Source organism: Trichomycterus rosablanca, chromosome 10 (genome assembly GCF_030014385.1).
Source record: "Trichomycterus rosablanca isolate fTriRos1 chromosome 10, fTriRos1.hap1, whole genome shotgun sequence".
NCBI classification, from domain to species: domain Eukaryota; kingdom Metazoa; phylum Chordata; class Actinopteri; order Siluriformes; family Trichomycteridae; genus Trichomycterus; species Trichomycterus rosablanca.
Window position 1 is genome coordinate 40,272,271 of NC_085997.1, and position 72,089 is coordinate 40,344,359.

A 72,089-nucleotide genomic window follows, 5' to 3' on the forward strand; every position below is an offset into this window, starting at 1 on the left:
ATTAATTTTGTTTCCATGTTTTACCACTGCTTTATCCTGGTCAGGGCTGCAGTGAGTCCAGCTTGTGTGTCAACTCCTGACAGCACCGCTGTGGATTCAAACCCTGGATCCTAGCAGTAGTGGACTAGCATTATTCACCACTGTGTCAACCAAGCTCCCATTTATTAGGTGTTATGTTTGTATATTTCTGACCCAGTACATTTTCTTTATAAAATTAAATCACAAGTTTTTTGGAAACTTTTTCAGTCACAGAAAAGTTTAAATTCCTAAGATTGGCACAATGTATGTGTTTCTAACAAGTGCATGTGAATACAACATAATTATAAACAAGGTAAAAAAAAAAGGACAACCAACAATATCTGAGGTACATTAACACCTAAAACACCTCAGTGTGTACATGAGTGTTCAATATTACAAACTCGCTCATTACAAAAACAGATCCATCAGGATTCCTGCGTATATTACACATGATCATAAATATAAGGACATCACTCTACTCCACAATGATTAAACTGTAAATCCACTGTACAAATGTTTATTATATTTTTAAGAAGATTAAATGTACTGATATGAACAGGGTATTTATTATTAGCATTATAAGACAGATATGACGTCCTGATGTGGAGCGTCACTATGACGTGGATTTCTGACCCCTCTCGATGGCCATTCGCTCCAGACGTTCAGTGTAAAACCCATTAAAGTCCAACCTGCAAAACACAATAAAAACAAACAGACCCGTCACACTAGTGTTTACATTTATTTCTTTACGTAAAACACTTTTCTATGCAACGTTACGGCGGTGCTCACCTGTAGATTATGTTGATCATGCTGTGCTCACAGTCGTTGGTGCTGTAAATGCTTAGCTTGTCCAGCAGATCCAACAACAAGGTGCTGAAGTTACTATCAAACTTACTGATGGTGCCTTCAAACCCCGAGTCTGACTGCAGCAAATCAACGTGCTCAGATAAAAACTGCAAGAGAACAGACAAAAACCCTTAACTGTTCTATTGTACATACTGTAGGATGGATAAATGTTTAAATAGTTATTAACTGTCGCTTGGTGTCACAGTGGTGTAATACACCAGCCAAGTACCACAGCGTGTTTGAGATCTCAGCTTTTAATCTCAGCGGTGATACTGGCTTAACAGACACTATATGACCTCAGTTGTGTTTAGTTTAGATGTCGTTTTTATTTAATCAACAATCCATAATCATCTGCACTGGACACTGCAGTTCTTTACTCACTGTAAAATCACGTAAAATAATGAGAAACGTTTAAAAGGAAGCTAACGAGCTCGAACATAAAATTGTGTCTGAACTGTAAAAATAAAAGTAAAGTCTATTTCAGTGTAACACAGCAATAAAACATTAATCCCACTCGGGTACATTAACACGGCTCTTAAACCCTGAGCTCTGTGTTAATAATCACACGTATATTAAGTTTTATTACCTTGGAGGTTAATCTTTTCTTCTCAGCCTCTTCGGTGCGCTCACTCAGTGTAGGAGGACCCTCCATGGTGCCGTGTTCCAAACTCAAGCGCTTTATTTCACTGTCCATCCTCAAGCTCTGAGTAAATCGCTGCAGCAAAATAATCACACTCAGCCAAGAACAGACCAAACAACAAATTCAACACACTCCTACAGTAACACTTCCAATATCTAACTGTTTATCCCTGATTCTGACCAAATGACGGATGGTGGCACCATATTTTCATTTCCGGGTGCAGGTCTCACTTTCCTCAGTCTTGCTTTCTTTTAAATCTTCTATAAAGCTGAAGGGAACCAGTTTTAAGCCCCTCTGTGACCGTTTACAGTACTGGGGAAGAAATTGTTAAAGCCGAATCTCTACTGTTAGACTCATGATATATTCTGTAACTGCTGAACAATGTTTCCCAGTAAATCCCAGTAAATCCCTCTTGCTTTACTTTGCTTCTACGTACCTGCATGCAGTTGGTAAACATGACACAGACTGACATGAGCTTAGAGAAAATCTTTAGCAGCTCAGGGTTGGTTAGCATGCAGTCCTTCAGACAGTTATCCAAAAAACTGGTGTGATGGCAGAGCACATCGTCAATGTTGGAGGCCTGAAGAAAAAAAAAAAGGAAGAATATCAATAACTAATGCATCCTGATCCAGAGCAGAAATATTCAGCAATGATGCTAAAGCATGACCAATGAGGTGCGAGTGAACTAAACCAGAGATGTTCACAAGTCACAAAATACGAGTCCGAGTCGAGTCAGGAGTCAATATAATCTACACAAAACATATATTATAAATGTAGCGCAGAAATAAAGAAATAATCTGTAAGTTCAGATAAAAACAACAACAGATTAGCGAGTGTATTTAGCCGTTTTACTTCGTGTCTTTACTTTCCTCCTCATTGTGTAAATGAATGTAATTTCTGTAACAAGAAGGTTCCAGTTAAAAGCTTCAACTGATACGTTTTGTTTTCATTACAGAACAAAAGCGCTCGATAAATCACGGCACAGCGGCCAAAATCCCAAACACGGCAAAAACCATCATAACCGCTGCTTACCTTAGCTTCTGTTCTTCCAGATGCTATTACATTTATAAGCGTGCGTCCCATTAGGAACAGAATCCGTTATTTTGTAAATGTGCTTATAATTAAAAACCTCCAAACTTTTCCCGGTGGTGAAGTAAAACAGGAAGTGGTTAGAAAGCCGATCGAGCGTTTCATTACCACGTCATCTGTGTGACGCAAACCGAATAAATGCAAATAACAGCATTTCTTACTAACAATTACAATCAGAAGCTCTGATTGGTTCAGAAAGTGGCTCTTTCAACCATTACTAATGTTACTAATGTTACTAATGAGTAATTTTTTTGCGAGTCACGAGTCGAGTCAGAGTCATTTGAAATGAGTCCGAGTCGAGTTCGACATCGCTGTGTGTGCGACTTACGTGTGACTTGGACTCGAGTCCCCGTCTCTGTAATGAACACACCTAACATGCATTCCTATATTATTATAAAGGTTATAACATCACTAATTACAGAACATTTTTCTATTATATTTCTAGTTCCTCTGTGAACAACAGAATGTAAAATCATCATGTCATCACCAGTTTTAGGTTGTTCTCCATGTTGTGCCATGTGGGCTCCATGACCTCAAACATCATGTAGTACTGGATGTTCTGCACAAAGTTCAGCATGCGCTGCCTCAGAGCGAACGCTCCTGCAAACCTACAGTTAAAAAAGGAGAAAGATTTAAACAGGAGTGTAAGTGAACACAAACTGTGCTCTGTATACAAGATCATCACCAAAAACCAAAAGCAAAACCACCCTGTAACTCGGATAAGCTTCTATGTGCAAGGTTTTTCTATCTTGGTTAAATTCCCCATTTATTTTCCCCTTTTTACCAAATGTACACCAAAAGTACATTAAATAAACAAAACCATTCGATTATTCAGTCTTTATAAAGTACTTAGATCTTGTTTATTCCATGAGATTTATAAACCCATTTTGATGTTTTTTTAATGTTGATACGGCACCACCCTCACACACTATATAAGCTAATAAACCATGAGCACGAGAGGCCTGAAATTTACTGCACAATATTCAGCAGCGGCTATTCAGCAGCGGTTCATTCCCTTTAACCTGTAAACCCTAAAACATGTGTTCACATTAGCGCACACTTTTCACCTCGTCGCTAAAAGCACCGATCGTTCGTCACCCGAGGGTGTTACTGAACTCGAGCTGACCTTTGGTTGCCATGGTTTCACTGATGCCAAGCAAATGCCATGGTGGTACAGCGTAATTTACTGACTGGTCATCTCCATCTTTCTGTATGCCTCTGAGTCCTGGACCTTAACAGCAGAACTACAGCGACGGATCCAAGCAGTCGAGATGTGCTGCTACAGAACCATCCTTGGCGTCTCTTATAAAGACCACATCACAAACCAAGAGATCTGCAGCACCATCAATCAAGCAAGCCATCGGACAATACGAAGACCTCCTCACCAAAGTTAAAAAGAGGAAACTAAGATGGTATGGCCTAGGGCTGGACGATAAGGCTAAAATTTATATCACGATATAACTCCTAATTTCGGTCGATACGATATAATTCCGATATCGATATGAATAACACAAATGTCAGAAAAACTGCCAAGAACACCAAAATTGGATGGCTTTTTATTTTTTCTCATTTTCCCTGTGAAAAACTAAAATATAGCCTATAACCTTAACAGAATTTCAAAGATATTCCTTTGCAATACTTGATCATTTGATTGCAAACTTGTGTGTACTGATGAGACTCATCTGAACCCCAGAACATGCCAGTGTGAATGCATGGAAAACAAATTTTAATTTTCTTTCAAGAATACGATACATTCTGACCGACACTATTAAGCCAAATCAGCATTGAAAATAGACTTTACTTTTAACAGCCTTCTACAATGCTGGAGCTTCTTAAAACTGAATATTCTATTTTCAATAGAAGTGTTATTTAAATGCTATTAAATTGTTTTTGAAAAAAAACCACGCCCAATTAGGAGGAAAGCCGCCCAATCTGGCAACAGTGGAACGTGAATATCCTGTTGGTGCCTTTATTCGTAGCGCGCCACAACTAATAAGAGGTAATATTAATAACTGGTATTAGTACTCAGTAGTATTAGTACTCAGTACTAGTACTTCTTCTGTAATTGTGTTGGTAATTGACGTTTATGTTGAGTGTGTAACTGCACTGTTTTGATGGAGAACTACTCGCTTGAGGTGCGCTGTTGAATTGCGTCCCTGTGGGAACACCTGCGTGCAGAAATGCTTCCGCAAAAAAGTAACACGGGCAAAGCGCACTGACGTAATGCATATCGATCGAACTTGTTTAAAAATCATATCACCGTTATTGAAACATTTTCTATCGCGATATATATTGATATCGAATTATTGTCCAGCACTAGTATGGCCATGTCACAAGAAGCAACGGCCTTGCGAAGGTCATTCTGCAAGGAACCGTCCAAGCATCCAGAAGAAAATGCAGGCAGAGAAGGAAGTGGGCCAACAACATCTCAGAATGGACTCGGAGGAGCTTTGCGGAGACCCAGGAGAAAGCACATGACCGCCATAAATGGAGAGGACTGTTGAACGTGTCAGTCCAGCACCCCCACGACCACCCCCAGTCAAGGGACCAGTGACAGTGATTGAAAAGAAAAAAACAATCTGACCACAAATCAGACGCGTTCCTGCTGAAGATAAAAATCCTGAAGGGGAAAAATCGCTCGTTTAGTAACTTCATCGCTGTGTAGTTTAAAGATGGAACTAAAAAAATAGGTCTCTCTGTCTCTCCGCTCTGTTTAATGCTTCATTCCTATTGGTTAATTGCCACTTTGCTCCTAAATTGCATGAAATTAAACATAAAATATGCTCAACTTTGTTACATCATCGACTCCGCCCACTTTACATTTCAACATTCACGCTGCCTCCTGTCCCAGAATCCACCAGCTCTAACTGTACATGATCTACATCCGGCCGCTCTGTTGCATGAACGCAGGGTTCGACTGCAAATCTTAATTCACAGAAGCAGCCAGATTTACAATAAATATGCTGATCTATAATAATAAACATGTTATTACCAGTTGTTATTGCAGTACCACCGGTCTGCTCAGGCACCAACAGGCACAACTGTCCATTTATTTATGCTATTTATAGTTATAGAAGTGACACTGAAACACTTCAGAGTAAACGTAAACTTGTTTACGACTCAAATTTGACTCTCCTGCTCTCAGATTTAGAAGAAGCAGAGCGTCAGTACAGCGTGTTCTCACCACTTAGCCGAGTGCAGGGAGTACTGTTTAGCCGACTTGTTGCTGATCCAGACGTTGCAGAGCAGCCTCTCCACGTGCTTGCAGTAGAACATGTGTCTGAAGAGCATCTGATATCTGGTTAGTGCTTTTCTACAAGAAAACAGAATCAGAATGATACCAGCCACATCGTTTCAAATCATCCAAATATCATCATTCTAAATCCTAGCAGTTTCATTAGTCCGTGCTCCAACCTGGATTTGTACAAACAGATACATAAATACAAACATATTTAATAACAACTTACCGGTTGATTATAAGTGACAGCGGCCATTTGACGATGTAGTCGAAAGAAAACGCTTCCAAGCCACTAAGAGCCACTTCTGTGGGGTCAGCATTAATGATGGCCTTCTCCTGCTTGGTTTCTATGGCCAAGACTCGCAGGAGCTGAGTAATTACATCATGGGGCATTAGGTCGATCTGGAGAACAACAGGAACAACATAAACATTTTATCCTGTTATTACTTTATATAGGTTCAAAATGGACAGTTAACCTGACAGTTTGTGAATTTCACACACCGTTGCCTGGTATATGAAAACCCTGCAGACATGTTGAGGTATAAGAGTTAATGCTGTTGCACACAATATTAAATTACTGAAATTAGGTTTAGGAAGAGCTTTAGGCAGTGACATATTCTTAAAGAGAGAACCTTTAAATCATCTTTAAAGGGGTCTGTATTAGCCGTGCTGGTTCTCAGAGCCAGCTCCAGCAGAGCCTCCAGTCGGGGAGGGATAATGTCATCAACAGGTTTCTTCAGCTCTTCCTCGGTCAGATCCATGAAGTGCACAAAGAAATCTCCCTTATCCATCAAAAAGTAGTGCTTAATGGACCTAAACACACACACACACACACACACACACGCAAACACACACACAAATCATCATCATTTCTGCTTAAGCAAATTCTGAAAACATTATAACAGCATGATTCAACAGTGAGGTCCTCGGGAAAGTGTGGAAGCATGATGGTGTCTGAAATATACCAAGCTACCTTCGCGGTCTAATCAAACCCCGCTCTGTACCACGCAACCTCCGAGCCTCTAGTCTCACTCGACTTGAGCCTCCACCCAGGACTAAAGGAAGACAAGCATCAAGGCTCTTCTCTGTTCTAGCACCCAAGTGGTGGAATGAACTTCCTCTGTCTGTCCGAACATCTGAGTCTCTCGCTGTCTTTAAAAAACTATTAAAAACCTTCATCACCTTTTTACTGAGCACTTAAGCTGACTTGTACTTACTTACTAACATTTTTTTCCATTTCCAAAGAAAAAACATTCGTGTCTTCGACTGTTGTTTACTAAAACTTGAGAAATGAAATGTTTACTATGGAAGCTCTTCTGTAAGTCGCTCTGGATAAGAGCGTCTGCTAAATGCAGAAAATGTCAATGTAAATATAAAACACCTTTACCCATGCCACAGTCAGTCAATTAGACCCCCCCCCCCCCCCCCCACACACACACACACACACACACACTCTAATGATTCGTGTGACCATAAACTGGTGGTCAGTGTTTGTGGGTTTTATGTATTATTGTGCTGTTTCCATGACTGAATGATTAAATTAATGAGCAGAAGTTCAGGTGATTCTAATAAAATGGCCAGTAAGTGTATAATCACCTCAGTCTGGACACCAGCTCCTTCTCCTCCATAAGAAAGTTTAGAAGAACCTTGCTGGCATAGTTGTAAGCTTTTTCAATCTGCTCCACATACACCCTCTCCTTTAACGTGTACAAAACCTCCTTTGCATCCGGACAGGTCACATCTCGTCCACACTCCCTCACAACATTCAGGTACTTCCCTAAACGTGCCAGTTACAGACAAACAAAAGACAAAGAAATGAATTAAACACATTTGTCATGAACATATTATAATCCTACTGGGACTAACAGCTTATATGAAAGTGTTTGGTGTCCCACCTGTACTCAGTATCTTATCAGCCATCTTCTGAAGGAACGATGGGATTTTGTGCTGCACGATGGTGTACCTCTGATCCCAGTACTTGTCATTATAGTCCTCCTGGATCTTCTCCTTCTGAAGCTCATGTTCTTCAACCATGAACTCACTTTCAGAACAAGAGCACAAACATCATTCAGGATTGACTCACAACCATCTATAAAGTAAAGATTTAGTGGAACACACCAAAACAACAGCGACACATCAGTGATAAACTGAGCACAAAAGTGCACTAGGCAGTACTGAACCCTCTTTAACTGCTGTAATATTTAGTACCCATAAGGGTCTTTGATGATTCCCCGGTAGATCCACTTCTCCAGCATTTCGAAGTATGGGACGCTAGCTGCTTTGGTCAGATAGAGGCACAGCTCCTGGGCCTGACTGTCTCCAGTGTAGTTAAAGGTTCGGTCGTGAAGCAGACTTAATGTCGAGCCACCCATGCATTCTCCTTTTTCCACTGAAGTGGCTGCAGAAAAAAAAGAGGCAGGATAGTACCAGACTCTTTACTGTATATCAAACTGTAACCAATCTGACATGTATTCTGTACTCTTGGCTCTCCACCTTTTGTAAGTCATCAAAATAAGTATCTAGTTGAGGCAGGTCAGAGACAAAACATCTATACTGGCAGGAAAAATGATGCCTCACTGCACACTTCTATTTAATAGTAGACTATGTTACGTTTGTACATCTAACGTACTGATTGGTACATAGTAAGCAGATTTAGAAGTGGAATCTGATTAATCCTATACCAAGTCTATGGCGCTCGGGTGGCATACATCAAATGTTGGGCCGATGGTACTTCGTGTGGTAGTTAATGTGTTAAATGCAGCAGTAACTTGGATGACTTGGATGGTGATGCTGTGCCACATTGCTGAATTGAAAAGGCATGGCTATGATACAGACATGTAAAAGTCATGTTTGTGTGTCCAGATACTTTTGGGAATTTAACATTTAAGGATGTGCTAGGCGATGAACCTATCAGTAGGAACAGTGCAGGCAGGGTGCAGGGTGCAGGCAGTTTGTCAAAGTGCCCACACTAACTCCTGTCCACCAGCAAAAGAACCCACATTCGAGGAACACAGGCACTGGAACTGAATATCAGAACAATAGAAGGTCGACTGGTCTGTTAAATCCTGTTTACATTAGTTTATATAGATCTGTACCTATGTTGGCCAGAACCTCGATGGTGCGCATGGTGGGCTGGATGTAGAACCAGAGCTTCTGCAGGGAGAGCATGCCCTGTCTGTGCAAATGCTCCAGCTGGGTGACCAGGATCAGATACTCCTTCATCAGGGTCCTCATCGCTGCAGTGAGCGCGTGGTTCACCTGACCGTACTCAAACGAACATTTCTCCTCGGTGAAGCTGCAGGATCGTTCAAAACATCAAATACAGTTCAGTACAGAAGTTTAAAACTAACTATTATTACTCTGCATTTAACACAACCATGTATCAACTCCACTCAATTCCCTCAAAAATACAATAAAATAATAATACTAACCGTGTGACAGTGGAGTAACAGGATGCCACGGGTAATATTCGGTTCACCAGCTCCTTAATGGACATGTCGAGAGAAGGATCAACTACAAAAGATCGGCTCTGTCTGCCAAGCACAGGCTGGGCCGTGATGTCTCTCCCATCCACACCGATCAGTACATACAGCAGGTCCTCAACCAGAGCTTGTTCCTGCACGGCCAGCGGCATCGTACCTGAGGTAAGTGAACAATGAATGACCAGTTGAGCCAATTGTTTGCAGGAAATACAACCACAACTAGGGGGAATTTAGAGTAGCCAATTCACCTTCTGCATGTTTTGGGAGTACCTGGAGGAAACCCACTATTTGAAACCCACTTTAAATGCTTTATCACTCTGCTGCTCAAAGTTTTGCACGCATCGCAGTTTGTAAAACCACGACTGGGTGGCTTCATGTTTCTCAGAAGAAGCATGTACTTACCCTCTCCCTCCCAGACTCAGAGGGCAAATCAAAATGAGAGATATAAAAAGTAGGGTACAAGACAAAAAGATTGTGGGTTTGGTAGCTTGCACAGGCTTTAAACAGGTTTATGACCACCCACATACAGACCTGGGAAAATCAATTATCACTTAAAACATCTGAAATGATGAATCCAGGTTCTCTTGTGCTTTAGGTTCAGTGCCAATGATAAGAAACTTGGAAGTTCAAATCCTTGCACTGGCACAGACATGCTGCTAAACCCTTAAACACAACCACATACCTCAACTGCTCCACAATATCTTCAGACTTTTTACTTCAACACAAGACACCAGTTACAGAAAGCTGCTGTGCTTACCAATAGCCACCACTGGATCTCCCGCTGGAGCAGGGCTGGATATAAAATCCCCAATCAGTGCTGGTCTGTCATATACCCAGTTTGGGAAGACGGGAATAGGCTGTGTGGGGTTTTTCTTGTTGTGTCTGTCTCTTAATAGCTTCCGTGTCACCTCAGCAGACTAAAAAAAAAAAGAGGACAGACAGTAAAATAGTAACAGTACAGTAAAATACAGATTTTGTAGAAAGTTTAACTCGTTTATAAAAACCTGTGGTATGTTGGAGCTAGCTGTGACATTCCCAAGCTTTTTGCGCAGTTCCTCCAGCTCCTGCATCGACATCTTACTGCTGGTTGTGGGAATATTGTAGGACGTCGTGCTGCTCGATGGTGCGTTTGTTGACATCTCTGATCTCTCCTTAGAATTCTGCTGCAGGAATTTCAGAGTCTGTGGAAACAAGAGCAGATCAAATCCAGCTCAAAAACATTAACCATTCATCACATTTAAACGGTTCAGACATCAAACACACCTCTTTATCTTCAGTCAGCTTTGAAAGCAGGTAAATCAGAGGATCTAGGTTGCGTGCGTTTTTGGACTTCAGTTCTTCATATTTCTTCAGAAAGTCCTCAGGTGTTTTGGAGTGTTCTGCAATCTTCACCTGTAATAAGAGCATCATCTCAATAAATCTAAACACATTCAGTACGTCCCTGTCCTTAATAAATAACCCTCCTAGAACAGTTTTAAATGAAAGAGGTCTAAATAATGATAGAGCCGCTCACTGAGCTTAAAGGTTCACCACCCAGACAATACCAGACATCATTTTGGGTTAGGGTTTAGGGTTAGCTATTGATGTTGTATTTATGCTTTAGCTAGAATATTCTATAGACTAGAATAAAGAGGTATAATAGCTTTATTATTTGACTGTATATAATTATTATAATAAGTTATTGGTACCTTGGCACTGTGTGCAGACACTGTGGTGGTAACATAGGGGGTTCGGTTCTTCTGCAGCAGGTCGATGTAAACCTCAGCTCCATCTCCTCCTCTCACATTTAGGAGGCTGAGCAGCTCGTTCACATCGTGATGGATCCGAAATTCACTCATGATTTTAATTAAGCTCTGAAATCAGAACAAATATGTTCGAATAACGGAGGTTTGTTTATGGCCGCTTAACTACAAACATCAACTAATACATAAACGAACGAATGAATGAATAACATTACACTGTATTAAACTGTAAAACCGAACTTTAAATAGTTTAATATATACAAGTAAATAAGAACGTTTTGTGGCCAGCTAACGTCAAATTACATACAAGTAGCTTGCTAGTAACTCGGTTACTAAGGAAGGCTGTATCCGGAATACATAAGTGTTCCCTACATATGCGCACTACACCAAGTGGGAAGTAAGGGTGTCGATACTGTATCTAGTGCACTACTCATTAAAAAGAGACACATTTAGCGGTCAACATTAAACAACGTCCAGTCTCGACCAAACAGTAAACCAGCACAGGTCCAGCTGAGATGTAACAGTGTAAAAGCGATCTGTGTTTTTAACAAAAAATGTATTTAAAAAAAACCCTTCGCTACAGAAAATGCACATTACCACAGGAGTCTGTTTATAGCTAAATCTTCCTTTACAGCGCGAACATTGCTGTAGTGAAGTCAGAGACGATACAGTTTATGTTTCTGAAGGACCCGCCAAAACAACTGCGTTACAAAATAAAAGTTCTGCACTGGTGTAGGATCAAATTCAGAAATTATTTTGTTCTTCAGCTGGTTGGGTTGGTGCCATGCAGCAACACTGAGGCTAAAGACCTGCACAATTCTCCAGTTTCTTTCAACCTTCCAAAACGCTCCTCTCTGTGTTCCTCTGTTCCTCAGGCCTTCACCTCCACCTCCACCAGACAGTAAAACGTGTAAAACGTAATTACCTCATTAGTTACCAAATCAATCCAATTTAATTTCAAATGTGAGAGTACAAGTACAATGTGCAATGACAATAAAGGATTCATGTAAATAACTGCTGGGTTTAGATATCCTGGACATACACAGTCATAATGGCTGCCAGTCCTGTTGAATATAAACAGATACTTTTCACAGCACAGTAGATGTTTAGAGATTTACAGTAAACTAAAATGAATCAGTGCTGATTATCCTGAATGATTTATGTAGGAATGTAAATAGAGAAATGATAAAGCAAGCAGGGCAAAGAAGATAGATCTCATTCACTCAGCTGTTTAACTACAAACCCACAAGCAACTCCTCTACAAAAAGAACCATTTTATAATATGTAACTTTGCTTTGATATAAAATGTATATTTTGACTCTATTACCCATCCCTGCCACGACCCTCAGGCTGAAGCAGCTACTGAAAATAAATGAATAAATGAATGAATTAATTTTCTTTACTTCAGCCAGGAAATTAAAGTGGGAGGAAGAAAAAGGAAAGACGGAGATGAGACTATCACTGACTGAATAATTACATTTACATAGTTTGCAGTGCATCAGGATTAATGATCCAGTGCCTTATCAGATGTAAGCCTTTTTATCAATGCCTACAAATAAAAAATGATATCTTTTAGTCAGTGATTAATCAGTATCATATTAGTTGACAACGCTGAACAGTAGCCAACCTAAGTACAGTGAATCCAGAAAGCATTTAAACTAAATCACTCTAACCCTAAAGCTATATACAACTAAATCCCCCTATAATGGTGAAAACATGTTAAAAAATCAAAAACTAAAATCTTTTGTTTACAAAAGCATTCAGACTTTTATCCAAACATTAACTTTGTGGACACCCTCTTTTACAGCAATTAATAATAATATCTAGGGCACATAGATCTGCCCAAAGAATCTTTCCTGTACATGGGGACAGTAGTTTGAGCTTTAGGCTATCAACTGAAAGGTTAACTGAATCAGTGCTTGTAACTTCCATTGTGTTCATTTGTATTCCTGGGTAAGGTAGGCTTCTGGTTGAAGTATATTCTTTGCTGTAACTTGTTTTAGACTCTATCTTTGTAACTTTGATTATTAACTTGCTTAACTGTGCTAGAATTTAACTATTTGTAAGAAACTAAGCTAGTCTGTTGCTGCATTAATCTGTGTTTTGCTGATTGGTTAAAGTGGTTCCAGGTGTCTATGGTTAGAGGCCTAGGTGTGAATTGAGGGGCAGGGCTAAGCTTAGTATAAAATTAAATCTCCGCTACAGACTAGGTTTTAATGTCTGTCTGGATTGTTTAATCTATCTAATTTCTTCTACTAATCTAAACTAAACTAACTCTGGGTAAGTACTATCAGTCTCTGACATTGTTTCATTTACCAAACTTATCTCAGCATGTGCTACTCAATCATTCCTGTGCTCATATCTCACAGACCCTGCAGACATCACAAGTCACATTACAGGAACAGCAACGCCAGCAACCTCATCTACCCCCAACTGTTGCAACAGTCTCAAACAGTGGTGGTAGGTGGGGTCTGGAATTGTCAATCAGCCGTCCAAAAAGCTGACTTCATCTCAGCTTTTGCACTTTCTCACAGCCTTGACTTCCTGGCACTAACTGAGACCTGGATCACCACCGAGAACTTAGCAACACCAGCAGCCTTATCCTCTGCCTACACCTTCTCTCATACACCGAGAGGATCTGGTAGGGGTGGTGGTACAGGTTTGCTCTTGACCAGGAAATGGCACTTTACTCCTGTGAATGTTTCTCACCTTAACATTTCATCCTTTGAATTTCATGCTATTACTGTTACTTTTCCAATTATTCTTCATATTACTCTCCAGCCATCAGTACAAACAATTCACACATCTCCTCTACACCCTTCACTTGTACTTGCACATTGGACTTAAAATCTCTTCAATCATCACCCTCCTCCACGTCTCACACAACTGAGCCTTCCAGTACACCCTCCCCCTGTCTGTTTGTTTCCAGCAGCCAGGTGAAGAGACAGCTGGAAAGACTACGTTGTAACAAAGCTCCTGGTCCAGATGGCATAAGCCCCAGCGTCCTGAGAACCTGTGCGGATCAGTTATGTGGGGTTCTGCAGCACATCTTTAATCTGAGCCTGCGTCTCATGAAGGTTCCAGTGCTGTGGAAGACATCGTGCCTTGTTCCAGTACCAAAGAAGTCTTCTCCTTCTGCCCTCAATGACTACATACCGATTGCCTTAACATCACACATTATGAAGGCAATGGAGAGACTTGTTCTGGCCCATCTCAGACCCCAGGTGACCACCTCCCTGGACCCACTGCAGTTTGCCTACCGCCATGAGGTTGGTGTTGAGGACGCCATCATCTACTTGCTACAGCGAGCACACTCGCATTTGAATCTAGCTGGCAGCTCTGTGAGGATTATATTCTTTGATTTCTCCAGTGCTTTTAACACCATCCAGCCTTTAATGCTTAAAGAGAAGCTCCAATTAATGCAAGTGGACACCTTCACAACCTCCTGGATTACTGACTACCTGACAGACAGACCACAGTTTGTGCGACTGAAAGGAGGTGTTTCTGATCAGGTGGTTAGCAGCATAGGCGCACCGCAGGGGACTGTTCTCTCACCTTTTCTCTTTACCCTGTATACCTCAGATTTCCAGTACAACTCTGAGTCCTGTCATCTACAAAAGTTCTCAGATAACTCAGCAGTGGTGGGGTGTATCAGGGGTGGAGATGAGAGTGAGTACAGGGATCTGGTTGACCGCTTTGTCTTGTGGTCAAGGAACAACCACCTTATTTTAAATGTGGCCAAGACAAAAGAGATGGTCCTAAACTTCAGGAAGACCAGGACTGCTTTGAAACTGCTCTGTATCCTGGGGGAGGATGTGGAGGTGGTGGAAAGTTACAAATACCTTGGTGTCCATCTTGATGACAGACTGGACTGGAAGTGCAACACCAAGGCTGTCTACAGAAAGGGCCAGAGCAGACTTTATTTTTTAAGGAGGCTCAGGTCCTTCAATGTATGCAGCAAGATGCTACACATTTTTTACCAGTCTGTAGTCGAAAGTGCAATTTTCTATGCAGCTATCTGCTGGGGGAGCAGCATTAGAGCCAAAGACTCCAAAAAGCTTAACAAGCTCATCAGGAAGGCTGGTTCTGTGCTGGGTTTTGCTCTGGAGCCCCTAGAGCTGGTTATTGAGCAGAGAATTTTGCACAAGCTGCTCAACGTAATGGACAATACCACACACCCGCTACACGACCTGCTGATTAAACAGCAAAGTGCCTTTAGTGGAAGGTTCCGCCAACTTCGCTGCAACAAAGAGCGCTATAGGAAGTCATTCCTGCCCACAGCGGTGGCAACCTATAATAACTCTCACTGGTGCAAGAGAAGGACGCAGAACCTATAATACCCACAAAGACAATTAAACTCACATTTTGCACAGGGTACTTTTTATTTAAAAATTTTAAATTGCACAACGTCTGTAACTGCACCTTTAGGCCCCCCCTTTTTTAATTTCTTTTGTTCTTGTCCTGTTAGATGTTTTTATATTCTTATTATTATTTTTATATTATTATATTTTATTCTCTTTATATATATATATATATATATATATACATACAGTGTATCACAAAAGTGAGTACACCCCTCACATTTCTGCAGATATTTAAGTATATCTTTTCATGGGACAACACTGACAAAATGACACTTTGACACAATGAAAAGTAGTCTGTGTGCAGCTTATATAACAGTGTATATTTATTCTTCCCTCAAAATAACTCAATATACAGCCATTAATGTCTAAACCACCGGCAACAAAAGTGAGTACACCCCTAAGAGACTACACCCCTAAATGTCCAAATTGAGCACTGCCTGTCATTTTCCCTCCAAAATGTCATGTGATTTGTTAGTGTTACTAGGTCTCAGGTGTGCATAGGGAGCAGGTGTGTTCAATTTAGTAGTACAGCTCTCACACTCTCTCATACTGGTCACTGAAAGTTCCAACATGGCACCTCATGGCAAAGAACTCTCTGAGGATCTTAAAAGACGAATTGTTGCGCTACATGAAGATGGCCAAGGCTACAAGAAGATTGGCAACACCCTGAAACTGAGCTGCAGCACAGTGGCCAAGATCATCCAGCGTTTTAAAAGAGCAGGGTCCACTCAGAACAGACCTCGCGTTGGTCGTCCAAAGAAGCTGAGTGCACGTGCTCAGCATCACATCCAACTGCTGTCTTTGAAAGATAGGCGCAGGAGTGCTGTCAGCATTGCTGCAGAGATTGAAAAGGTGGGGGGTCAGCCTGTCAGTGCTCAGACCATACGCCGCACACTACATCAAATTGGTCTGCATGGCTGTCACCCCAGAAGGAAGCCTCTCCTGAAGTCTCTACACAAGAAAGCCCGCAAACAGTTTGCTGAAGACATGTCAACAAAGGACATGGATTACTGGAACCATGTCCTATGGTCTGATGAGACCAAGATTAATTTGTTTGGTTCAGATGGTCTCAAGCATGTGTGGCGGCAATCAGGTGAGGAGTACAAAGATAAGTGTGTCATGCCTACAGTCAAGCATGGTGGTGGGAATGCCATGGTCTGGGGCTGCATGAGTGCAGCAGGTGTTGGGGAGTTACATTTCATTGAGGGACACATAAACTCCAATATGTACTGTGAAATACTGAAGCAGAGCATGATCCCCTCCCTCCGGAAACTGGGTCGCAGGGCAGTGTTCCAGCATGATAATGACCCCAAACACACCTCTAAGACGACCACTGCTTTATTGAAGAGGCTGAGGGTAAAGGTGATGGACTGGCCAAGCATGTCTCCAGACCTAAACCCAATAGAACATCTTTGGGGCATCCTCAAGCGGAAGGTGGAGGAGCGCAAAGTCTCGAATATCCGCCAGCTCCGTGATGTCGTCATGGAGGAGTGGAAAAGCATTCCAGTGGCAACCTGTGAAGCTCTGGTAAACTCCATGCCCAGGAGAGTTAAGGCAGTTCTGGGAAATAATGGTGGCCACACAAAATATTGACACTTCAGGAACTTTCACTAAGGGGTGTACTCACTTTTGTTGCCGGTGGTTTAGACATTAATGGCTGTATATTGAGTTATTTTGAGGGAAGAATAAATTTACACTGTTATATAAGCTGCACACAGACTACTTTTCATTGTGTTAAAGTGTCATTTTGTCAGTGTTGTCCCATGAAAAGATATACTTAAATATCTGCAGAAATGTGAGGGGTGTACTCACTTTTGTGATACACTGTATATATTTTTTTTATTTTTATTTTTTTTATTTATTTATTATTTTATTTTTTTTATATCTTACTTGTATTTACATTTGTCCTAATTTTTTTGATTCTTTATTTACCTCATTGTAATATCACTGTGTGATGTTCTTTGTCATAATTGTTATTGTTGCTGTGACACCACAATTTCCCTTCGGGGATTAATAAAGTACTCAATCAATCAATCAATCAATATCATTGTCATCTACAGACCACCTGGTTCATTGGGAGACTTTATAGAAGAGCTGGATGTTTTACTGAGTTTCTTCCCTTCAGATGGAACTCCTCTGACTCTTCTTGGTGACTTTAATCTCCCTACACTTCAGTCCTCCTGTCTTCTTCCTCTTCTTTCATCTTTTGACCTCCTCTTTAATCACAGCCCTCCGACACACAAAGGAGGCAATCTTCTGGACCTGGTCTTCAGCCGTCCAGCTTCTGCTCTGGACCTCACAGTCACCCCACTTCACCTCTCCGACCATCACTTTGTGTCCTTCTCTCTCTATCTCCAAACTCTTTCTACCTCCAACCACACTTACACCCTTAAAACACGCCCCAATCTTCACTCTTTATCTTCCTCCCTGCTGATCTCCAACATCTTAACTTCACTACCTAACCCTGACATGCTTGCTACCCTTCCACTCAACTCCGCAACTAATACTCTACTCTCTTCTCTTTCAACATCCCTTGATCAACTCTGTCCTCTTACCCTCAAACGAGGAAAACCTTCTCACTCTGCTCCTTGGCTTTCAGATGCACTGCGCAGCAACAGAAGAGAATTAAGGGCAGCTGAGGGAAAGTGGAGGAAATCTAAGCTCAGTGGTGATCTCCACTCCTACCACGATCTGCTGTCCAGGTTCTCATCTGATGTGACTGCTGCAAAAACATCTTTTTACAAAACCAAGCTTGAACAATCTTCTGCTGACCCACGTAAGCTTCATGCTATCTTTTCCTCTCTTCTGAACCCTCCTCCTCCTCCCCCTTCTGCCTCTCTCACTGCTACTGACTTTGCAACATTCTTTCAGGACAAGATTGACTAAATCAATCAATCCTTCTCTCCGACTGACCCACTTTCAACTGACCCTCAACCCACCAACACACTCACCAGCTTCACCCCACTCACCATGAATGAGGTTACACAGCTCCTCTCATCCAGCAATCCCACTACATGCACACTCGACCCTATAGCATCCACCATCCTTAAAGACCTCTCGCAGGACCTAATCCCCTTCATCACACCCATCATCAACAACTCCCTGACATCAGGTGTTGTCCCTACTGCTTTTAAGAAGGCTCAGGTCATTTCCCTTCTTAAGAAACCTACACTAGACACTACAGACATTAACAACTACAGACCTGTCTCACTCCTCTCTTTTCTATCAAAGATTCTTGAGTGTTCTGTCTATAACCACCTATCTGCCTTTCTTACTCAGAATGACCTCCACGATCTGTACCAGTCTGGCTTCAAGGCAGCGCATTCTACAGAAACAGCACTTGTAGCTGCTACTGAGAAGCTAAACTGCCAAAGCAGCCAAACTGTCATCGGTCCTCATTCTTCTTGACCTCTCTGCAGCCTTCGACACAGTGAATCACGGGATTCTCTTGTCCACTCTCTCCAACCTTGGAGTAACAGGTTCAGCATGGCAATGGATGGCCTCCTACCTCGAAGGGCGCTCCTACCAAGTGTCATGGAGGGGATCCATATCTCCCCCATGCACTCTCTCAACCGGTGTTCCTCAGGGCTCTGTACTTGGCCCACTTCTTTTCTCTATCTACACCCGCTCTCTGGGTAAGGTCATAGCCTCCCATGGCTTCTCCTACCACTCCTATGCAGATGACACTCAGCTAGTTCTGTAATTTCCTCCTTCAGACACGCAAGTCTCAGCTCGCATCTCAGCATGTCTGCGAGATATCTCACAATGGATGTCAGCTCATCATCTGAAACTTAATCCCAGCAAGACAGAGATGTTGCTCATTCCTGGAGATCAGTCTCCAACCCAGGACCTAGTCATTTCTCTTGATGACTCCCAGATCAGACCATCTGATAAGGTACGAAGCCTTGGTGTTGTCCTGGATAACCAGCTGACTTTCTCTCCTTATATAGCCCACATGACAAGATCGTGCTGGTTCCTCCTGTACAACATCAGGAAGATTCGGCCATTTCTCTTCAGGGAAGCTACCCAGATTCTGGTCCAATCACTCGTAATCTCACGGCTGGACGACTGCAACTCCCTTCTGGCAGGAGCTCCCATGTCCTCTATTAAACCCTTGCAGCTCATTCAAAATGCAGCTGCCCGTCTGGTTTTTAACCAGCCCAAACACTGCCACATCACCCCACTGCTGCCTTATCATCAATCCACGGCTGCCACATCATCACCCCACTGCTGCCACATCACCCCACTGCTGCCACATCATCCCACTGCTGCGTTCTCTTCACTGGCTTCCTGTAGCTGCACACATTCAGTTTAAAACACTGATGCTCGCCTACAAAGCCAAAAATGGACCAGCCCCAAGCTACCTTCGCGGTCTAATCAAACCCCGCTCTGTACCACGCAACCTCCGAGCCTCTAGTCTCGCTCGACTTGATCCTCCACCCAGGACTAGAGGAAGACAAGCATCAAGGCTCTTCTCTGTACTAGCACCCAAGTGGTGGAATGAACTTCCTCTGTCTGTCCGTCTCTTGCTGTCTTTAAAAAACGATTAAAAACCTTCATCACCTTTTTACTAAACACTTAAGCTGACTTGTACTTACTTACTAACATTTTTTTTCCATTTCCAAAAAAAAAAAACAAAGAAAAAACTTTGGTTCTAACAGGTTTCAGCAGATTCGTGTCTTCGACTGTTGTTTACTTAAACTTGAGAAATGAAATGTTTACTATGGAAGCACTTCTGTAAGTCGCTCTGGATAAGAGCGTCTGCTAAATGCAGAAAATGTAAATGTAAATGTTAAGAATTCGAATCCCAGCCCTGTCATGCCGACACTGTTGGGCCCTTGAGCAAGGCCCTTAACCCTCTCTGCTCCAGGGGCACCATACAATAGCTGACCCTGCTCTCTGACCCCAGCTTTCAAACGAGCTGAGCTATGTGAAGAAAGAATTTCGTTGTACTGAACGTCTGTATATGTATATATGACAAATAAAGGCATTCTATTCTGTTCTTCTCTATTCTATTTCACAAACTCCAAATGAACTGTTGGCATAATACGGCAAAAATGTTCATCGTTCCAACAAGTTCTCCCATCTCTGCACTGGTTTTTCAGAGCTTTTTTAGGCTGGCCATTGGGATATTTCTTACTTCCCTGACCAAGACTCTTCCTGCTGTTTGGATGCCCAATTTGTTCATCTAGGAATGTTTGAGGTTGTTCTGAGCTTCTTCTATTTTAAATTGTGTCTACTGTGGTCCTAGGAACACTCAAAGACTGAATATTGTTTTAAAAAACTTGATCTAATCTGTTCCTTCCCAGAATTTGATTATGCAGATCCACAGACAGTTTCTTGGACTCAGGGTTTAGTTTTTGTCCTAAAAACAAATGTGTCTTTTTCTAAATGACATAAAAATTTAAATTGCAACTGGTGAACTTTAACTGAGTTCTCTACATATCTGAAAGATAATTAAAGCACACAGGATGTCCTGTGATGGACTGGCGCCTTGTCTAGGGCTTTTCGCCTGGTGAATTGTACCCACAGCGACCCTGAATAGGATGAAGAGATGGTAGAATAAATAAATGAATTTGTACAGACATGAAGGGATGAATATATCACCTCTAAACAACATACTACGCACCACCGTAATTCCATTTAACTTTCAAAATGTCCATAGAAATAAATTTATCAAAAAATAGTGTATAATATATAAATTATATGGGTAACAGTAGGTACATCTTTGTGCTAAGCCTCCAGTGAGATTTTGCAATAAACAAAATGCTTATCATGTTTCGTGACTTCATTAGTCACAAGAGATTTTGAACGTGTTGTGAAATGAATGAATAAATAAAGTTAAAATCAGTGTATAAGATCAGTGTATAGGATCAGTTTTAATAGACGTTCATTAGAGAAATAACTGACCATCCTATTTTGCATCTTAAAAGTCCTTAAACAATAGGGTTAAGGTTAGGGTGAATATAGGTTACATCCTCTCTCTCTATATAATTTAAATGTTAATCATGTTGTTGGCGAGTCCTAAAGGGAATAAATTATACGATCTCTTCCTGCTGCCGCCTCTGATACTCCTCACCGAGATTAGTGACTCACAGTCAACAAGAAGAAAATGAAGTGTCATCTCACCAATTCATCCCGGGTCCCACGTGATTCACACAGATCAGCTCATCTATTCTGCATCTATCTTTGTCTAAACACTCAGACTAAAGAAGAAAACAGTCGTTGGGCATCTAACCAAATTTTATGTTTTTATATTTTAATGTTGGAGCTGAAGCTTCTGTAGGAGCAGTTACTAACTAGTGAATTAAGCTCATGAGGTACATCACAGCTTATTAAAACTGTCAGACTGTGTTTAAGGGATCCTTAATCAGCCTTTGGAATTTTACTGTATCTAATAACCCACATTCCAACTATCATGATAATACAAATCAATCTTCTGCCAGTAAGAACTCGTGTGGTTTTGCTTATTTTTGCATCAGACATTGTGTTACCTTCTTGTTGAGTGTTTTATTTATCCATAATTTGATCTATGAGGCTTTTATTTTTGTTTCAAAACAATCCTTTTCAAGTATTCAGAGGTACTTATTTGGCATCTCTGGAACTATGTTAGATGTTTTAAAATCTCACAAATTATCAGAAGAGACATGTCAGAGATCTTTTATAGCTGATATACACTCCTGTCTGACAGAACTGACCTGTGAGGCTCTGTGGGTAATTGGAAATTTTTTCACTTCAGGCTGTGATGCTGCTGATATATTTTTCATCACCTGTTCTGTACAGCACACGTACTAAAGGGTGAGAAAACAAATATTTGGTTAAATATAAAGACTGATTATATCTATGATGTTTATAGTATAACATTAATTACATGGACTTCACAGTGTAACCCTCCATTCATTGCTGCCATAGCAACAATACGCAGAGGTAACAGACATGTCATTACTGTTACGCTTATTTTTATTGCAGTTTCTCACCCCTGAATATGAGAAACTTTTAACACTAATAATAAAAGGGTGCATAAGAGTGAAATTCTCCCTCTGTTGGTTTTCCACATGCACAGCCAATTGCATCTCTTGTTGCATATAAGTAATTCCTGCAGTGGGTGGCACGGTGACTCGGTGGGTAGCACTGTCGCCTCACAGCAAGAAGGTCCTGGGTTCGATTTCCAGGTGGGGCGGTCCGGGTCCTTCCTGTGTGGAGTTTGCATGTTCTCCCCGTGTCTGTGTGGGTTTCCTCCAGGAGCTCCGGTTTCCTCCCAGTACAAAGACGTGTAAGTGAGGTGAACTGATGAATCTTGTGTAAGCAGTAACTACCGTTCCTGTCATGAAGGAACCAAAGTGTGTTAAACATCACGTTAAAGTGATGCATCAGGACTGATGGGTAACACAAAGTAATGCTTAGCCACATGAATCTAAGCATGCATCAGTACCACAGGTAGAAGAGCCAGTCATTTTAACCTTTTCTTTTTGCTTTGTATTTTTTCCCCTTTTCCTCCCACTCTAGTTGTATCCAGTTCCTCAATTTTAACTTTCTCAGCAAAAATAAAGCAGTTAGTTGAAGTGAACGACTAAATCGGTTTAGCAGTGATATAAAAAGTATTTGTGTTTAGAATGATCATACACTGGCTGCACATGAAACATCTGAGGCTAATGTTAACACAGACAACAATGTTTTGACATTAATGTTTGTAAAGAAACAGCTAAAAGACAGTTCAAATCAATTATTAAACACACCTGCTGCATGGGTTTAAAGCAGGATGGACGTACATCTATAGTGGCCAAGACAATTATTAATCTGCCAAAATCTACATGAAAGTAAAACCTGGTATATTTCTGTATCTTAACACAGAGCTGAGCAGAGAATTTTTATCCTGAAGGGTTTATCACTATCTTCTCAGCCACTCAGAGTTTGTTGACTGTTCCTAGGGCTCGTTTGAAGCTAAAAGGTGATCGTGCATTTGCAGTTTATGCTCCGAGGCTATGGAACACTCTACCTCCTAATATTCGACAAGCACCTTCGGCCGCTGTTTTTAAATCACTCCTAAAAACATACCTTTATAAGCTGGCATTTGAACAGTGAGGAGCTGTGTTAATTTTAATTGTTTAGTCTATTTGTATTTGTTTTATTTTGTCTCTTACTCTGTATTTTTATTTGGTTCTTACTTTTTTAATACAGTGTATCACAAAAGTGAGTACACCCCTCACATTTCTGCAGATATTTAAGTATATCTTTTCATGGGACAACACTGACAAAATGACACTTTGACACAATGAAAAGTAGTCTGTGTGCAGCTTATATAACAGTGTAAATTTATTCCTCCCTCAAAATAACTCAATATACAGCCATTAATGTCTAAACCACCGGCAACAAAAGTGAGTACACCCCTTAGTGAAAGTTCCTGAAGTGTCAATATTTTGTGTGGCCACCATTATTTCCCAGAACTGCCTTAACTCTCCTGGGCATGGAGTGTACCAGAGCTTCACAGGTTGCCACTGGAATGCTTTTCCACTCCTCCATGACGACATCACGGAGCTGGCGGATATTCGAGACTTTGCGCTCCTCCACCTTCCGCTTGAGGATGCCCCAAAGATGTTCTATTGGGTTTAGGTCTGGAGACATGCTTGGCCAGTCCATCACCTTTACCCTCAGCCTCTTCAATAAAGCAGTGGTCGTCTTAGAGGTGTGTTTGGGGTCATTATCATGCTGGAACACTGCCCTGCGACCCAGTTTCCGGAGGGTGGGGATCATGCTCTGCTTCAGTATTTCACAATACATATTGGAGTTCATGTGTCCCTCAATGAAATGTAACTCCCCAACACCTGCTGCACTCATGCAGCCCCAGACCATGGCATTCCCACCACCATGCTTGACTGTAGGCATGACACACTTATCTTTGTACTCCTCACCTGATTGCTGCCACACATGCTTGAGACCATCTGAACCAAACAAATTAATCTTGGTCTCATCAGACCATAGGACATGGTTCCAGTAATCCATGTCCTTTGTTGACATGTCTTCAGCAAACTGTTTGAGGGCTTTCTTGTGTAGAGACTTCAGAAGAAGCTTCCTTCTGGGGTGACAGCCATGCAGACCAATTTGATGTAGTGTGCGGCGTATGGTCTGAGCACTGACAGGCTGACCCCCCACCTTTTCAATCTCTGCAGCAATGCTGACAGCACTCCTGCGCCTATCTTTCAAAGACAGCAGTTGGATGTGACGCTGAGCACGTGCACTCAGCTTTTTTGGACGACCAACGCGAGGTCTGTTCTGAGTGGACCCTGCTCTTTTAAAACGCTGGATGATCTTGGCCACTGTGCTGCAGCTCAGTTTCAGGGTGTTGGCAATCTTCTTGTAGCCTTGGCCATCTTCATGTAGCGCAACAATTCGTCTTTTAAGATCCTCAGAGAGTTCTTTGCCATGAGGTGCCATGTTGGAACTTTCAGTGACCAGTATGAGAGAGTGTGAGAGCTGTACTACTAATTTGAACATACCTGCTCCCTATGCACACCTGAGACCTAGTAACACTAACAAATCACATGACATTTTGGAGGGAAAATGACAAGCAGTGCTCAATTTGGACATTTAGGGGTGTAGTCTCTTAGGGGTGTACTCACTTTTGTTGCCGGTGGTTTAGACATTAATGGCTGTATATTGAGTTATTTTGAGGGAAGAATAAATTTACACTGTTATATAAGCTGCACACAGACTACTTTTCATTGTGTCAAAGTGTCATTTTGTCAGTGTTGTCCCATGAAAAGATATACTTAAATATCTGCAGAAATGTGAGGGGTGTACTCACTTTTGTGATACACTGTATATTGTTGTGTTATGTATGCTTATTCGATGTACAGCACTTTGGTCAACGTAAGTTGTTTTAAGAGTGCTTTATAAATAAAATTTACTTACTTACTTACTTACTTACTGTATGAGGAACTGTTTGACTTGGTGTAATCTGCTTGCTATTGTTTTATGTGAGACTCTGCAGAACCTGGAAAGTTGGAACAAACATGAGATAATGGGCTAAAAAGGGTAAAAACATACTAATCTTGTGCTTATTCATTTGTAACCAAACACTCCAGTGTAGCTGCAGGAAGATCTGCAGTGTGAAAAATATCTAAAAATAAGTCTGGCTATCCTGCGACCAAAACAAGATTTACTGGATGATACTGGTGGTCTTTTCATCATTTTCTAAACACTAAAATCCTTATTATCATTGTGCTTAAATCAGTATTTTAAGTTGCTATGAGAAATAATTCAGTTTTTTAGTGTTTGTTCAATAACCTGATCTAATTTCTCTTAACAAAATGACCTTAAATTATGAAAATAAACTTTCTTGATGGTCACCTGATATAATAGAAGTTTATGTAAGTGGTTGTCTGTAAATGTTTATTTATTTATTTATTTATTTATTTTTACTAACTGCTTCATCCTGGTATGGGTCAAGGTGCCATCAGAAACAGCCTGGACAGGGCATAATTAATAACAAAATATTACTGCTACTACTAATAATTCTAATAATATGCTTCACCATCTTTCATATATATTAACACAAAAGAGAATCATTAGCATGGTGGCGCTTAATAAAGTGTCTGTCAGAGAATGGTGCCTTGATCTTGGTGTTTTTGTGTCTTGTGTAAAGTGTCCACCACGATCCATACCAGGATGAAGAGGGCAGCAGAAAAATCATCGCATTAAATAATGTGTGTGTGTGTAATAGTGTGTGTGTGTGTGTGTGTTATGGTGTGTGTGTAATAGTGTGTGTGTGTGTGTTATGGTGTGTGTGTAATAGTGTGTGTGTGTGTGTGTGTGTGTGATAGTGTGTGTGTGTGTGTAATAGTGTGTGTTATGGTGTGTGTGTAATAGTGTGTGTGTGTGTGTTATGGTGTGTGTGTAATAGTGTGTGTGTGTGTGTGATAGTGTGAGTGTGTGTTATGGTGTGTGTTATGGTGTGTGTGTAATAGTGTGTGTGTGATAGTGTGTGTGTGTGTTATGGTGTGTGTGTGTTATGGTGTGTGTGTAATAGTGTGTGTGTGTGTGTTATGGTGTGTGTGTAATAGTGTGTGTGTGTGATAGTGTGTGTGTGTGTTATGGTGTGTGTGTGTGATAGTGTGTGTGTGTGTGTTCGTGTATTTTGCGCGTGTCTGTCGGGAGCGCGCACTATGCGCGGGTTTGTCGGTGCGCGCACTCGCTTCCTCTCCTGTTAAGACGCGCTGAACTTTTCTCCTGTTCTTCACCATCGTGATTGATCAGGATTATTTTATCTTCAGCTCTGGGATGATTCTGTTTACACTGATGCTGTAATTTAAACACATTTTGGACTGTTATGAATAAGGATGCGCACTGAGATTTGACCATCACTCCACTGATGCGACCAGAGCTCCGAATTACTGAGGTAGACAAAATGAATTTTTCAAGCATTTATGCCAAATTTGGACACCTTTTATCCAAAAACTTTTCTTTCCTGAAGCATGACTTTAATGGGAGTTTTATCCAAGATCCAGTGCCTTTTGCTGCAGACTTTCTTTTTGCAGGACATGAACCTTGCACTATCGTCCTAATAGTCATGTACTTGGTATCCTTTGTAACAGGTTTTGTGGGCAACATCATGGCACTGTTGGTCCTCACTCGAGGAAGGAACAGACTAACTGGTGTCTCGACAACCAGAAAGCTGCTTATAAACCTGGCTGGGTGTGACATGATGGTGGTGTGTGTGTGCATGCCCGTAAACCTGGGTCACCAGGTCTACAGTGTCTGGGTGTTCGGGGACCTGTTGTGTCGTGCCGTGCCGTTTATTCAGGCCGTGTCCGTGTCCGCGAGTGTCTTGAGCCTGGCTGTTATAAGCTTGAACAGATACTACAGCGTTCACAACCCACTACGGGTTCGGTCTGTCTTTACAGGGAGGAAAATAGGAGCTATGATCGTGGCTGTGTGGATAGTTTCATCTGGTCTGTGCTTGCCATTGGTCTTCATGAATGAAACCAAGTCTATTTCACTTACACTGGATGGATCACACTCAATTACAGTTTGTGTTGAGGCCTGGTCTAAAGCACGGCTGCGGCAGGGCTATAATTTTTTACTTTTCTGTGCTTTGTATGGCTTCCCTGTCCTTTTTAATCTCATCATATGTTTTCTGACCTGCCTTAAACTTTGGAGTGCCAATGACCAGTTCACAGAAGCTGGAACATGGGCCTCAACCCGGTCAGTTACACGAATGAAGACACGTAAAAAAATTGCAAAAATGGTGCTTGTCTTAGTGGTCCTTTTTACACTCTCCTGGCTGCCACTGTATGTGGTGGATATCTGGATTGACTTCAACATGCCAGGCTCACTGGATAAAGAAGTTCTGGCTCACGTCGAGCATGGATGGGTGTTGCAGAGTCGCCCTTTTGCTCAGTGGCTTGGCCTCACCAACTCTGCTCTAAACCCACTGTGCTACTGCTTTGTTGGTGACCTGTACAGGTCAGCCAAAAGGTTTAGGCAGAGCTACCGAGAGAAGATGGCCTCTGTTTTCAACACGTCTCAAAAAGCATCTTCCTCAGACTATTCTTCTGTCAAACTTCATTCCTGCACATCATCTACAAAGTCCTGCAGAAACAATGAAAGCTGGAGGAGTTCGAATGTTTTCAGAGACAGATTAAACAAAAGCAAAAGCATGTCTGCTCTCACTGTGTGTGAGACTGTGTTTGGTTGAAGGTCCTGCTAAATCTTTACATTTACATCAGTGTTTGTGAACTCCTTGGAATGACCATGATTACTGCATTTATTCTTAATAAAACACAACTTTCTACCAGGTGATCATAATAAGACAACACATTATAAAATAAAATACTGTAAAAGAATCCTTAATAACTGGTAGGTCCTTTTGCAGAGAGAAACATTTGCTGTTGTTGCTGATCAGACTTTTACAAGGATGAGGAGAAAAGTGAGACCATTCTTAGACCTTTGCCTTTAACAGCCTGTTCAGGTCACACCACAGCATCACCCTAGCATGATAAGCTTCAGGTGAGAGACTGCTATTCTGACATTATTTTAAAGAAATTCTTAATAAATTGTTGATTAAATTGTTTCATCCTTAATTGTAAACTGTCCGGGCTCTAAGAGCAAAACAACCCCAAACCATTATGCTCATTTCACCATGCTTCACAGTTGCAGTGACATCATAACACAGAGGACCATCATGAGTGGCTTCACACATAGAAGCTTCACATGTCTAAGAAGGCATGTGCTAGTTATTGTCCCGTCAGCGAGGGTGAGGCAGGTGTCGGCAGAATGCAAAGGAAAACTGGATATATCCAATTATCCGAAGAATTAAAGAAATAAACAAATCTAAATACCTGAGTTTGGAAGTTACTAGCCTAGAAGTCCACATACTATTTCCAGCTTGGACTGTGAGACTTTTACATAATTTGAGCATCTATATACAATGAAATTATTCTGCCTCAGTTGTACAAATGACAGTACACACAAAATACATACAATATTTATCAAATAAATAAAATCTAAACAAAGTCTATAATCAACAACACAAAACTGAGAGATTATGCATGGGTTACATCGATTTGAAATCCATTTTCATAAGTGAAAAAATAAATTGTTCTGAAATATAAAGCAGTCTTTAAAAAATAAGAAAACTTTTTTTATAAGACATTACTGCAGTTTTTTCAGTGGATTCACAGATTATTTCTTGCAACAGTTAATATTTAATACTTAATGCAACTTATTTGCAGTAGGATGTTTGCTGTACTAGTTATGTTAATTTGCAAGGGATGAAGTCAATGTGCTTTAGGTATTATTGCATTGTTGTTCATGACCCTGCATCATTAAACATGTGCTTATAAAAATGTTTTTAAACGTTATTATGTGCAGTTCACTACATTGATATGGCAAGAGTATGGTATTGCTTTCACTCTTTTAGTTATTTGCAATCAGTTTATCTGTATTATGCTTAATATTTTTATTATTGCTTATACAAATAATTGCTTTAAACTCATTTTACCACCGCTTTATTCTGTTCAGGGTCACAGTGGGTCCAGTTTTCTCAAAAACACTGGGCGCAAGGCAGAAATACACCCCAAACGGGTCGCCAATTAATAACAGGGCTTTGCCATCCCTGCCCGCTGACATAGCCAATCATGTCTGTATAGTAACCCAGCCAGCTGATAGCACCTGCTGAGATTCAAACCCGGGTATCAGCAGTGGTGGGGTAGTGTTAAAGAGAGCTTTGAAACCGTAGCACCTCAAAATCAAGTTTTTGGAGTTTTAATTAAAACCTAAACAATGTGTTTATTGTACAAAAAAATATTCAGAGTGTTATAAAATAATTACTTACACAGAAGCTCATTGTTCATGAATGTTGTTTTATTTAGGTATTACATGTAAAAGTAAACATTTTAAAACTGTCTATTTCAGGCTTAAAACACAAAATGTAATGTAAGATTTCAAGACCATCTATTTACTTGTTAGTATTAGTCAAAGAAATGATATTTTATGCATGGATGCAGTTATACAGCTGGATACATAAATCATTGGGATGGTGCCTTCCTCTAAACTACATTCAGATTAAAAGCTCTTGTCCTTGTATTAATCTTCCTCATCATTTTCAGGGACTGTTTTCAGGTATACGATCATTTCTGAGTGGCTGAGACAGTTACACAAACTTATTGACACTGAGCTTAATTTAACCATGAAGGTAAAACATTCATACAAGCTGCAACTGTAATTGGCTAAAAGTCCAACATTAGCCAGTTCCAGATTAGCGCTGTCAACATGTCAACATCCATTTATAAAATTATATGTATTCTTTTATTATATTTACATCAACGGTCCTTATATTTTATCATTTTTATGCTTTATAATAAAGATACTGATTTATCACTAGGTTGCTAAATACTATGATTTAAATTTCTCTTCATCCTTCTCAGGGTCTTTGTGGTTCGTAAGTAAATTAATAGAATGTGAAAATAAATAGTGACCAGAGACGAAGACTAAACCCAGGTCCCCAGGTCCCTGTTGCTGTGCAGCACTCACATTACTAACAGATTTAGTGATTTACAGAAATTCATGGTCTTCCATACAGTCTTGTTGTTTCATAGATTTAATATTTATGAACTCATTTTACATGAAATAAATGTGGGTCGATAAAACTAATGAACAAATAATTATTTCTATGTTGATTTCTACCATTGAAATGAGAATCTGCACTCGATCAGATGATGTGAGTTTGAACTGTCAGATCCAGGGAGACCAGGGAGTTTTTTTCTGCAGTTTTAATGTAAAAAGAAATAAACATGTGAACAGCAAAGGGTTTTTGGGAGAAATGGTGCATTTTCTAAAAGAAGGTGAGGGGGTGGCAATAGTTTTGGTCGTGACTGTATAATGCAGGTATGACTTTACTTTGGCCATTAACTGCTTACACTCCTTACACGTGTATTTAAAAAACTGCTTGTGAAACAAAAAATGACAGAACAGAGCGATCTTACATCTCAGCACTTTGTTCTGACTGCAATGGAAGTTTGTGCCCCCCCCCCCCAAGTACCCAGAAACTCCCTTTAAAGAGCCGTGTCGTGAAACTGACTGCCTATAGTTGCTCATCATGTAGCCCATTACAACTGTGACTGGAGGAGGGATGGATGGGTGTGGGACTGTACTAACATAGCAAAAAAAACCTCCATTTGAAATTATATAATTCATTCATTGTTTATTTTACCAACACTTCATCATGGTCAAGGTCACAGTGGGTCAAATTGAATGGGGCGAAAGGCAGGGAACTCTCAAAACCAGGCAGGTTGCCAGTCCATCACATAGCAGACACACACACCCTGACTGCCCGGTCGAAGAATCAAACCCAGGCTCTTCTTGCTGCCCTATTTTATTACTATTATATATTATATTATGTAGTTTCTCTATTGAACTTATTTAATATCACTTTATTTAACCTCATGTATATTATGCACCAACTCACAAAGTGAAATTTCTGTATGTGTAAACGTATTTGATTATCTAAAAAAAAAAGTATTCCTAAAAATGTAAGTATAAAATGTGTCCCCATAATGCCTTGAGCTTAGTTAATAAGGAACAAATTTCATTTGCAAAAGAAAGGCTAATAACCCCCACCCACAAAAATAACCCCCAAAACACTACCAACAAAATCCTCATGAAACCCTTTATTATTGACCCTCATGAAAAAATGCCTAAAAGTAACAGTAAAATGATTTAATATATTTAAAATCTCTAAAGATTTAACTTTTGCATAAAAAAATGAAATTTCTTTTAGGAAAAAAGCTTTTTCTAGCAAATGGCTGTAATGTACCAGTCCTGATCGTGATAGTTAACACCATGCTTGATAAAACTAACGAAACTGGAACAAAATGGTCACAAAAGCTGAGAGCAGCTGGTAGAAGAGAGAGTGATGAAGACTGGGATTAATGGTGCTTATAGGACGCCTTAGTCATGACGTCTGGTTTAATGCTGCAACCCACCAATTCCTCACTGGCAGAAATGTCAGGCCAATAGAACAAATAAATAAATCCCAGACTCCATCATTATCCCATTTCTGTCCTCTCTGTTTCTGTGAAACCTGCAATTCACAGGTTTTTATCTCAGACTGCTTGCTGAGATGGTAGCAGTTTTTTCTTCTGGAAAATGACAGTGCTGGAGAAAATCTGGACAGTTGTGGTTAATTCAGCAAGAATACTGAAGTACAAGGGTCAAAATGTAGAATCCACACAGTTCTCAAAGTATAATTAATTAAACAAAAACTAATGCAAAAAAGTGACTCAAATAATAATCCTAAACATGAAATAAAAATACTAAACAAGGTGGTGATATTAGCAGCCCAATAAAACACTCCCAGCTCACACTGTTTTATATTATCAGCTCCAACAGAGTGATTGACAACAAAAAGTGATGAACTCGATTATTTGTATTCATTTCATTTATTCATACATTCATTTCTATTTAGTAAATGCTTCATTCTGATCAGGGTTGCAGTACTACCTAAAACACAGGAAGGCAGGAATAGACCCTGAACATGGTGTCAGTTTATTGCCAAAAAACACATACTTAGTTTTTTACTCACTTACACTCATTTACATTTTCAGCATTTAGCGGACGCTTTTATCCAAAGCGACTTGCAATTGAGGGTTAAGGACCTTGCTCAGGGGCCCAACAGTGGTGGTGGTGGTGGTGGTGGTGAGGCTTGAACCGGCAACCTTATTATCAGTCCAGCATCTTAACCACTGAGCTACCACTGCCCTCTACTCCACTCGGGGTCAATTTAGAGCAGTCTAGCCACCTTGAACAAGAATGTCCAAACTACAGTATATTTATGGAGGGACAGACTTTACCATATTATGACCACATGGGGTTTACTTTGAGTCTCATTGCTGCCACTAATCTGCTTACAGATTAAATACTGTTGGGCTCAAACTAATTAACTTAAACAATATTGCAATAATCCTATCATTCTAACATTGTGGAAACAGTCTGGGGAAGCTCCTTTCCTGTGCCCGCATGACAGTCCCCCTGTGCACAAAGAAGGTCCTTAAAGACATGCTTTTACAGGTGTTTGTGAAGGAGAGCTGACTGTAAGCACATTAAACAGACAAGGATAAGACAAGTAGGAGGCTTTTATAGATGCTTTATGTTACATGTTTTAAAAATAAAATACTAAAATAGCAGATTTAATTAAATACATTCATCAATTAATTCATTTCATTTTCATTATTACCACTGCTTTATCCTGGTCAAGGTCATGGTGAATCTGATTTTCCCGGGGTGCAGTTTACCCCAGACAGGGTGCCAACCCACATTTCGTGAAGACTGCAAGCTAAGAGCTAAAGGCCTGTGGCAGCAGAAGCAAGCAGACTTATTTACTGACCTGTATGATTTGTCTAAGAATTTTGAACAGGTACTTTATTTTAAAATGTTGTCCAGTTTTTTGGTTTCCTACATTAGGGAGAAAATGGGTGTAATGGGAATAATGCATAACAACAACAAATAGAAGACGAAAATTCTCAGAATTACTAAATGTATCATATCACTTTTTAAGATTGTTCTAGGTTTAAAACCACCAGCCCACTTTTTTGTGATTAACACACTGAAACATTTAAACTGATCAGTTCTTACAGGTAGAAGTTGTTAGTCTTATGCTTAAAATAGGGAACAAATAAATAGGGACTTCCTAAAATAATGGATGGTTGAAGGGAAAACTAAACTAAATTAAATTCATTTAAATAGTTTAAAATTGCTTACATTCAAACAAATAAACTTTAAATGTAAACACAATTAAGGCCATCAATTCTAGCTTTTCTAGCTTATCAAAACAGTTTTAAAACCATGAACATTTTACAGTGGCCTAAACATTTAAGAGTTAATACATTTTGATTGCAATTTGATACGTTTTTAAAACAAACAAAACCATTAAAATTATTCAAACATTCTAATCTATTTACCCATAGTTACCCCAAACATTTACAAATATTCTGGCCTAAATATAGTCCTGAGACAGCTCTAATTATGGTTATTAATGACATTTACCTAAAAACAGAGTCTGAACAAATATCTCTTCTACTACTTCCTAATCTTGGACTCGCAAACTGACTTAACAATTATGTAATTCTTAGTAAATCATACATTCATAAGTACTACGCTTTCAGGATGCACATGGACTCAAAAGGTGTAGGGTTCCCTCTGCCTTTCCTTTAGAGGTTGGGCTTTCTGGGGCTCCACATTATTAACTAGCAGATTGTCAAGAAGATTCCTAGCAGTAAATTTAGGCAAAACGCAACAGGAGAGGTTTATTGACATTCCTCTGACTTATCATTCAAGATTGGACCCCAAGGGCCCAGTAAAGGTAAGTACTGTAGATATTCAAAGCAGTGGGGGTACAAAAACCCCTAGGTTTGGGATTGTGATTTGGGGATATGACCTGGCTCTCCTTTTTAAAACCTTAAAATCCCACTAATGCTGCATGACTACCAAAAGTATAGGAGGACACGATACCTAGAAATGCCCAAGGTTTAGGGTTAGGTTAGGGGAATAATGAACTCAGATAAGGCTCTAAGCCTTTAGTGTGCACTGGCTCACTTATTTTTCACAAGATTAGAAAGGATCCAGATCCACATGACTTTGGTAGGATTGGAGAACAGTAAGTATTTAAAGAGTAAGTATTACTTTTTATTGTTTTCCTTGTGTTATATTCCTATTAAATTTTCAAAATTAACATGAGGTTAAAGTGAGACAGGGGTTTGGGGTTATGGTTAGGTAGAGAATTTTGGTTAAGGTTAGAGTTAGAATAAGGGGTTATGGTTAAAATGAGACTAAATGTGGTAGATGTTAGATGTAGATGGTATGCTGATGAAGTGGTGGTCAGGTTGGTATAAAGATTTGAAACCAATTTCAATTATTTTATATTATTTTTAATAGAATGGGATGAGACTGGGGACAACCCCTATGATCAAGAAGAACCAAGTGCTAATTTAAATAAGTGCTAAATTATCACCCCACAGCATACATTTATTTACAGTAATATCAAACAAAAAATGGGGAGGGGGAGAAGGTTAAAAAAAATAATTTTAAATTTTTTTTGCTATACTATGTTTGTGCTATAAATAACCATTTATATTGATTTTCAGCTACAATTTCGAACCCTTATTTAATCTAAATCCTCTGATTACAGGTTACCAAAATGGAGATTGCATCTCAGATCCAGGGTAAGGAGGGAATTAATCCATAAAAGTCAGGATAAGTTTATCTAGTAGATAAATAACAAAGAGGCAAGTCCATATAATTATATATTAATTTCTATTTTCATTTTAATTTCTCATTGAAAGGGTAAGACTAACTGGTGAATTTCATAAGTGCTTTACACATTCATGTCATTGCATACAGTACATAACACATCACACACACTCAATCAAAATGTTTTGGTGTCAATAAAAATAAAGAATAAAATAGAATCATCCCTTAATCCAACCCTCGGAAAAGTCATCCAAACTAATAATCCTATAAGTGCTTTATTGTATTACTTTACCTCTGTTGTTTAGATCTATGGTATTGTTTTCATATTCAAACCATTTGGGTATTAGGATTTAAATTCCCTTATCCAATAATTTTACCTTCTTCTCCTTTGATTTACAGACCAAGATTGATTGGCCTCAATTCCCGTTATACTGAGATGGACCAGTCGTACCTCCACAAAGTGCTTAACCAAATATGAAATCTATTTTTTGGTTTTGAATATTGTAAACGTGATGTTTCAGTCGAGTTATTATTGAGTGTTTAGTTTCTCCTGTGTATTTACTATCACAATGTGTACAGCTAATCATCTAGACTACATTGCGGGTGGGTGTTTAAATGAAAACATTAAGTATTTGCACAGTTTTTGTGATTAATCCTCATACATTTAACTTGCTTAATTTAAGGGGTTTGTTTTTGGCAGTGAGCTGGATTTGACCAAGAGATGTTTAAGGTTTTTGTTTCTTTTGTAAGCTGAAATAATTCAGTATTTTTGGAGGTGGAAAATGACATCAAGTGTTTTCAAAGTTTCTTTTTAAAGTTCTGTTAAGTCAAACTGATTGTTGGGAAAATGTAGTGATGAGTGGGATTACAGAGTCTGGCAGCACTACAGGTTTTGTTGAAGTTAGTTTTTGATTTTATATTTTTAAGGAACCACGGGTTAAAAAGCACTTTAGTCGCCTCTTGGAAATGTTCCTCCAGTGAACAAATACGATGGAATCGAATTAATTGAGATTTAATAAACCCTAACCCTTAAAAATAAGTTTAGGATGGTAACTTGATTTATTTCATAAACAGTGTGTGTCTGTGAGTTTAAAAAAAGTTTTTAGTATGAACTGTTTTAGTTCCATGTCTGTTAAAAATACTGTTGTGTCTAAGAAATGTATTAAGTTATTGTTGATTGTTGCCTTTACACATTTGTCTTTATGATGTGTATTGCTGTGCAGCCAGACTTCAAAAATGTCGTCTAAATAGCGGTAATACATGGCAGGTAGGTGGAAACATTTGAGAAATAACGTTTTCTCCCACTCTGCCATGTATATATTGGTATATACACACATATACAGTTCTTGTGGCTGTTACTGAGAAGCTTCATGCAGCCATGTCATCACTCCACTGCTGCCACACCACCCCACTGCTGCCACATCATCACCCCACTGCTGCCTTATCACTCCACTGCTGCCACATCACCCCACTGCTGCCACATCATCACCCCACTGCTGCCTTAACGCTCCACAGCTACGTTCTCTTCACTGACTTCTTGTAGCTGCCTGTATTCAGTTTAAAACACTGATGCTCGCCTACAAAGTCAAAAATGGAGCAGCCCCCAAGCTACCTTCAGGTCTAATCAAACCCCGCTCTGTACCAATCAACCTCAGAGCCACCAGTCTCGCTCGACTTGATCCTCCACCCAGAACTTGAGGAAGACGAGCATCAAGGCTTTTCTCTGCACTTGCACCCCAGTGGTGGAACGAACTTCCTCTGTCTGAACATCTAAGTCTCTCGCTGTCTTAAAAAAATTATTAAAAATCTTCATCACCTCTTTACTAAACATGTAATCTGACTTGTACTTACTTACTAACTTACTTCTTAACGCTCACTAATTTCTTGCAATAAAATTTTTTTTTAGCAGATTCGTGTTCTTCGACTGTTGTTTACTTAAACTAGAGAAATGAAATGTTTACTATGGAAGCACTTCTGTAAGTCACTCTGGATAACAGCGTCTGCTAAATGCCGAAAATGTAAACATACACATTCACTCAAATACACACACACACACACACTTGTATAAACACACACTTATACACACAAACACAGAAACAGACACTTACACACACTTACTGTATATATACACACGCTAATATGCACACACGGACACTTATACACACACACACACACACACACACACACTTATACACACGCTAATATACACACACAAACACAGTGGTGTATAGTAATGTAATAATAATACTTCGTTACGGTACTTAAGTATTTTTTTTGGAGTATTTGTACTTTGAGTATAAAATTTTTTTGGCAACTTTTACTTTTACTCCACTACATTTTCTAAAGAAAATAAATACTTTAACTCCGATACATTTACTGTATGCAAATTCGTTACTTGTTACTACAAAATAAAACGACAAAAAATTGTGTAGCTTATTGGTGTAAGAAGGAATCAGGTTTGGCGTTCAGCGTAAAAGATTCTTCATATCGGATGAAGCGCCTCTTATGTTTTAAGATACAGAAATATCGGCATTTCAGAACGGAACTCCCCCTCCAACCTCACCAAACACACTGATGTAAGTTCAGAATGATTAACAAAGTAAAGCCACAGCATCATAGTTTTTTATTTATAATAATTAGCATTAAGATTGTTAAGTGAATATATCTTTAAGTTTAAATATCTGGCTACCATTTTCGATTACATTCGAACCACAGATACAACGTTTCATTAAATTTTGTTGGAATTAATTCAGTGCAAAACTCATGAAGACACGTCCAATCATTTTCAAAAACTTTGCCGACAAATATTTCTTCAGGTAACTTCTGTATTACACCGGCAGAGGAAAGTGGTGTTGAGGAAAATGCAGCACGTCTTCAACCCTTTAATGGTCTCAACAAGAAAATAATGTTTGAAAAAATTATTGTTTGCTTTTCCTAATTTTCAACCTTTCATTGATCATTTTTCAGCTGCTGCTTCAAGTTGAGATATAAGTTAGAAATGGTCTTTTCTTAAACCAGTGTCATCTACCAATATTTTTGAGTTTAACACATGTCAAACAGGGAGTAGATACTGTCCAAACAAGATTATTTAAATACAGATTATTTTTACCCAAATATTTACAGTGGATATAAAAAGTGTACACACCCCTGTTAAAATGCCAGGTATGGTGATGTAAAAAAATGAGACCAAGATAAATCATTTCAGAACTTTTTCCACCTTTAATGTGACCTATAACCTGAACATCTCAATTGAAAAACAAACTGAAATCTTTAGGGGGCAAGAAGTAAAAAATAAAAAAATAAAATAATGTGGTTGCATAAGTGTGCACACCCTCTTATAACTGGGGGTGTGGCAGTGTTCAGAGTGAACCAATCACATTCAAACTCATGTTAACTAGGAATCAGTAGACACCTGCCATCATTTAAAGTGCCTCCGATTAAGCCCAAATAAGTTTAGTTGTTCTAGTATGCTTTTCCTGACATTTTCTTAGTTGCATCTTACAGCAAAGAGGGATCTCATTGTCAAAAGGCATCAGTCTGGAGAAGGGTACAAAAGAATTTCCAAGGCATTACATATACCATGGAACACAGTGAAGACAGTCATCATCAAGTGGAGAAAATATAGAACAACGGTGACATTGCCAAGAACAGGACGTCCCTCCAAAATTGATGAAAAGACAAGAAGAAAACTGGTCAGGGAGGCTACCAAGAGGCCTACAGCAACATTAAGGGAGTTGCAGGAATTTCTGGCACGTACTGGCTGTGTACTACATGTGACAACAATATCCCGTATTCTTCATATGTCTGGGCTATGGGATAGGGTGGCAAGACGGAAGCCTCTTCTTACGAAGAAAAACATCCAAGCCTGGCAAAATTTTGCAAAAACGCATTTGAACTCTCCTAAAAGCATGTGGGAAAATGTGTTAGGGTCTGATGAAACCAAGGTTGAACATTTCGGCCATAATTCCAAAAGGTACGTTTGGTGCAAAAACAACGCTGCACATCACCAAAAGAACGCCATACCCACAGTGAAGCATGGTGGTGGCAGCATCATGCTGTGGGGCTGTTTTTCTTCAGCTGGTACTGGGGCCTTAGTCAAGGTGGAGGGAATTATGAACAGTTATAAATACCAGTCGATGTTGGCACAAAACCTTCAGGTTTCTGCTAGAAAGCTGAAGATGAAGAGGAACTTCATCTTTTAGCACGACAACGACCCAAAGCATACATCCAAATCAACCAAAGAATGGCTTCACCAGAAGAAGATTAAAGTTTTGGAATGGCCCAGCCAGAGCCCAGATCTGAATTCGATTGAAAATCTGTGGGGTGATCTGAAGAGGGCTGTACACAGGAGATGCCCCCGCAATCTGACAGATTTGGAGCGTTTTTGCAAAGAAGAGTGGGCAAATATTGCTAAGTCAAGATGTGCCATGCTGATAGGCTCCTACCCAAAAAGACTGAGTGCTGTAATAACATCAAAAGGTGCTTCAACAAAGTATTAGTTTAAGGGTGTGCACACTTATGCAACCACATTATTTTAGTTTTTAATTTTTTACTTCTTCCCCCTAAAGATTTCAGTTTGTTTTTCAATTGAGATGTTCATGTTATAGGTCACATTAAAGGTGGTAAAAGTTCTGAAATGATTTATCTTGGTCTCATTTTTTTACATCACTAAACCTGGCATTTTAACAGGGGTGTGTAAACTTTTTACTTTTTATATCCACTGTAGACTCAAACTAATGGTTGAGCAGATTATTAAAGGGTTAAAAGTTCCACACGTTTTGTTGAACTCTCTTTAGTTTTGCTTCAAATTGATTCTGGTTATTGTAATATATCTATGACTTGAATATACAACCCAAATCAGAAAAAAATGGACAGTATAAAAAATACAAATAAAATAGATGCAGTGTTTCTTACATTTACAGTGACTCTTATTCCATCTTATATAAACCCAAAATATTTCATGTTTTGTCTGGTCAACTTCATTTCAACTGTTAACATACATAAACATGCATTTTAGGCCTACAACACATCCCAAAAAAGTTTGAACAGGGTTAGGGTTAGGGTTAGTAATGGGGTGAAAAAACAGGTAGTGTCAACAGTTGATTATAATCATGATATGGCACAAGGAAAGGAAGAAAATTTATTTTGTTCTATAAATTCTTATATTGTGAAGACCTGGTTTTTCTGTAGGTTTGGGGTCAGCTCCATTGTTAAGGTGCTTTAGAGGCTTAAAAGAGCAATCTTCATATTTTTCAAGATTCTGACCACTTGCGATTTTATTTTATGGCATTTACTTGTACTTCTACTTTTAATACTTAAGTACATTTAATATCAGATTACTCAGTATCAATTACTTTTGATACTTAAGTACAATAAACATCAGATACTTTACAACTTTTACTCAAGTAATATTCTAAAAGCTGACTTTTACTTTTATGAAAGTAAATTTCTGGTAAGATACTTTTACTCAAGTATGGCCTTCAGGTACTTTATACACCACTGCAAACACACACTTACACACACATATACACTCACATACACACAGAAACACTTATGCACAAATATACACACACTTTTATATACACACACACACTTATACATACATACTGTACACACTCACATACACTCACATACACACACATGCACACTTATATACACACCTACACACACACTAATAAAAACACACAAACACACACTTACACTCTTCCAACTTGCCCAAATCTTCTTCTTCACTGATCTTTAACATCCTACCTTCTTTACCAAACCCTGACATGCTTGCTACCCTCCACACAACTCTGCTTCCACCCCAAAAGACTTATGATTGAATCAAGAATTATGATTGATTTTATAAGAGTACAGGGAACATGGACAGTTTTGAAGACGTATGGTGCTGTGAGGAGACTCTGTGCTCCATAGTGGATGAACAATTCTCTTTTTTATTTAACCTGAGCTATCTTACTGGGAGTTATTTTTTTTAAATGTTAAATGTTTTTAAAATCCATTCTCTTATTGATTACACGGCTGTTTATTGAAAATAAAGGAATATAAAAAGTAAAAAAAAGTCTCTACTGCTACTGACTTTGCAACTTTAAGGAAAAGATTGACAATCAATCCTTCTCTCCAACCGACACACTTTCAACTGACCCTCAACCCACCAACACACTCGCCAGCTTCTCTCCACTCACTCAAAACTCCAGCAGCGCTGCTGTGTCTGATCCACTCATACCAGCACAACACACACTAACACACCACCACCATGTTAGTGTCACAGGGGGATAACAAAGCATGCAGAAAAACAGATGGACTGCAGTCAGTAATTGTAGAACTACAAAGTGCTTCTACAGTGGTGCTTGAAAGTTTGTGAACCCTTTAGAATTTTCTATATTTCTGCATAAATATGACCCAGTTAAACAAATGAGACAAAAATATTATACTTGGTTATTTATTTATTGAGGAAAATGATCCAATATTACATATTTGTGAATGGCAAAAGTATGTGAACCTTTGCTTTCAGTATCTGGTGTGACCCCCCTTTGCAGCAATAACTGCAACTAAACGTTTCCGGTAACTGTTGATCAGTCCTGCACACCGGCTTAGCTCATTCCTCCGTACAGAACAGCTTCAACTCTGGGATGTTGGTGGGTTTCCTCACATTAACTGCTCGCTTAAGGTCTTTCCACAACATTTGGATTGGATTAAGGTCAGGACTTTGACTTGGCCATTCCAAAACATTAACTTTATTCTTCTTTAACCATTCTTTGTAGAACGACTTGTGTGCTTAGGGTCGTTGTTCTGCTGCATGACCCACCTTCTCTTGAGATTCAGTTCATGGACAGATGTCCTGACATTTTCCTTTAGAATTCTCTGATATAATTCAGAATTCATTGTTCCATCAATGATGGCAAGCCGTCCTGGCCCAGATGCAGCAAAACAGGCCCAAACCATGATACTACCACCACCATGTTTCACAGATGGGATAAGGTTCTTATGCTGGAATGCAGCGTTTTCCTTTCTCCAAACATAACACTTTTAATTTAAACCAAAAAGTTCTATTTTGGTCTCATCCGTCCACAAAACATTCTTCCAATACCCTTCTGGCTTGTCCACGTGATCTGTAGCAAACTGCATTTGTGAAGAGCAGACTTTAATAGATCCCTGTTCTTTAAATAAAACAGGGTGCCACTCACACCTGATTGTCATCCCATTGATTGAAAACACCTGCCTCTAATTTCACCTTCAAATTAACTGCTAATCCTAGAGGTTCACATACTTTTGCCACTCACAAATATGTAATATGTTTATCTACTTTAAGGACTTGTGTGAAATATAGACAATTCTAAAGGGTTCACAAACTTTCAAGCACCACTGTACATGGTAAGTAGACAGTGAGTGTAAAAACAAGAAGGTGGTTTTAATGTTATGGCTGATCAGTGTATATCAGTCAGTCCACATACTGGTATGTTTTTGGGAGGTGTGAGGAAACCCTGCTAAGCCACTGTACCACCCGACTGCAGAGACTGTGGGTTCATTTATTAAAATAAAAAGAAACAGGCGTACATGCTAAACATTACAGCTGCTGCTACATTAACAGGAACACTTGGTGATTGATTTGGGAATGTGGTATTAAAAATCAAACCGTTCGTTTATTTGGTTCAATTGAATGTGTCACACTTGTGTTTCTTAAATGTTGTTAAATGAGCAAAGCAGCTCCCACACTGTGAGCAATAATACGGTTTCTCTCCACTATGAATGCGCTGGTGTTTGTTGAGATGACTCTGTTGATTAAAATTTTTCTCACACTGTGAGCACTGATACGGTTTCTCTCCAGTGTGAATGCGCTGGTGGGTTGTGAGAACATTCAGTGCATTAAAACTCTTCCCACACTGTAAGCACTTATACGGTTTCTCTCCAGTGTGAATGCGCTGGTGGGTTTTGAGATCACTCTGTGTATTAAAACTTTTCCCACACTGTAAGCACTGATATGGTTTCTCTCCAGTGTGAATGCGCTGGTGGGTTTTGAGATAACTCTGTTGATTAAAACTCTTCCCACACTGTGAGCACTGATACGGTTTCTCTCCAGTGTGAATGCGCTGGTGTTTTTTGAGACCACTCTGTTGATTAAAACTCTTCCCACACTGCGAGCACTGATGCGGTTTCTCTCCAGTGTGAATGCGCTGGTGGATTTTGAGATAACTCTGTGTATTAAAACTCTTCCCACACTGAGAGCACTGATATGGTTTCTCTCCAGTGTGAATGTGCTGGTGTTCTTTAAGATAACTTGGTCTATTAAAACTCTTCCCACACTGTGAGCACTGATATGGTTTCACTCCAGTGTGAATGCGCTGGTGTTTGTTGACATAACTCTGTGTATTAAAACTCTTCCCACACTGTGAGCACTGATACAGTTTCTCTCCAGTGTGAATGCGCTGGTGGGTTTTGAGATGACAATGTTGACTGAAGCTCTTTCCACACTGTGAGCACTGATATGGTTTCTCTCCAGTGTGAATGCGCTGGTGTTTGTTGAGATTACTCTGTGTACTAAAGCTCTTCCCACATTGCAAGCACTGATACGGTTTCTCTCCAGTGTGAACACGCTGGTGTATTTTGAGATCACGCTGGAACCTAAAGCTCTTCCCACACTGTGAGCAGATGTTTCCTTCTTCCTGTGTGGGACTGAGAGAGGTGTTAATGCTGACAGTACCAGAGGACGTTTGCTGATTACTGGAGCTTCTGGTGGGCGTCAGATCCTCATGTTCAGTCTTAATCTTCACCAGAGTCTCATATTTATCATGGTTGCAGCTCTTGATGTGATTGTGCAGGTGATTTTTGGTTGTAGAGGAACGTGGACACGAGGAGCAGGAGAAATCCTTGTTCAGTTCTGAAGCAGAAAGAATCAAATATTTTTATATAAATAAACATTGTTAGTAAATGTTAAAAAGAAAACACATTTTTCATCGGCATCCCGACTTCAACAGTTCAAAATGTTATGTTTGCTACTTAAGGAACCTTCCAGGATGTGGTGGTAATAGGAAAATCAATGAGAGAACCCAACGAAAAGTGTTGACGTATCATGAGGTCTATGGCTGAGTATATTCCGTGTTCATGGATGCAGATATGTATTTAATTTATTGTTTAACAAACAGCAAAGGGAGTGCTGGTGACGTATTTTACCCCGGGTCCTACAGCAGGATAATGACCAAAAATACAAATCCCAAATGATAAAAAAAAAATACTGTTTTAAAGTGGCCAGCACAGAGTCCTGATCTCAATCCAACTGAAAATCTTTCAAGGGCTGAAATATTGATGGTTCAGCTTTTTCACTGACTATATTTGGACATGTTATTGAAATATTCTAATATTATAGTAATTAATCAATATTGACCACAACTGCGTCATTTGGTAAAAAAGTATAAAAATAACAGGCATAGAGTAAACGTATCAGTAAGTCCACACCTCTTTTGATGTGTTCTAAATTCTATTTACAGTGTCTCTAGTGAACTTAATGTTTAGTAAGAGGAGGTGAGAAAAACGTTAAAACAGAAACAGATCAGAACAACTCCACTCAACACTGGATATAAATTAGCTGTTAATGCCTTCCTGTAAACTTAATTCAACAACACATTAACAGTGTGTACCCGATATTGGTTACCTGACCACAAAAAGTGCTTCAGAAGACCTCGAGCAGAATGAAAGATTTTGAGATTATGGAGGATCAACAGCGATTGGAAAAGCCTTATTTTCCTTTCAAAACACAGCAGTGAAGTACTGGTGGTGGTGGTGGTGGTGATAGAGGAGGTAGTAGTAGTGATTGTATTAAAAATTGTGGTGGTTGTGGTTAGTGGTGGTAGGGATAATAGTAGTGGTAATAGTGTTGGTTGTGGTGCAGGTAGTCGTAGCAGAACTAGAGCAGTTGTAGCTTAGTGGTTAAGGCACTAGACTAGTAATCAGAAGGTTGCCGGTTCAAGCCCCACCATCACCAGGTTGTCACTGTTGGGTCCTTGAGCAAGACCCTTAACCCTTAATTGCTCATATTGTATACCATCACAACTGTAATTCGCTTTGGATAAAAGCGTCTGCTAAATGCTGAATATAAAAATTTAAATGTAAACTAGTGACACAATTTATATTCCTGGAGAAAAAATGAGGTCACAAAATTCTACAAGAAATTTAAATAAAAATGTAATTTTGCTCAAGATGAAAAAAACTCTTACTGAGTTCATCTGTATCTTCAGGTTCTTCCTTCACAGGCTTTAGTTGGAAACCTCCACACTGTTGGTCCACTGGAGAGAAGAGTTCCATGACTTGTTCCACAGGAATTAAAGATCCTTCACCTGAAATTCCATCAACATGTTTAGAAGAAACTCAACATCTGGAGGAAATTTAAAATTGTGGTTTTGGTTTTCCAATCACAAAAAAAATCCTAGTTAGATTTAAACCTTAAATCCAGACTGGAGTGGAGCAGCACTTCTCCACAGGACAGTACGGTACAGTACAGGTTCTAATCCCAACTATCCCCATTCTCTTATTATTTCTACTGATTAGTGACTCCAGTACTAACTCCAGTACTCCTGTACTGTACCACACTGTACTGTACCACACTTTACTGTACCACACTGTACTGGTGGAGAAATGGCTCATTGCTCCATATTTACTTACAGAAGAAATCATAGTCCTCATCATCATCATCTTCTTCTTTTATTTTTATTATTTTTATCTGGAATCCTTCATGTTGTAGAACCTCCGGGGTGACGTGTCCCTCTTTTGCTGACTGCATTATTAAAGATCTAATACAAAGACAGATAGATGTACTTATTTCTCCTTTAAGGAATATTCTGGAAATTCTTTTAGACTCTTTTAATTGGCTATTGTTTATTCTGTGAGGCTCTAAACACGGTGAGAACGTTACAGCTATTGTGGGCAGCATTTGGCAGAAAAGACCTCCAATAGAACTTCTTAGATCTTGTTGGAATGAGTCTTAATCTTTAATCAGAACATTCTGGATCGGTCCGTGTACCTTTGGTAATTAGTTTATCACTTCAAATCCCAATATTGAAAAAAGGGGCATTTTTTGTTTTAAGATCAAAAATCAAATAACATCAAACAGAAATTAAAAAAAGGATCTATTTTAATTTTCAACATTGTCTATCAATTCAACCGGAAATAAACACACAAGCGTGTACATGCACTGACGTGTATATTTGCTTCATATAAACAGTGTAAATCAAGTACAAGTGTTGAAACAGTAATAATACTTGTGTTTGATTTACACTGTTTCTATATTAAGTAAATATACATGTCAGTGCATGTACATGCTTGTGTGTTTATTTCAGGTTGAACTGATAGAAAATGCTAATTGTGGAAAATTAAAATACGATCCGTTTTTCAATTTCTGCCTGTTTGTTATTTGATTTTTGATCTTTATTTTTTTTATTTTGGTTTTAATAGTGAAAAAGTAATGACCAGAAGTACATGGACCTGGATCTGTGTGAAGGTTAGTTCTGTCTCTCAGTCAACAAAGCCTCATGTGTTGGTCTCCTGATGGTCACTTTTGATCTGCTGGATCATTGTTTAAAACATATTCAGGTTAGTTTCATCACTTTTTGTTTATTACATGAGTCCATGTGTGTATCATAGTTCTGATGTGTTCTATATGAATCTATAATGTAGAAAATAATAAAAGAACTTCTGACTGGTACTGTGTGAGGGTTCCATTGACGTGGAGGCGTCTCATTAATAGGAAAGCTGATGGAACGCAGAGCTAAACACACCTCTGTACCACATTTTTGGAGTCTGTTACAGCATCAAATTCTAAATATGTTTCTATTTACAAACTACAATGAAGTGAATCATTGAAACATTGGAAATCTTTTCTTTCTACTTTTATCAGTTAAATAAAGATTGAAGAGAATGAACACATCACACATTCTTCTTTTTACTGCGTTTGAGCTTTGTACAATTTGTCTGAATAACTAAATGTAAAATAATAAATGTGTTCTAAATAATTGATCGATTTATCTAAAACTACTTACAATCAATCACATTCATAGCAATTATAACTGAGAACAAATAACTGAACTGGTAGCTCAGTGGTGGAGATACTGGTCTAGTAATTGCTCACTGGTTCTAGCCACACTCTTCTAAGTTACCATTGTTTATATTGTTTAATTGTTTTAAAACATAGGGCAGCACAGTGGCTAAGTGGTTATCACTGTCGCCTTAAAGCAAGAAGGTTCTAGGTTCAATCCCCAGGTGGGGCAGTCTGGGTCCTTTCTGTGTAGAGTTTGCATGTTCTCCCCGTGTCTGTGTGTCTCCGGGTGCTCCAGTTTCTTCCCACTGTCCAAAAACATGTGGTCAGGCTAATTGGAGACACTGAATTGACCTATAGATACCAGCCGCTATGATGCATAAACCAGTGCATTGTAGTGCCGGTCCCAAGCCCGGATAAATAGGGAGGGTGTGTCAGGAAGAGCATCCGGTGTAATAACTGTGCCAAATCAATAATGCTGATCATAATCCACCCGCGACCCCTAACGAGAGCAGCCGAGGACATAGATAGATTGTATTAAAACATAATCGCAAGTAACGTTGGGTAAAAATGTCCATTAAATGTCATAAATGTAAATAAAAATAGAACTCGATGTGTTTCTATAAAAATGTTAGATTTAGTTCTGATAAATTGATTCATTTTGCTGGATCGGTTGAAACGAATCGGTTCATCACTACTGAATCATGTGTGATGCTAACAGTTAGCGGAGAAGCTAGTAGTTTGTGTGAAAAGGAAGTTAAAGCTCTTCAAATCCACACAGTGATATTTTATTATGAACTCTAGTTTTGTTATTAATTAGAATGTAGTTAATAATTAAAGTGTAATAAATAAATAAATAAATATTTCACTTACAGATGATTCACTTCAGTACAAACACACCAGCTGCTGCAGCTTCTTCTTCTTCTTTTGTTTGAATTAAGGTGTTTGATGTTTAATGTTCAGTGTTATTAGCGCCCCTACTGGATTGCAGTGTAAGTACTAATACTAACTCATTTGTTCACGCATTCTTTATTAAGCCTGATCAAGGTTGTGCTGCTCTTACAATTGTAATTTACTATATGTAATCACAAATAATCAAATGTTTTGCTGTGTTAATGCTTTGGTTTATCCTGTAACAAGCTCTGTAAATTAAACCCTGATGGAAAAATTCAGCCTAAAGAAAGAAGATCATGATGCTGACTGTATGGATTCATGTTGACCTAAACTAGGTGATGCTGGTTAAAAAGCTAAACCATCAGTATAACTATCACAACATGGTAAAAAAAAACGTTCATCCTGGTCAGGTTTTCGATGGATCTGTTTAGCTCATTCCGGTAAAACACAAGGTGTAAATGTTTACATGAACACAGAATTGTGCAAGAACTCAGTGCTTGTTACTGTATTTGAAAGTTCTGTTCTCAGCTGCTGGAGTTTGTTATTGTCAGACGCAGATCTTTTTATTTACCACGAGAATTCAGCTCCGTTCTTACAGACCCAGTGTCCATCCTTGTCATTCCGAGAGCTGCAGCATCTTCATCTCTGCCACCTGCAACTCTCTCTCCTGTATTTCAGTCAGTGCCAGTGCCTCCAGGTCCTACACCATACCACACCTCACTAGTTCTGTAGTCTGCCCTTCCTTATTCCTGTCCTAAACATCATATCTACCCAACACCTCCTCAGCACCTCTATCCACCAATGTTACGTGCAACGGTCTGCATGTATTTTGTTTTTGAGGCTGCGTCTGTGTTTTTGTGTTTCTCTCTCCTGTACCACTATCCTATTCCATAGGTGGAGAATGTGAAGGCAGCGTTAAACTTCTATTTGATATTTGGCACAGCTGAGTTCTCTCTCCTTGGTCTTTTAGTTTTGCAAGCGACTTACTGTCTTTCCCTCAATTATTCCACCTGCAGTAGTTATTTGTATTGCACCTCCATCACTCTCTTTCCTAAAAGGGGACCACTAATCCCGATAAAATTGCCAGTTATTGATTTCGCCAAGTCCTCCATACGAGCAGGGGCGATTTAATGCACGGGCTTACCTGGGCCCCGAATAATTGAGGGCCCAGGCTTGGCTGTTTTATGTTTTATTTATTTTGTTATGAATGGGGAAGCTTACAAACCAATGATTTTGTAAATCATTTACACGTTATTCATATTTCTGACTGTTGGTTGGCCAGATAAACTCTAACGAGCTGCTGTAATTCTGATTGGTGGTTTCAGTTAAGCAACGTGAACATTAGAGCTAGTATGTGAGTGACATTCAGCTCAGCCAATCAGAATGCAGCACCAGGTTTATACACGTGCGTTCGGACGTTCTGCAGTTAGTTTTGTATATGAGTCTCGCCTTATGGTCCCAGCATTGAACTTCGGGTTCTGGAACTAGGCGATCTAAGGTGCTGTAACGCTCATTGAAGTCCTGACTAAACAGTTAAAGTGACTCGACCCTGTCGTGTGTGTTTATTCCCACACCTCCACCACCGCACAGCAAAAGACCCGCAGCATCCCCACCGGACAGCGGCTAGGTGAGCCGACCCTCTACGGTAGCAAGTGGCTAATGCTAGCGGTAAAGTGCTGCGATAGCGAAAGTAAAAACACGACAATATTTTCGTTAAGTAAAATATAAAAATAACTAAAAGACAATAAAATATCAGAATATATGTAATCACAATACACAGTGAGTGCACAACCATACAACACCTATATATATATAGGCCTCTGCATACGAGAGCCACAGGTGGGATTGTAATAATAATAATAGTAATTTATTAGTTATATTATTATTATTATTATTATTGTAAATATTGTAACTTTTCTTTTGTTCTTGTGGTGTGTTGGTTATTATTGAGTATTAAAGTTCTGTATTAATTATACTGGAATATAAATGTTTTATCTGTTTTGTTAAAGGCCCTGTAAATGCTGAGTTACCATTTAAAATGTGTGTGTTAAAAAGGAACTGAACTTTAAGCAACCTAATCTTCTGAGAAATGAGCTGAAAAATAAGGAAGTACATCCAGGTGTTTCCTGTTCTGACTATGTAGAGAGTGTGAGAGACAGTTGAACAGGAAATCACTAGCCTTGCATTTCTGCTGTGTTAGACCCGATCCTCTGAGTTTAGAGAAACTGAATGTATAGGAGTAGGGGGTTTTGAAATGGTTTTGCATGCGAGTGTTGTGTTCTAGACAGCAGTTGACAGTTGAGGAACACCAAGATGGAGTAACCACAGCACAGATGTTTCCCTGTTCCTCTTTATGGACTGTGAAGCTAACGGCATCAAGATATGACTTTGAGTGGTCAAGAAGAAGACAACACTCACTTCCTCTTTTTCTTAATAAAAAGGCTACACATGCCATAGATAGACACACTTCTGCATGCAGCTGTCTGTGTGTTTGTGTGTCCTGAGCTCAGTAAATACTTTTACCAATTTGTGTTTGAATTCTTAATAAATCGTCATTCTTAACTAATTAGTATTTGTCCTTCTTTCCTGGATAAAAGAACAAAAATCTGCAAATTTGGTGACCCCGACGTGATCTGGAAAGAAAGAAGCCAAGAAGCGTTCTAGGATCATGGAGTGGAGACGAATTCTCACAGTCACAGACCGGTCAATTAAAAAGGTAAGCAGAAAACCTATTAAAATTGAATTTCTGCATAGGATTATATAGGACATATTAGTTGTGACTGTGTGGATTCCTCCTATCCAGTAAGTGTCTTTAAATTATTGCGTATCATTTGAACTAGAAAATTGTCCTCTAGAAATTGGTAAAAGTAAGTGGCGGTAGAGGTTTGACTCCTGCCTTATTATTTCTTATTATTTGTGTAAGGGAATCGAGGATTGACTCTTCCCAAGTGCCAGTAGAGGATTGACTCCTGGCGGGGTTGAATAAAAATTCACCTCGAAATTTGTAAGTTTGTCTTTAGTGCCAGTAGAGGATTGACTCCTGGTGGGCCTGAGTGAAAAACTCTGCTCGATATTTGTTGTTTGTACGGGGTTGGGTCGGTTCGTCTGGGCGGGATTGTTGTGGAGAAGAGTGCCGTCGCTAGGTCCGAGTGACTTCTTCAGACTGGGGGGGTCGTTCGGATTGGGTGAGGAGGCGTGTCAGTCTTGTGTCCGGATGAGCTGATTCAACTTTGTGGATTTGTGTACGTGGATTATTGAGCATGCATCAATAATCTTTTTGTTTTTTGTTTGTCTGGTTTAGTAATTTAACCTATTAGAATTTGGTTTACTGTAATAAGTATTGTTGCTTTGATTATTTTTATAATGGGAATTTGTTGTGAATGTATTTAGAATATATGTACGTTTTCTGGTGTCTCTGTGTCTAATGATACAGAAGGGTTAATATAACTGGCCAGAAAATTAGGAATATAAGGGTGATATAGTATTGTGAACCTAACCTACCTTGTAGTAGAAGTTTGACCGTTTGGGCAACAAATTAAGGTCTAATAAGGAGGAACTTGGGTTCGTTGTGTGGACGGGGTGGTATTGAATTGTATTAGTATTGTTTTATCTGAATTTACTGGCAAATTAAAAACATGTCTGAGTGTACTGAAAAGGAAGTAGGTACTGCTGGAAAACTGAAAGTGCGTATTTTTAGTAGAATTGAAACCACCAGTATTGTTAAAGTCAAAAAGTTTAAAATAATAAAAAAAAGGAGGCTAAAAAACTATTCCCAGAGTGACAGGACAAAGGTTTGTGACTCGGATCTGGCCTCTATAAAAGAAGACAGAAAGCGTATACTTTCTGTGGAAAAAAAAAGGAATCTGTAACACTTTTTGTGGATTCTGAAGTTACCACTGACTGTCGTAATGAACAGGACTGCATTTCCCAGGAGTCAGTGGGTAATCAGGTCACGCAATTAGCTAATTGGACAGCGCTGAGGGGCTCTGCGTCACCGGTTTATTGATTAGCACCTGAAACTAATTTAGAAAAGGCTATATAAGTGTTGGGATAACAGTGAAACTTTGTGAGGTATTGCTGTGTTTCTCCTGAACACTGTGCACTTTGAATGTTGATTGCGATTTTGTGTATGACAGTTTTTGCCTGTTTCTGACTTCGACTTTGGTTTTCCCTTTGGATTGGGATTGTTGATGATTTACGTGCCGAACTACTGGCTGTTTTTGACTGTGCCTTGGATCGTCCTTGTGTATTTTGAACTGATTAATAAAAGGTCTCTGATTATCTGCGAGCGTCTGCCGGTCTTGTTTACGTTCGTGACAGAATTAAAGTCTAGCTTTGGCTCTGTGACGAAGGGGAGAAGAACACAGATTTGGCCCATAGAAAAATGCCCTGGATAAAGCCAACGACCGATTGTCAAATGCCATTGACCTACTCTTAGAAATGAAGGCCATCAGTATAAATGTGGACGCCTCCCCTGAGAAAAACATAGATAGTGAATCTTTAGAAGTCCCATCAATCACACCTACTGTCAGGGCAGAGGATATGCCTACTCCTGAAAAAACAAAGGAAGAAACCTGCCCTGGAAATCATGTTTTTGATCCCTTACTCCCAATAATTCGCAAAATCTACCCAATATTGGCTGAAGCAAACAAAACCACCCACTTATAATGAAGCAGCTCAGTGTTTTCACCAACTAATACCAGGTCTACCTGCTACCATCTCCCCTATCCCTAATGCACCTGTACCTAGGGTACAAGCCCCAGTCTTGACAATAAATGGTGGTGTGGTAGATATAACGGGGAGAATTAGACGTGACTGTTAAGGGAGACTTTATAAATGACCAATAACGTCAAATTGATGGACTGACCCTGTTAGTTACAGAACAGAATGCTACCATAGATCGTCTAAAACATATAGTTAAGACTGAACATCAACGAAAGTAAGTGGACAGCCACTTCAGCTCATTATGTTAAGCGTCATAGAGACACACAGCAACAGAAAAAAGAGGAACTAGATCAGCTCGCTAAGCGCCTGTTGAAATTAAAAGTAGCATAAAAACAAAAGTCAGCCACTTACTATAGGAAAGACAAAAACAGATGGCCATGGTGCAATAAACAGTCTTATTTTGAAGTTTCTGAAACAGGAGGAATTGTTAATGCCGTCCTCTTTCAGAAAGGGGGGAGGGAAGGATACAGGAATGTCTTGACTTGTCATAGCTCAAAATTGGATGATATTGAGCGAGAATAAACTCATTGCCCTTTTCTTACCTGAATAGCATTTACACTCTCCCCTACAAGATGGATGTGCTGTACCTGGCCCTTGTGTCAATGCTCCAAAATGTGTGCCAAAACACATCTGTCACTTAATGACCTAAAAACTTTAACTTTAAGAGCTTTAACTAATTATACTCGAGCCTTGGTAGACCTTGCTATACCTTGGTAGACTTTGCTATACCTTGGTAGACTTTGCTGGACCTTGGTAGACTTTGCTATACCTTGGCAGACTTTGCTATACCTTGGTAGACTTTGCTGAACCTTGGTAGACTTTGCTATACCTTGGTAGACTTTGCTATACCTTGGTAGACTTTGCTATACCTTGGTAGACTTTGTTATACCTTGGCAGACTTTGCTATACCTTGGTAGACTTTGCTGGACCTTGGTAGACTTTGCTATACCTTGGTAGACTTTGCTGGACCTTGGTAGACTTTGCTATACCCTGGTATGCATTGCTATACCTTGGTAGACTTTGCTGGACCTTGGTAGACTTTGCTGGACCTTGGTAGACTTTGCTATACCTTGGTAGACTTTGCTGGACCTTGGTAGACTGTGCTATACCTTGGTAGACTTTGCTATACCTTGGTAGACTTTGCTATACCTTGGTAGACTTTGCTGGACCTAGATAGACTTTGTTATACCTTGGTGGACCTTGCTATACCTTGGTAGACTTTGCTGGACCTTGGTAGACTTTGCTATACCTTGGTAGAATTTGCTGGACCTTGGTAGACTGTGCTATACCTTGGTAGACTTTGCTATACCTTGGAAGACTTTGCTGGACCTTGGTAGACTTTGCTATACCTTGGTAGACTTTGCTGGACCTTGGTAGACTTTGCTATACCTTGGTAGACTTTGCTATACCTTGGAAGACTTTGCTATACCTTGGTAGACTTTGCTATACCTTGGTAGACTTTGCTGGACCTTGGTAGACGTTGCTATACCTTGCTAGACTTTGCTGGACCTTGGTAGACTTTGCTATACCTTGGCAGACTTTGCTATACCTTGGTAGACTTTGCTGGACCTTGGTAGACTTTGCTATACCCTGGTAGATTTTGCTATACCTTGGTAGACTTTGCTGGACCTTGGTAGACTTTGCTGGACCTTGGTAGACTTTGCTATACCTTGGTAGACATTGCTATACATTGGTAGACTTTGCTGGACCTTGGTAGACTGTGCTATACCTTGGTAGACTTTGCTATACCTTGGAAGACTTTGCTGGACCTTGGTAGACTTTGCTGGACCTTGGTAGACTTTGCTATACCTTGGTAGACTTTGCTATACCTTGATAGACTTTGCTATACCTTGGTAGACTTTGCTGGACCTTGGTAGACGTTGCTATACCTTTGTAGACTTTGCTGGACCTTGGTAGACTTTGCTATACATTGGTAGACTTTGCTATACCTTGGTAGACTTTGCTATACCTTGGTAGACTTTGCTATACCTTGGTAGACTTTGCTGGACCTTGGTAGACTTTGCTAAACCTTTGGTAGACTTTGCTATACCTTGGAAGACTTTGCTCGACCTTGGTAGACTTTGCTGGACCTTGGTAGACTTTGCTGGACCTTGGTAGACTTTGCTATACCTTGGTAGAGTTTGCTTTACCTTGGTAGACTTTGCTGGACCTTGGTAGACTTTGCTGGACCTTGGTAGACTTTGCTATACCTTTGGTAGACTTTGCTATACCTTGGTAGACTTTGCTATACCTTGGTAGACTTTGCTCGACCTTGGTAGACTTTGCTGGACCTTGGTAGACTGTGCTATACCTTGGTAGACTTTGCTATACCTTGGAAGACTTTGCTGGACCTTGGTAGACTTTGCTGGACCTTGGTAGACTTTGCTATACCTTGGTAGACTTTGCTATACCTTGATAGACTTTGCTATACCTTTGTAGACTTTGCTGGACCTTGGTAGACTTTGCTATACATTGGTAGACTTTGCTATACCTTGGTAGACTTTGCTATACCTTGGTAGACTTTGCTATACCTTGGTAGACTTTGCTGGACCTTGGTAGACTTTGCTAAACCTTTGGTAGACTTTGCTATACCTTGGTAGACTTTGCTCGACCTTGGTAGACTTTGCTCGACCTTGGTAGACTTTGCTGGACCTTGGTAGACTTTGCTATACCTTGGTAGAGTTTGCTTTACCTTGGTAGACTTTGCTGGACCTTGGTAGACTTTGCTGGACCTTGGTAGACTTTGCTATACCTTGGTAGACTTTGCTGGACCTTGGTAGACTTTGCTATACCTTGGTAGACTTTGCTGGACCTTGGTAGACTTTGCTATACCCTGGTATGCATTGCTATACCTTGGTAGACTTTGCTGGACCTTGGTAGACTTTGCTGGACCTTGGTAGACTTTGCTATACCTTGGTAGACTTTGCTGGACCTTGGTAGACTGTGCTATACCTTGGTAGACTTTGCTATACCTTGGTAGACTTTGCTATACCTTGGTAGACTTTGCTGGACCTAGATAGACTTTGTTATACCTTGGTGGACCTTGCTATACCTTGGTAGACTTTGCTGGACCTTGGTAGACTTTGCTATACCTTGGTAGAATTTGCTGGACCTTGGTAGACTGTGCTATACCTTGGTAGACTTTGCTATACCTTGGAAGACTTTGCTGGACCTTGGTAGACTTTGCTATACCTTGGTAGACTTTGCTGGACCTTGGTAGACTTTGCTATACCTTGGTAGACTTTGCTATACCTTGGAAGACTTTGCTATACCTTGGTAGACTTTGCTATACCTTGGTAGACTTTGCTGGACCTTGGTAGACGTTGCTATACCTTGGTAGACTTTGCTGGACCTTGGTAGACTTTGCTATACCTTGGCAGACTTTGCTATACCTTGGTAGACTTTGCTGGACCTTGGTAGACTTTGCTATACCCTGGTAGATTTTGCTATACCTTGGTAGACTTTGCTGGACCTTGGTAGACTTTGCTGGACCTTGGTAGACTTTGCTATACCTTGGTAGACATTGCTATACCTTGGTAGACTTTGCTGGACCTTGGTAGACTGTGCTATACCTTGGTAGACTTTGCTATACCTTGGAAGACTTTGCTGGACCTTGGTAGACTTTGCTGGACCTTGGTAGACTTTGCTATACCTTGGTAGACTTTGCTATACCTTGATAGACTTTGCTATACCTTGGTAGACTTTGCTGGACCTTGGTAGACGTTGCTATACCTTTGTAGACTTTGCTGGACCTTGGTAGACTTTGCTATACATTGGTAGACTTTGCTATACCTTGGTAGACTTTGCTATACCTTGGTAGACTTTGCTATACCTTGGTAGACTTTGCTATACCTTGGTAGACTTTGCTGGACCTTGGTAGACTTTGCTAAACCTTTGGTAGACTTTGCTATACCTTGGTAGACTTTGCTCGACCTTGGTAGACTTTGCTGGACCTTGGTAGACTTTGCTGGACCTTGGTAGACTTTGCTATACCTTGGTAGAGTTTGCTTTACCTTGGTAGACTTTGCTGGACCTTGGTAGACTTTGCTGGACCTTGGTAGACTTTGCTATACCTTTGGTAGACTTTGCTATACCTTGGTAGACTTTGCTCGACCTTGGTAGACTTTGCTGGACCTTGGTAGACTGTGCTATACCTTGGTAGACTTTGCTATACCTTGGAAGACTTTGCTGGACCTTGGTAGACTTTGCTGGACCTTGGTAGACTTTGCTATACCTTGGTAGACTTTGCTATACCTTGATAGACTTTGCTATACCTTTGTAGACTTTGCTGGACCTTGGTAGACTTTGCTATACATTGGTAGACTTTGCTATACCTTGGTAGACTTTGCTATACCTTGGTAGACTTTGCTGGACCTTGGTAGACTTTGCTAAACCTTTGGTAGACTTTGCTATACCTTGGTAGACTTTGCTCGACCTTGGTAGACTTTGCTGGACCTTGGTAGACTTTGCTATACCTTGGTAGAGTTTGCTTTACCTTGGTAGACTTTGCTGGACCTTGGTAGACTTTGCTGGACCTTGGTAGACTTTGCTATACCTTTGGTAGACTTTGCTATACCTTGGTAGACTTTGCTATACCTTGGTAGACTTTGCTCGACCTTGGTAGACTTTGCTGGACCTTGGTAGACTTTGCTATACCTTGGTAGAGTTTGCTTTACCTTGGTAGACTTTGCTGGACCTTGGTAGACTTTGCTATACCTTGGTAGATTTTGCTGGACCTTGGTAGAATTTGCTATACCTTGGTAGACTTTGCTGGACCTTGATAGATTTTGCTGGACCTTGGTAGACTTTGCTATACCTTGGTAGACTTTGCTCTACCTTGGTAGACTTTGCTATACCTTGGCAGACTTTGCTATACCTTGGAAGACTTTGCTGGACCTTGGTAGACTTTGCTATACCTTGGTAGACTTTGCTGGACCTTGGTAGACTTTGCTATACCTTGGTAGACTTTGCTATACCTTGGAAGACTTTGCTATACCTTGGTAGACTTTGCTATACCTTGGTAGACTTTGCTGGACCTTGGTAGACGTTGCTATACCTTGGTAGACTTTGCTGGACCTTGGTAGACTTTGCTATACCTTGGCAGACTTTGCTATACCTTGGTAGACTTTGCTGGACCTTGGTAGACTTTGCTATACCCTGGTAGACTTTGCTATACCTTGGTAGACTTTGCTGGACCTTGGTAGACTTTGCTGGACCTTGGTAGACTTTGCTATACCTTGGTAGACATTGCTATACCTTTGTAGACTTTGCTGGACCTTGGTAGACTGTGCTATACCTTGGTAGACTTTGCTATACCTTGGTAGACTTTGCTGCACCTTGGTAGACTTTGCTATACCTTGGTAGAGTTTGCTTTACCTTGGTAGACTTTGCTATACCTTGGTAGACTTTGCTGGACCTTGGTAGACTTTGCTATACCTTTGGTAGACTTTGCTATACCTTGGTAGACTTTGCCGGACCTTGATAGACTTTGCTATACCTTGGTAGACTTTGCTGGACCTTGGTAGACTTTGCTATACCTTGGTAGACTTTGCTGGACCTTGGTAGACTTTGCTATACCTTGGTAGACTTTGCTGGACCTTGGTAGACATTGCTATACCCTGGTAGACTTTGCTATACCTTGGTAGACTTTGCTGGACCTTGGTAGACTGTGCTATACCTTGGTAGACTTTGCTATACCTTGGTAGACTTTGCTGGACCTTGGTAGACTTTGCTATACCTTGGTAGACTTTGCTGGACCTTGATAGACTTTGCTATACCCTGGTAGACTTTGCTATACCTTGGTAGACTTTGCTGGACCTTGGTAGACTTTGCTGGACTGTGGTAGACTTTGCTATACCTTGGTAGACTTTGCTATACCTTGGTAGACTTTGCTGGACCTTGGTAGACTTTGCTATACCTTGGTAGACTTTGCTATACCTTGGTAGAATTTGCTATACCTTGGTAGACTTTGCCGGACCTTGATAGACTTTGCTATACCTTGGTAGACTTTGCTATACCTTGGTAGACCTTGCTATACCTTGGTAGAATTTGCTATACCTTGGTAGACTTTGCTATACCTTGGTAGACTTTGCCGGACCTTGATAGACTTTGCTATACCTTGGTAGACTTTGCTGGACCTTGGTAGACTTTGCTATACCTTGGTAGACTTTGCTATACCTTGGTAGACTTTGCTGGACCTTGGTAGACTTTGCTATACCTTGGTAGACTTTGCTGGACCTTGGTAGACTTTGCTATACCTTGGTAGACTTTTCTATACCTTGGTAGACTTTGCTAGACCTTGGTAGACTTTGCAATACCTTGGTAGACTTTGCTATACCTTGGTAGACTTTGCTAGACCTTGGTAGACTTTGCTAGACCTTGGTAGACTTTGCTATACCTTGGTAGACTTTGCTGGACCTTGGTAGACTTTGCTAGACCTTGGTAGACTTTGGTATACCTTGGTAGACTTTGCTATACCTTGGTAGACTTTGCTGGGTCTTGGTAGACTTTGCTATACCTTGGTAGACTTTGCTATACCTTGGTAGACTTTGCTATACCTTGGTAGACTTTGCTGGACCTTGGTAGACTTTGCTGGACCTTGGTAGACTTTGCTATACCTTGGCAGACTTTGCTATACCTTGGTAGACTTTGCTGGACCTTGGTAGACTTTGCTATACCCTGGTAGACTTTGCTATACCTTGGTACACTTTGCTATACCTTGGTAGACTTTGCTTTACCTTGGTAGACTTTGCTTTACCTTGGTAGACTTTGCTATACCTTGGTAGATATTGCTGGACCTTGGTAGACTTTGCTATACCTTGGTAGAATTTGCTGGACCTTGGTAGACTTTGCTATACCTTGGTAGACATTGCTGGACCTTGGTAGGCTTTGCTATACCTTAGTAGACTTTGCTGGACCTTGGTAGACTTTGCTATACCTTGGTAGACTTTGCTGGACCTTGGTAGACTTTGCTATACCTTGGTAGACATTGCTGGACCTTGGTAGGCTTTGCTATACCTTAGTACACTTTGCTGGACCTTGGTAGACTTTGTTATACCTTGGTAGACATTGCTGGACCTTGGTAGACTTTGCTATACCTTAGTAGACTTTGCTGGACCTTGGTAGACCTTGCTATACCTTGGTATACTTTGCTGGACCTTGGTAGACTTTGCTATACCTTGGTAGACTTTGCTGGACCTTGGTAGACTTTGCTATACCTTGGCAGACTTTGCTATACCTTGGTAGACTTTGCTGGACCTTGGTAGACTTTGCTATACCTTGGTAGACCCTGCTATACCTTGGTAGACCTTGCTATACCTCGGTAGACTTTGCTGGACCTTGGTAGACCTTGCTATACCTTGGTAGACTTTTCTGGACCTTGGTAGAACCTGCTATACCTTGGTAGACCCTGCTATACCTTGGTAGACTTTGCTGGACCTTGGTAGACCCTGCTATACCTAGGTAGACCTTGCTATACCTTGGTAGACCCTGCTATACCTTGGTAGACCCTGCTATACCTTGGTAGACCCTGCTATACTTTGGTAGACTTTGCTGGACCTTGGTAGACCCTGCTATACCTTGGTAAACTTTGCTGGACCTTGGTAGACCTTGCTATACCTTGGTAGACCTTGCTGGACCTTGGTAGACCCTGCTATACCTTGGTAGACCCTGCTATACCTTGGTAGACCTTGCTATACCTTGGTAGACTTTGCTATACCTTGGTAGACCATGCTATACCTTGGTAGACCCTGCTATACCTTGGTAGACTTTGCTGGACCTTGGTAGACCTTGCTATACCTTGGTAGACCTTGCTGGACCTTGGTAGACCCTGCTATACCTTGGTAGACCCTGCTATACCTTGGTAGACCTTGCTGGACCTTGGTAGACCCTGCTATACCTTCGTAGACCCTGCTATACCTTGGTAGACCCTGCTATACCTTGGTACACCCTGCTATACCTTGGTAGACCTTGCTATACCTTGGTAGACTTTGCTATACCTTGGTAGACCTTGCTATACCTTGGTAGACTTTGCTATACCTTGGTAGACCCTGCTATACCTTGGTAGACTTTGCTGGACCTTGGAAGACCCTGCTATACCTTGGTAGACCCTGCTATACCTTGGTAGACTTTGCTATACCTTGGTAGACCCTGCTATACCTTGGTAGACTTTGCTGGACCTTGGTAGACCCTGCTATACCTTGGTAGACTTTGCTATACCTTGGTAGACCCTGCTATACCTTGCTAGATTTTGCTGGACCTTGGTAGACCCTGCTATGCCTTGGTAGACCCTGCTATACCTTGGTAGACTTTGCTGGACCTTGGTAGACCCTGCTATACCTTGGGAGAATTTGCTGGACCTTGGTAGACCCTGCTATGCCTTGGTAGACCCTGCTATACCTTGGTAGACCCTGCTATACCTTGGTAGACTTTGCTATACCTTGGTAGACCCTGCTATACCTTGGTAGACCCTGCTATACCTTGGTAGACTTTGCTATACCTTGGTAGACCCTGATATACCTTGGTAGACTTTGCTGGACCTTGGTAGACCCTGCTATACCTTGGTAGACTTTGCTATACCTTGGTAGACCCTGCTATACCTTGGTAGACCTTGCTATACCTTGGTAGACTTTGCTATACCTTGGTAGACCCTGCTATACCTTGGTAGACTTTGCTGGACCTTGGTAGACCCTGCTATACCTTGGTAGACCCTGCTATACCTTGGTAGACCCTGCTATACCTTGGTAGACTTTGCTGGACCTTGGTAGACCCTGCTATACCTTGGTAGACCCTGCTATACCTTGGTAGACTTTGCTATACCTTGGTAGACCCTGCTATACCTTGGTAGACCCAGCTATACCTTGGTAGACCCTGCTATACCTTGGTAGACTTTGCTATACCTTGGTAGACTTTGCTATACCTAGGTAGACCCTGCTATACCTTGGTAGACTTTGCTGGACCTTGGTAGACCCTGCTATACCTTGGTAGACCCTGCTATACCTTGGTAGACTTTGCTATACCTTGGTAGACCCTGCTATACCTTGGTAGACCCTGCTATACCTTGGTAGACCCTGCTATACCTTGTTAGACTTTGCTATACCTTGGTAGACCCTGCTATACCTTGGTAGACTTTGCTGGACCTTGGTAGACCCTGCTATACCTTGGTAGACCCTGCTATACCTTGGTAGACCCTGCTATACCTTGGTAGACTTTGCTATACCTTGGTAGACCCTGCTATACCTTGGTAGACTTTGCTGGACCTTGGTAGACCCTGCTATACCTTGGTAGACCCTGCTATACCTTGGTAGACTTTGCTATACCTTGGTAGACCCTGCTATACCTTGGTAGACCCTGCTATACCTTGGTAGACTTTGCTATACCTTGGTAGACCCTGCTATGTCTTGGTAGACTTTGCTGGACCTTGGTAGACCCTGCTATACCTTGGTAGACTTTGCTATACCTTGGTAGACCTTGCTATACCTTGGTAGACCTTGCTATACCTTGGTAGACTTTGCTATACCTTGGTAGACCCTGCTATACCTTGGTAGACTTTGCTGGACCTTGGTAGACCCTGCTATACCTTGGTAGACCCTGCTATACCTTGGTAGACTTTGCTATACCTTGGTAGACCTTGCTATACCTTGGTAGACTTTGCTATACCTTGGTAGACCCTGCTATACCTTGGTAGACCCTGCTATACCTTGGTAGACCCTGCTATACCTTGGTAGACTTTGCTGGACCTTGGTAGACCCTGCTATACCTTGGTAGACTTTGCTATACCTTGGTAGACCCTGCTATACCTTGGTAGACCCTGCTATACCTTGGTAGACTTTGCTGGACCTTGGTAGACCCTGCTATACCTTGGTAGACTTTGCTATACCTTGGTAGACTTTGCTATACCTTGGTAGACTTTGCTAGACCTTGGTAGACTTTGCTAGACCTTGGTAGACTTTGCTATACCTTGGTAGACTTTGCTGGACCTTGGTAGACTTTGCTAGACCTTGGTAGACTTTGGTATACCTTGGTAGACTTTGCTATACCTTGGTAGACTTTGATGGGTCTTGGTAGACTTTGCTATACCTTGGTAGACTTTGCTATACCTTGGCAGACTTTGCTATACCTTGGTAGACTTTGCTGGACCTTGGTAGACTTTGCTATACCTTGGTAGACTTAGCTATACCTTGGTAGACTTTGCTATACCTTGGCAGACTTTGCTATACCTTGGTAGACTTTGCTGGACCTTGGTAGACTTTGCTATACCTTGGTAGACTTTGCTTGACCTTGGTAGACTTTGCTATACCCTGGAATGCATTGCTATACCTTGATAGACTTTGCTGGACCTTGGTAGACTTTGCTGGAACTTGGTAGACTTTGCTATACCTTGGTAGACTTTGCTGGACCTTGGTAGACTGTGCTATACCTTGGTAGACTTTGCTATACCTTGGTAGACTTTGCTGGACCTTGGTAGACTTTGCTATACCCTGATAGACTTTGCTATACCTTGGTAGACTTTGCTGGACCTTGGTAGACTTTGCTGGACCTTGGTAGACTTTGCTATACCTTGGTAGACTTTGCTATACCTTGGTAGACATTGCTGGACCTTGGTAGACTGTGCTATAGCTTGGTAGACTTTGCTATACCTTGGTAGACTTTGCTGAACCTTGGTAGACTTTGCTATATCTTGGTAGACTTTGCTATACCTTGGTAGACTTTGCTGGACTTTGGTAGACTTTGCTAGACATTGGTAGACATTGCTATACCTTGGAAGACTTTGCTATACCTTGGTAGACTTTGCTATACCTTGGTAGACTTTGCTGGACCTTGGTAGACTTTGCTGGACCTTGGTAGAATTTGCTATACCTTGGTAGACTTTGCTATACCTTGGTAGACTTTGCTGGACCTTGGTAGACTTTGCTAGACATTGGTAGACTTTGCTATACCTTGGAAGACTTTGCTATACCTTGGGAGACTTTGCTATACCTTGGTAGACTTTGCTATACCTTGGTAGAATTTGCTATACCTTGGTAGACTTTGCTATACCTTGGTAGACTTTGCTATACCTTGGTAGACTTTGCTAGACCTTGATAGACTTTGCTATATCTTGGTAGTCTTTGCTGGACCTTGGTAGACTTTGCTATACCTTGGTAGACTTTGCTATACCTTGGTAGAATTTGCTATACCTTGGTAGACTTTGCTATACCTTGGTAGACTTTGCTAGACCTTGAAAGACTTTACTGGACCTTGGTAGACTTTGCTATACCCTGGTAGACTTTGCTGGACCTTGGTAGACTTTGCTATACCCTGGTAGACTTTGCTATACCTTGGTAGACTTTGCTATACCTTGGTAGAATTTGCTATACCTTGGTAGACTTTGCTTTACCTTGGTAGACTTTGCTTTACCTTGGTAGACTTTGCTATACCTTGGTAGATATTGCTGGACCTTGGTAGACTTTGCTATACCTTGGTAGAATTTGCTTGACCTTGGTAGACTTTGCTGGACCTTGGTAGACTTTGCTATACCTTGGTAGACATTGCTGGACCTTGGTAGGCTTTGCTATACCTTAGTAGACTTTGCTGGACCTTGGTAGACTTTGCTATACCTTGGTAGACTTTGCTGGACCTTGGTAGACTTTGCTATACCTTGGTAGACATTGCTGGACCTTGGTAGGCTTTGCTATACCTTAGTACACTTTGCTGGACCTTGGTAGACTTTGCTATACCTTGGTAGACATTGCTGGACCTTGGTAGACTTTGCTATACCTTAGTAGACTTTGCTGGACCTAGGTAGACCTTGCTAAACCTTGGTAGACTTTGCTGGACCTTGGTAGACTTTGCTATACCTTGGTAGACTTTGCTGGACCTTGGTAGACTTTGCTATACCTTGGCAGACTTTGCTATACCTTGGTAGACTTTGCTGGACCTTGGTAGACTTTGCTATACCTTGGTAGACCCTGCTATACCTTGGTAGACCTTGCTATACCTCGGTAGACTTTGCTGGACCTTGGTAGATCTTGCTATACCTTGGTAGACTTTTCTGGACCTTGGTAGACACTGCTATACCTTGGTAGACTTTGCTGGACCTTGGTAGACCCTGCTATACCTAGGTAGACCTTGCTATACCTTGGTAGACCCTGCTATACCTTGGTAGACCTTGCTGGACCTTGGTAGACCCTGCTATACCTTGGTAGACCTTGCTATACCTTGGTAGACCCTGCTATACCTTGGTAGACCCTGCTATACCTTGGTAGACCTTGCTATACCTTGGTAGACTTTGCTATACCTTGGTAGACCTTGCTATACCTTGGTAGACTTTGCTATACCTTGGTAGACCCTGCTATACCTTGGTAGACTTTGCTGGACCTTGGAAGACCCTGCTATACCTTGGTAGACCCTGCTATACCTTGGTAGACTTTGCTATACCTTGGTAGACACTGCTATACCTTGGTAGACTTTGCTGGACCTTGGTAGACCCTGCTATACCTTGGTAGACTTTGCTATACCTTGGTAGACCCTGCTATACCTTGCTAGATTTTGCTGGACCTTGGTAGACCCTGCTATACCTTGGTAGACCCTGCTATACCTTGGTAGACTTTGCTGGACCTTGGTAGACCCTGCTATACCTTGGGAGAATTTGCTGGACCTTGGTAGACCCTGCTATACCTTGGTAGACCCTGCTATACCTTGGTAGACTTTGCTATACCTTGGTAGACCCTGCTATACCTTGGTAGACCCTGCTATACCTTGGTAGACTTTGCTATACCTTGGTAGACCCTGCTATACCTTGGTAGACTTTGCTGGACCTTGGTAGACCCTGCTATACCTTGGTAGACTTTGCTATACCTTGGTAGACCCTGCTATACCTTGGTAGACCTTGCTATACCTTGGTAGACTTTGCTATTCCTTGGTAGACCCTGCTATACCTTGGTAGACTTTGCTGGACCTTGGTAGACCCTGCTATACCTTGGTAGACCCTGCTATACCTTGGTAGACTTTGCTATACCTTGGTAGACCCTGCTATACCTTGGTAGACTTTGCTATCCCTTGGTAGACTTTGCTATACCTAGGTAGACCCTGCTATACCTTGGTAGACTTTGCTGGACCTTGGTAGACCCTGCTATACCTTGGTAGACCCTGCTATACCTTGGTAGACTTTGCTATACCTTGGTAGACCCTGCTATACCTTGGTAGACCCTGCTATACTTTGGTAGACCCTGCTATACCTTGTTAGACTTTGCTATACCTTGGTAGACCCTGCTATACCTTGGTAGACTTTGCTGGACCTTGGTAGACCCTGCTATACCTTGGTAGACCCTGCTATACCTTGGTAGACCCTGCTATACCTTGGTAGACTTTGCTATACCTTGGTAGACCCTGCTATACCTTGATAGACTTTGCTGGACCTTGGTAGACCCTGCTATACCTTGGTAGACCCTGCTATACCTTGGTAGACTTTGCTATACCTTGGTAGACCCTGCTATACCTTGGTAGACCCTGCTATACCTTGGTAGACTTTGCTATACCTTGGTAGACCCTGCTATACCTTGGTAGACTTTGCTGGACCTTGGTAGACCCTGCTATACCTTGGTAGACCTTGCTATACCTTGGTAGACTTTGCTATACCTTGGTAGACCCTGCTATACCTTGGTAGACTTTGCTGGACCTTGGTAGACCCTGCTATACCTTGGTAGACCCTGCTATACCTTGGTAGACTTTGCTATACCTTGGTAGACCCTGCTATACCTTGGTAGACCCAGCTATACCTTGGTAGACCCTGCTATACCTTGGTAGACTTTGCTATACCTTGGTAGACTTTGCTATACCTAGGTAGACCCTGCTATACCTTGGTAGACTTTGCTGGACCTTGGTAGACCCTGCTATACCTTGGTAGACCCTGCTATACCTTGGTACACTTTGCTATACCTTGGTAGACCCTGCTATATCTTGGTAGACCCTGCTATACCTTGGTAGACCCTGCTATACCTGGTTAGACTTTGCTATACCTTGGTAGACCCTGCTATACCTTGGTAGACTTTGCTGGACCTTGGTAGACCCTGCTATACCTTGGTAGACCCTGCTATACCTTGGTAGACCCTGCTATACCTTGGTAGACTTTGCTATACCTTGGTAGACCCTGCTATACCTTGATAGACTTTGCTGGACCTTGGTAGACCCTGCTATACCTTGGTAGACCCTGCTATACCTTGGTAGACTTTGCTATACCTTGGTAGACCCTGCTATACCTTGGTAGACCCTGCTATACCTTGGTAGACCCTGCTATACCTTGGTAGACTTTGCTATACCTTGGTAGACCCTGCTATACCTTGGTAGACTTTGCTGGACCTTGGTAGACCCTGCTATACCTTGGTAGACTTTGCTATACCTTGGTAGACCTTGCTATACCTTGGTAGACCTTGCTATACCTTGGTAGACTTTGCTATACCTTGGTAGACCCTGCTATACCTTGGTAGACTTTGCTGGACCTTGGTAGACCCTGCTATACCTTGGTAGACCCTGCTATACCTTGGTAGACCCTGCTATACCTTGGTAGACCCTGCTATACCTTGGTAGACCCTGCTATACCTTGGTAGACCTTGCTATACCTTGGTAGACTTTGCTATACCTTGGTAGACCTTGCTATACCTTGGTAGACTTTGCTATACCTTGGTAGACCCTGCTATACCTTGGTAGACTTTGCTGGACCTTGGAAGACCCTGCTATACCTTGGTAGACCCTGCTATACCTTGGTAGACTTTGCTATACCTTGGTAGACCCTGCTATACCTTGGTAGACTTTGCTGGACCTTGGTAGACCCTGCTATACCTTGGTAGACTTTGCTATACCTTGGTAGACCCTGCTATACCTTGCTAGATTTTGCTGGACCTTGGTAGACCCTGCTATACCTTGGTAGACCCTGCTATACCTTGGTAGACTTTGCTGGACCTTGGTAGACCCTGCTATACCTTGGGAGAATTTGCTGGACCTTGGTAGACCCTGCTATACCTTGGTAGACCCTGCTATACCTTGGTAGACCCTGCTATACCTTGGTAGACTTTGCTGGACCTTGGTAGACCCTGCTATACCTTGGTAGACTTTGCTATACCTTGGTAGACCTTGCTATACCTTGGTAGACCTTGCTATACCTTGGTAGACTTTGCTATACCTTGGTAGACCCTGCTATACCTTGGTAGACTTTGCTGGACCTTGGTAGACCCTGCTATACCTTGGTAGACCCTGCTATACCTTGGTAGACCCTGCTATACCTTGGTAGACCCTGCTATACCTTGGTAGACCCTGCTATACCTTGGTAGACCTTGCTATACCTTGGTAGACTTTGCTATACCTTGGTAGACCTTGCTATACCTTGGTAGACTTTGCTATACCTTGGTAGACCCTGCTATACCTTGGTAGACTTTGCTGGACCTTGGAAGACCCTGCTATACCTTGGTAGACCCTGCTATACCTTGGTAGACTTTGCTGGACCTTGGTAGACCCTGCTATACCTTGGTAGACTTTGCTATACCTTGGTAGACCCTGCTATACCTTGCTAGATTTTGCTGGACCTTGGTAGACCCTGCTATACCTTGGTAGACCCTGCTATACCTTGGTAGACTTTGCTGGACCTTGGTAGACCCTGCTATACCTTGGGAGAATTTGCTGGACCTTGGTAGACCCTGCTATACCTTGGTAGACCCTGCTATACCTTGGTAGACCCTGCTATACCTTGGTAGACTTTGCTATACCTTGGTAGACCCTGCTATACCTTGGTAGACCCTGCTATACCTTGGTAGACTTTGCTATACCTTGGTAGACCCTGCTATACCTTGGTAGACTTTGCTGGACCTTGGTAGACCCTGCTATACCTTGATAGACTTTGCTATACCTTGGTAGACCCTGCTATACCTTGGTAGACCTTGCTATACCTTGGTAGACTTTGCTATACCTTGGTAGACCCTGCTATACCTTGGTAGACTTTGCCGGACCTTGGTAGACCCTGCTATACCTTGGAAGACCCTGCTATACCTTGGTAGACTTTGCTATACCTTGGTAGACCCTGCTATACCTTGGTAGACCCAGCTATACCTTGGTAGACCCTGCTATACCTTGGTAGACTTTGCTATACCTTGGTAGACTTTGCTATACCTAGGTAGACCCTGCTATACCTTGGTAGACTTTGCTGGACCTTGGTAGACCCTGCTATACCTTGGTAGACCCTGCTATACCTTGGTAGACTTTGCTATACCTTGGTAGACCCTGCTATACCTTGGTAGACCCTGCTATACCTTGGTAGACCCTGCTATACCTTGTTAGACTTTGCTATACCTTGGTAGACCCTGCTATACCTTGGTAGACTTTGCTGGACCTTGGTAGACCCTGCTATACCTTGGTAGACTCTGCTATACCTTGGTAGACTTTGCTATACCTTGGTAGACCCTGCTATACCTTGGTAGACCCTGCTATACCTTGGTAGACTTTGCTATACCTTGGTAGACCCTGCTATACCTTGGTAGACTTTGCTGGACCTTGGTAGACCCTGCTATACCTTGGTAGACTTTGCTATACCTTGGTAGACCTTGCTATACCTTGGTAAACCTTGCTATACCTTGGTAGACTTTGCTATACCTTGGTAGACCCTGCTATACCTTGGTAGACTTTGCTGGACCTTGGTAGACCCTGCTATACCTTGGTAGACTTTGCTATACCTTGGTAGACCTTGTTATACCTTGGTAGACCTTGCTATACCTTGGTAGACTTTGCTATACCTTGGTAGACCCTGCTATACCTTGGTAGACCCTGCTATACCTTGGTAGACTTTGCTATACCTTGGTAGACCCTGCTATACCTTGGTAGACTTTGCTGGACCTTGGTAGACCCTGCTATACCTTGGTAGACTTTGCTATACCTTGGTAGACCCTGCTATACCTTGGTAGACCTTGCTATACCTTGGTAGACTTTGCTGGACCTTGGTAGACCCTGCTATACCTTGGTAGACTTTGCTGGACCTTGGTAGACCCTGCTATACCTTGGTAGACCCTGCTATACCTTGGTAGACTTTGCTATACCTTGGTAGACCCTGCTATACCTTGGTAGACCTTGCTATACCTTGGTAGACTTTGCTATACCTTGGTAGACCCTGCTATACCTTGGTAGACCCTGCTATACCTTGGTAGACCCTGCTATACCTTGGTAGACTTTGCTGGACCTTGGTAGACCTTGCTATACCTTGGTAGACTTTGCTGGACCTTGGTAGACCCTGCTATACCTTGGTAGACTTTGCTATACCTTGGTAGACCCTGCTATACCTTGGTAGACTTTGCTGGACCTTGGTAGACCCTGCTATACCTTGGTAGACCCTGCTATACCTTGGTAGACTTTGCTATACCTTGGTAGACCCTGCTATACCTTGGTAGACTTTGCTGGACCTTGGTAGACCCTGCTATACCTTGGTAGACCCTGCTATACCTTGGTAGACTTTGCTGGACCTTGGTAGACCCTGCTATACCTTGGTAGACTTTGCTGGACCTTGGTAGACCCTGCTATACCTTGGTAGACCCTGCTATAACTTGGTAGACTTTGCTATACTTTGGTAGACCCTGCTATACCTTGGTAGACCCTGCTATACCTTGTTTGACTTTGCTATACCTTGGTAGACCCTGCTATACCTTGGTAGACTTTGCTGGACCTTGGTAGACCCTGCTATACCTTGGTAGACCTTGCTATACCTTGGTATACTTTGCTATACCTTGGTAGACCCTGCTATACCTTGGTAGACTTTGCTATACCTTGGTAGACCCTGCTATACCTTGGTAGACTTTGCTATACCTTGGTAGACCCTGCTATACCTTGGTAGACCTTGCTATACCTTGGTAGACCCTGCTATACCTTGGTAGACTTTGCTATACCTTGGTAGACCCTGCTATACCTTGGTAGACTTTGCTGGACCTTGGTAGACCCTGCTATACCTTGGTAGACCCTGCTATACCTTGGTAGACTTTGCTATACCTTGGTAGACCCTGCTATACCTTCGTAGACCTTGCTATACCTTGGTAGACTATGCTATACCTTGGTAGACCCTACTATACCTTGGTAGACCCTGCTATACCTTGGTAGACTTTGCTATACCTTGGTAGACCCTGCTATACCTTGGTAGACTTTGCTGGACCTTGGTAGACCCTGCTATACCTTGGTAGACCCTGCTATACCTTGGTAGACCCTGCTATACCTTGGTAGACCCTGCTATACCTTGGTAGACTTTGCTATACCTTGGTAGACCCTGCTATACCTTGGTAGACCCTGCTATACCTTGGTAGACCCTGCTATACCTTGGTAGACCCTGCTATACCTTGGTAGACTTTGCTATACCTTGGTAGACCTTGCTATACCTTGGTAGACTTTGCTGGACCTTGGTAGACCCTGCTATACCTTGGTAGACTTTGCTGGACCTTGGTAGACCCTGCTATACCTTGTTAGACTTTGCTGGACCTTGGTAGACCCTGCTATACCTTGGTAGACCCTGCTATACCTTGGTAGACCCTGCTATACCTTGGTAGACTTTGCTGGACCTTGGTAGACCCTGCTATACCTTGGTAAACCCTGCTATACCTTGGTAGACCCTGCTATACCTTGGTAGACTTTGCTATACCTTGGTAGACCCTGCTATACCTTGGTAGACCCTGCTATACCTTGGTAGACTTTGCTATACCTTGGTAGACCCTGCTATACCTTGGTAGACCCTGCTATACCTTGGTAGACCCTGCTATACCTTGGTAGACCTTGCTATACCTTGGTAGACTTTGCTATACCTTGGTAGACCCTGCTATACCTTGGTAGACCCTGCTATACATTGGTAGACTTTGCTATATACCTTGGTAGACCCTGCTATACCTTGGTAGACCTTGCTATACCTTGGTAGACTTTGCTATACCTTGGTAGACCCTGCTATACCTTGGTAGACCCTGCTATACCTTGGTAGACTTTGCTGGACCTTGGTAGACCCTGCTATACCTTGGTAGACTTTGCTGGACCTTGGTAGACCCTGCTATACCTTGGTAGACCCTGCTATACCTTGGTAGACCCTGCTATACCTTGGTAGATCCTGCAATACCTTGGTAGACCCTGCTATACCTTGGTAGACCTTGCTATACCTTGGTAGACTTTGCTATACCTTGGTAGACCCTGCTATACCTTGGTAGACTTTGCTATACCTTGGTAGACCCTGCTATACCTTGGTAGACCCTGCTATACCTTGGTAGACTTTGCTATACGTTGGTAGACCCTGCTATACCTTG

General features: G+C 41.1%; 3 protein-coding genes across 5 annotated transcripts; 1 reads left to right on the forward strand and 2 right to left on the reverse strand.

The window, feature by feature from the left end:
• Positions 1–507: 507 nt before the first annotated feature.
• tubgcp2 (tubulin gamma complex component 2) lies at positions 508–11,721 on the reverse strand. The gene is made up of 18 exons (XM_063003360.1): positions 11,653–11,721; positions 11,002–11,166; positions 10,577–10,705; positions 10,318–10,494; positions 10,071–10,230; positions 9,263–9,470; positions 8,927–9,126; positions 8,040–8,229; positions 7,727–7,872; positions 7,428–7,608; positions 6,464–6,644; positions 6,061–6,233; positions 5,778–5,906; positions 3,081–3,201; positions 1,941–2,084; positions 1,451–1,579; positions 808–971; positions 508–707 (listed from the first exon to the last, which is right to left on the reverse strand). The coding sequence occupies exons 2-18, from the start codon at positions 11,149–11,151 to the stop codon at positions 632–634; spliced, it is 2,658 nt and encodes an 885-aa protein (XP_062859430.1). The 5' UTR covers positions 11,152–11,166; positions 11,653–11,721; the 3' UTR covers positions 508–631.
• A 2,522-nt stretch (positions 11,722–14,243) lies between these two features.
• LOC134322138 (gastrin/cholecystokinin type B receptor) lies at positions 14,244–28,113 on the forward strand. Its single transcript, XM_063004008.1, has 3 exons — positions 14,244–14,396; positions 14,638–14,724; positions 26,890–28,113. The coding sequence occupies exons 1-3, from the start codon at positions 14,244–14,246 to the stop codon at positions 28,111–28,113; spliced, it is 1,464 nt and encodes a 487-aa protein (XP_062860078.1).
• Positions 28,114–42,588: 14,475 nt separating this feature from the next.
• On the reverse strand, positions 42,589–48,104 carry LOC134322170 (zinc finger protein 135-like). 3 transcript variants are annotated; one of them, XM_063004044.1, is made up of 4 exons: positions 48,061–48,104; positions 45,819–45,946; positions 45,374–45,493; positions 42,589–44,040 (listed from the first exon to the last, which is right to left on the reverse strand). In XM_063004044.1, the coding sequence occupies exons 2-4, from the start codon at positions 45,934–45,936 to the stop codon at positions 42,815–42,817; spliced, it is 1,464 nt and encodes a 487-aa protein (XP_062860114.1). In that variant the 5' UTR covers positions 45,937–45,946; positions 48,061–48,104; the 3' UTR covers positions 42,589–42,814. The 3 variants fall into 3 exon arrangements, with proteins under 3 accessions (XP_062860114.1, XP_062860113.1, XP_062860112.1); XM_063004043.1 differs by lacking the exon at positions 48,061–48,104 and adding an exon at positions 46,638–46,891; XM_063004042.1 differs by lacking the exon at positions 48,061–48,104 and having other exon boundaries at positions 45,819–46,172.
• Between the last annotated feature and the right edge of the window lie 23,985 nt (positions 48,105–72,089).

What these genes read in the sequence shown, in the direction of transcription:
- tubgcp2 (XM_063003360.1), bottom strand. Translation starts at nt 11,151, where the DNA reads ATGAGTGAATTTCGGATCCATCACGATGTGAACGAGCTGCTCAGCCTC. An exon ending in AGATCCAGTGGTGGCTATTG is followed by an intron (nt 9,471 to 10,070) that starts GTAAGCACAGCA and finishes CACTTACCTCAG; the next exon opens with GTACGATGCCGCTGGCCGTG. An exon ending in TGTTACTCCACTGTCACACG is followed by an intron (nt 9,127 to 9,262) that starts GTTAGTATTATT and finishes ACGATCCTGCAG; the next exon opens with CTTCACCGAGGAGAAATGTT.
- LOC134322138 (XM_063004008.1), top strand. Translation starts at nt 14,244, where the DNA reads ATGGAGAGACTTGTTCTGGCCCATCTCAGACCCCAGGTGACCACCTCC. An exon ending in TGAATCTAGCTGGCAGCTCT is followed by an intron (nt 14,397 to 14,637) that starts GTGAGGATTATA and finishes TGTATACCTCAG; the next exon opens with ATTTCCAGTACAACTCTGAG. An exon ending in TATCAGGGGTGGAGATGAGA is followed by an intron (nt 14,725 to 26,889) that starts GTGAGTACAGGG and finishes TCTTTCCTGAAG; the next exon opens with CATGACTTTAATGGGAGTTT.
- LOC134322170 (XM_063004042.1), bottom strand. Translation starts at nt 46,086, where the DNA reads ATGCTGCCCACAATAGCTGTAACGTTCTCACCGTGTTTAGAGCCTCAC. An exon ending in TGAGGACTATGATTTCTTCT is followed by an intron (nt 45,494 to 45,818) that starts GTAAGTAAATAT and finishes ATGGAATTTCAG; the next exon opens with GTGAAGGATCTTTAATTCCT. An exon ending in TGAAGATACAGATGAACTCA is followed by an intron (nt 44,041 to 45,373) that starts GTAAGAGTTTTT and finishes TTTCTGCTTCAG; the next exon opens with AACTGAACAAGGATTTCTCC.